Here is a 72,089-nt window from a genome sequence, read left to right as displayed (position 1 = left end):
AAGTGAATGAGGCAAGTTTTCACCATTCTAGGCGTGAAAGAGGTCGTGGCCCTAGTCGTGGTCATGGTCATGGTCGAGGAAGAAATTTTAATCATGATTCTCGTCTTGCACCAAATAATACCCTTCACCACCAGCAGTGTAAAAAGAAGGATGAAAAGCATGAAGCTGTACAAAAGAAAGATTTAGAAAATAAATGCTATCGATATGGAGGAAAGGGGCACTGGTCACGTACTTGTCGTACACCAAAGCATCTAGTTGAGCTTTATCAAGCCTCCCATATAAAGGCAAAAAAGAATACCGAAATAAATTTTATTTCTGAAGATAATGTTGAGCCCATGCATCTAGATGTGATAGATTTCTTTGGACACCCTGAAGGAAAAATAGATCATCTAATCAGTGATGGATCTGTAATAATTTAGATATTTTCATCCATGTTGTTACTATTAGCTATAATAGTTATGTTTCCATAGTTATGTAAATAAACTTTGTGTAATTCTTTGTTTAATAATAATATGTACTTTAATGTTCACTTTGTCTATTCTTTCATTTTGAATAATATATGGAAATTCCTCAAATTTTGGTTAGATCAATGACCAATCATGAACATATTTATGTGATTGATAGTGGAAGAATGCATGCCATATTCAAAGATGAGAAATACTTTTCTCACTTGCTTAGGAAAAAGGGAAATGTTAATATAGTTTCTGGCAATTCGAAATTGATTGAAGGCTCTAGAAGAGCTACTATATTTCTGCCTAAGGGGACGAAACTTGTTGTAGAAGATGCATTATTCTCTTCTAAATCCCCAAAAAACTTGTTAAGTTTCAAAGATATTCGCCGTAATGGGTATCACATTGAGACATTAAACGAAATAAATAATGAATATCTTGGCATTACAAAGAATGTCTCCGGCCAGAAATATATTTTGGAGAAATTATCAACTTTATCTTTTGGCATGTATTATGCAGAAATTAGTACAATTGAAGCACACTCGATCGTAAACCAGAATGTTAATGACTCGAGTATTTTTGTGCTTTGGCATGACTGAATAGGTCATCCTGGATCAATAATGATGAGACGAATTATTGAAAATTCAAATGGGCATCCACTTAAGAACATGAAGATTCCTGAACGTGGTGAATTTTCACGTGCCGCTTGTTATCAGGGTAAATTGATAGCTAAGACATTACTAGTGAAAGTTGACATTGAATCCCCTACCTTTCTAGAGCGTATACACGGGGATATATGTGGACCTATTCATCCACCTTGTGGACCATTCAGATATTTTATGGTCCTAATAGACGCATCTTCAAGATGGTCTCATGTGTGCCTCCTATCTTCTCGCAACCTGGCATTTGCGAAATTATTGGCACAATTAATACGCTTAAGGGCATAGTTTCCGAATTATCCCATTAAGGCTATACACCTGGATAATGCCGGAGAATTTACGTCTCAATGTTTTGATGATTATTGTTTGTCAGTTAGGATAAAATTTGAACATCCTATAGCTCATGTTCATACCCAAAATGGCCTTGCTGATTCATTTATTAAACAATTACCATTGATAGCAAGACCACTACTTATGAAAACACAGTTGCCAACTACCGTTTGGGGTTATGCTATCTTACATGCAGCATCTCTTATTCGTCTCAGACCGACTCATTATACTAAATACTCCCCGTCACAATTAGTATATGGTCATGAACCAAATATTGCTCATCTCTGAATCTTTGACTGTGCTGTATATGTGCCGGTAGCACCACCACAGCGCAATAAGATGGGCCCCCAAAGAAGGGTAGGAATATATATTGGGTTTGAAACACCCTCTATTATTCACTATCTTGATCCATTAACGGGAGATTTATTCACTGCTAGATTTGCAGATTGTCAATTTGATGAAACAAATTTCCCACAATTAGGAGGAAACAGAAAAGAAATTAAAAGAGAAATTGCGTGGAAGGTTTCATCACTATCTCATTTTGATCCATGTGCCCCTATATGTGAGCAGAAGATCCAGAATATTATTCACTTGCAAAAAATAGCAAATCAAATGCCAGACACATTTACTGATTTGAAAAGAATAACTAAGTCACATATCCCTGCAGAGAATGTGCCTATCCGAATTGATGTCCCAAAGGGACAATCTACTAGTGTCATAGCCTCTGAATCTCATATACGCCTAAAGCGTGGTAGGCCATTGGTTCCAACGATAAAAAATCTAGAAAATGAAACACGAAAAATGATCAGAATGACACTATGAAAGAATATCATGAAGATATTCAAGATCTGATTAGTCCTGATACTCCTGAAGATATCACGGAACCCGAGACACAAGTAAGTAAAGAACTATCATTAAGTTATTCTGGTGATGGGATAGATTTGAATCGATCGAATATTATGGTGGATAATGTTTTTGCATATAATGTTGCACTGAGTATTATGAAAGACATTGAGGATCAGGAACCTCAATGTTACACCTCGTGTTTTCGTGCGTTATCGTATCATAAGATGGCTAACATGATAATAAGGTAATATTTTGAGGTAGTTAAATAGTATGACAGTCGTATGTTAAGTTTGAAATCAAACGAGTTTTGATACGAAAGTCGACAAAGGTCGTTGCAAGTTACATTTGTAAATTTCACTGAAGGTTGGGTCCGATATCGAAGAGCTTTTCTCTCAATATACTTGGATTTACAGGGTGATCCACCTATCAAATCGAAGGTATACGAGTCTAGTTTCCAGTGCATTTAGCCGTTTGTCGATACAATGTCAGAGTAGAGAGATATTTGCATTTCCGTCCAGGGACGCAAACTGCCGCGGGAACAGTGTGCTAGGTCGGTGGCTTTATTTTGCCCAAGTATAAATAAATGCCTTGGGATGAATTTTTCTCAATGTCTTCACATTGAAAGACCATAGAAACCCTAGTAAAACCTCTATAATCTTCTTCCATCAATCATAAACACACCTAAGGGCAAACCAAACAACCTCAACGTGGAGAACAACATGGCAACTTCGAAATTGTGATTTCTTCACTATTTCACCTTTCAGAGGAAAACCTTGCTTTGAAGTAACTTGGGGTTTGAAGTGATTTTACTGATCTAAGGTATATTTTAATCTCCTTTGATTTATTTGAACTTCTACAAGTAATTAATTCTAAGAATTGGTTGAAAATTTCATAAGATAGGTTCTTGCCATTCCTTAAGAAGCTCTTGAGAACATAGTTTGATTGTTGAGCTATTTTGTATGGTATTGGTGTGTTCTTTGAATTTGTGGGAATAGGATAGGATCGTATTGATGAGGAGGAGCAGGAAAGTAGAATTTGATAGCGTTTTGTGGGGAAATTGAGCTACAAAAGAGCCTACGAACTTATGCTCGCGAGTTGCTCGCTTAAATGTCTAAATGAAGATTTTCATGAGCTATGAACTTGATTTTTGATCTTGAATAGTTTGTTTTGTGTAGGAAGTCGCTCATAAGGCATTCAAGGACCCGGAAAACGCGTATAACTCCATCAACGAGGTATGTAGGGCTTTCTCTATATCTTTCGGCATGACTAGAACTCGAATGAACGTTTATTGAATTGTTTGGTCGAATTCAAATTGCTCCACTTCAAATTGATAAATATAATTAAATCTGCCCTTTTTTCATGAATAACTCACACTGTAGAAGATTTAAGTATTCTCATCTTCCCTTGTTCGTCGCTCAAGAGAACTAGGATTATTTTGTTCGTTCTTTCTCCGACGTTCATATTTATCATGGCTACTGCTAGCTTGAACATGATGTCTACTTCAAATAAATCCCTAAAACATAACTTTCATGTTTCTTGTGCTGGTTGTCTCATAATTGGAAACCAAAGAACGTATCGACAATAACGATAGTCGGAGGATAACGACAATAGGCCACTCAGACTCTTTTTATGATATCTCTTTTGAGGTCAGTCATGCATTGCACTTATATATGTATTTATTTTCATTAGCGAGCCGCACTATAGTCTGCCTTGTAAGCACTTATATGTGCACCTAGACATGTCTCTTTCTTTACCGAGCCATGTTGTAGGCGGTCGGGTAGGCACGTAGCTGTGCATTGCCACTGATCAGTTGGGCAGAAAGGATGTTATGATGATGAGGTTACTGTTACACCTTGAGAATTTTCGCGTCGATTACGTCGTAAGCAAACTAGTGTAAGTCCAGAGAGGCTATGATACCCCTATCAGGTTAAAGAAAGACTTTTGACAATCATTCGGCATGTACCCGAAAGGTTTCGAGGCTAAGATAATCGAAGAAATTACTTTTTGTGAAAGTTTGTTAACTGGGCAGAGATACGACCCAACATACGGACCGTAAAAGTGACTTACGGACCGTCTGTCATGTCTGGGAGGCGTAAGCCAACATCAGAGAGTTATGCAAAATTTTGGCCAACATACGGTCAGATATACGGACCGTAAAAATGACATACGGACCACCGTATGTCCACCATAAGTTGTTGTCAGTGGAAAAAGTTCCAAGTTACATATATTTGGCCCACTTTGTTTTTTACCCATTTTTCTTCACCAACAGACCCCAAACACTCCCAAAAACCCTCTCCACACTTCTAGAACCTTCTTCACACTAGATCAACATAAATCCAAGGTATATCAAAGATCAAACACGAATAACCAAAGGAAATCAAGTATATGGGTGCCCATTAAGGTTGTTAGACGCCAAGAATCTCTTTAGAATTGAAGTTGGGTTTTATCCAAGTGAAGTATCTTCATCCAAAAATTGTTCCTATATAATCTAAGGTGAGTTTTATGATCATTACATGTTATTAAGAATATTGAATGGTTGAAAGGCTTGGATTGAGGAAGAAAGTGGAATATAGAGTTCAAATGTGGAAACAATGGTATGTTTGAATAGTAGTTGATATAAATCATGATTCTTGATAAGTTGTGATTATAATTATGTTATAAATGATATGAAAAACATGGGAGAAACATTAGATAAGGATTAATGTAAGGTTGTATTATGACCATGGTTATGGATGAATTGAAATGGAATTGGGAGACTTGAATAATGCATGGTTGATGAAGATTGTTGAGTATGATATTGTGAATGTTGTTATAGATGCTTGGGAGTTGATGTATAATATGGGAAAAGTTGTATAAACAAAGGAAATGCTGCCCAATTTTCTCTAGCTTTAGTCAAGTATACTTAAGTTATCGATTGAAGGTAGAAATGAGAACATTGAAGGAGAACGTTCAAGTGATAGAGTAGCTAAACGAAAAGGTATGTAAGGCTAGTCCCTTCTTTTCTAAGGCATGAATCCTATGACGTGGTTTTCTTTACCTTCCATGATCTTCCTATATTCCGGAAAACTATGTGCCTATGTTATAAAGAGCTTCTCTTGAGATAAAGTTAAGAGACATGTGATGAAAATGATAATGATGATGATGAGTTTGAGTCTAGAGATCCTAAGGCTCATGATATGAAATTGTTACAAAACTAATGATCCTTATATGATTCTTTTGTTGACACCCAATTTTGTCCCGTCTTCCCCAAAATATTTATTTACGCTTCTAATATTTTGGCAATCTAAGAAAATAATTATTTATACTTTACTATAATTGTTAACTTTTATTAATACCGGCATTTCATTATCCTATTGCGGTCACTAGCTGTTATTATTTTTTATTACTACTACCACTATTATTATCATCATCATCATCATTATTATTATTATTATTATTATTATTATTATTATTATTATTATTATTATTATTATTATCATCATCATTATTATTATTATTATTATTATTATTATTATTTGTCATTACCGGTATTATTATAATTCGCATTATAATCATTTCAGCATTTTTACCATCTTATGCACACGCATCGCATTTATTTTCGCGCAGTCAAATAATAGCGTTTATTCACTGATTGTACTTTAAAAATATTATCGCACGGCTATTGTGACGTCATATAATTTTATCCGAGCACCAATAAATACATACTTTTATATTAGGTGATGTTTAGCACACGTTAGTATATGGATAATTAAATTGGGTCTTTTATTTAAATTTAGAAGCCCAAATCCAAGTCCAATCAGTCCATATTATTTTTTGGACCAGTCCATTAATGATCAGCCCATATCATAATTTCAGCAGCCCACCCGTTCTTTCACCCGACCAGCCCTATCCGTATGAGGCCAATTCATTACCCAGCCCACATTTTTAATTCACCCAGCCCATTATCCCATTCGGTTGACCCGGCCCATATTTGTTTTAACATTTCATTTGCCCTAAACCCTACACAGACCCGCTGCACTCTCCTCTTCTTTCTCTTCCCTTCCTCTCTCTCTCTACCAGTTGCAAACGGCAAATTCACAGAACATTTTCGCAAACCCAGACCATGCATGGCCATTTGAGGAAAAATAAATTAATGGCCGGTCCTTTCTTCTTCAGAAATTCAACGGTTGAAGGTTTTGTTTTGTTGTCTTCCCCTCTCCTCTGCTGGCAATTTGAAACCATTTTAATGGTTTTCGTCTGCTTGTAGGATTGAAATCCGTCTTTTATCTGTTCCCTTTTGTATTTTTCATGGTAAAAGATTAATGGGTTTTGTCCCCTTCTCCCTTTTTCTGATTAAGGACATAGCAAAGCCTCCTCACGTTTGATTTGAAAAGAATTGGGCTTAGAATACCGCCCAAATTTTAAACCCCAGAAAAACCCTAGATGTCCTCCTATAAATAATCCTTTCTTAAGTCATTGAAAGGTAGTTTTTTTTAGCCGCCCAAATTCCATAAAAATATTAGTGTTCAGCAGTTGTAATAGTTCTTGATATTGAGTCAAAAATCTAAATCACTTTCTCTATTTTCATTTTCCTTGGTATTGCTTCGAATCCGAGCACGCGCAAGCTCGGATTTGGTAATGCTTCGAGTGTGAATCGGAGACCCCGCCTCACTTCGTTGCACCTAAAGAAGGTAACCCCTTTTCTTTTTATTTTAGTATTTTATCTGATTTCTATGTTTGATTAAGTATGACTTTAGCTTGGTTTAATATAGTTAAGCATATTTTGTGTGTTAGTTCTAGCTTAGCTTTTTAAACATATCTTGTATGTTAGCTTAGCCTAATCTGTTTTAGTTAAGCATGTTTTTCGTGTTAATTTCGTTTGTTTAGTTAAGCATGATGATGTGCTAGTTTAGTTGATATTAGTTAAGCTTGTCTTATTTGTTAGTTTAGCTCAGTTTGTTCTAGTTAAGCATGTTTATATACTGTTTTAGTAGATTTCGATTAGTTTAATCATTATTTAGTATGACGTAGGTGTTATTAGTTTAAAGCCTACTGTAAAGTACATATTAGTCTAATTCCTGCCTATTACTTTCCTAAGCATATGATATAATCCTATTTACGATCCCGTTAGTTCATTTATTAATGTTAGATGAAGTCCTATAGCCTGATTAAATGAGATAACGACACTGTAAAAGGACTAAGTATGTTAAGGTTAAGTATCCAAGCCTGTTTGAATCATGTGATCTGTGTTAAGCTAATCATGTTCAAAGTGTTTAAACACCACTTATTTAGTTTGAATCTCATCTGATTAGGGTCTAATAAGGACCATTATCATGTCTGTTCGGTTTACTTCTATGTATTGTTTAGAAGAATGATGTTAATCTTTGTTTGTTTCTCTAAAATTTGGGTTTGTTGGTTCACTGTTATGACATCAGATGAGTGTTATGTTCAGTCATGACCTAGAAATCTGTTAATCATGTTAATATGGTTAAAAATGTGCTATGATTGGTCATCCTATTAACTGTTTGTGTCAAATCTGGATTAATGTGTGTTGGACTTGATCAATATGGTTAAATATACATTAGACAGTGCATAAGTTTTCCTGTTTTGACACCATAATTAGTGTACTCAACTCTTTGTCTGGTTTTAATTAGCATGTGAATTGATTTTGACTGCCTGAGACATGTCTGTACCTGTTTAAATTAAGTTTAGAGTCATTTGTGACCTATGTGTTTGATATACAAGAATGATTGTGTTGCTTGAGTCAAGTATTGTTCTCCAAATGTGTTATTGGTGGTAAAATGGAACCCTTTATGTCTGCTGGACTTGAAATAGTATCCATTGAAGCTAGAAATGACATTTACTTGACTTAATAGAGGAACCAGACCATCTGTATGCTCCCTTAAAGAACTCTGTTTCAAACATGAGGCCTATGCCATTTGGTTTGTTGTTGGTAGTATCACAAGTCTCAGAATGTGTTTTAAAGGGATTAAAAGGATTTTTGATTTAACTTCAGCATTTGTGAACCTGTACCAATGCTCTATTGAGTCTTGTAACGTTGTTTGAAGTCCCTTGTTGGCAAAACTTGCCAATTGTGTGCTATGTGATCATTTCTTATTAAATGTGAACCTGATTAGGCTCACTTAAGAAGATTCTAGAATTAGATGGGTATATGCCTTTGTATGATGTTTACTGGGACTTATAAGAATGTTGAGATTACTATGTCTAGCTAATATGTTAAAAAGGAAAATGTCAAAGGCCTGTTTGCATGATCAAATTCTATGCCTCCTGTCTGATTGGTTTACACTTATGCTCCAAATGCTCATGTCTGTTAGCTAGGATACTGCATATTTGTGTCCCTCCTTGTGACTGTTATCATTGGGCCTGCACCTAGTTTATTTGACTGCTTGTTGTTACTTGGGCCTTACTGCCCATTTATCTGTTTTCATAGGCCATTTAGTTTCGGCTGCAAGTTCTTGTATTTTGGGATGAACATTTCTTTTGCATATGACAATTGCCTTTAAGTTTCCATGTATGATGATCGTGTGTGTTATAAAAAATTTATGTCGTTGCTCTAATTCTTTTCTTTTCTTTTTCTTCCTTTGCATGACATCCGGGATTGCGAGGGGTCTCAAGTGAGACTCAACTTCGATACTTGATCCAAACAATTCCACTGCTCCACCCGTGTTCCTTGTTCATAAAGCTCGACTGAAGTTAATTCCATGTGATGATCGGGATTGACTTCTCTATTCGAATTTCTCTTTCTCCCCTAGGAAAATGCCCAGTCCGAAGCAATATAGAGATGGGAGGAAAAATGAGGAATGCGTTTTTTTGTTTAGCATCTCTTATATTTGTTTAATTGAAGTATGTTTGTAGGTGATTATTTTAGCTACTTTAGAATAATTAATCTAGTGGGGTTAATTGGGACGTTAGCTTATACAATAATGAAAAATCTTTTTTTCTTAGTTCATCTCACGGGATTTTTTTTTAGTATATCTAAAAAAAAAAAGAAAAACGGATGGTAGTTGGAATAATAACGGAAATGTTTTAATTCATTTTATGAAGTATTTTAGTATATTTCGAAGAAAAGACATGGGCCTTATTTCTATAGAAATATTTTAACGCATCTTTCAAAAGAAAAGAAATAAGTTTTCAATGTTTTCGAAGCCTTCATTCTCGCTAAGTGCCTGAATTAACCAAGGAAGGTCTATTTGTAAAGTCATTTTTTTTAGCCATTTATCTATCTTATTTAGTCATTCAACATTTTTTTTAGCTGTTAAAATCAATTAATACTTAGTCATTGAGTTATTTCAAATATTTAGAAAATATTGCACAACCACCCATTTTTGTTAGTTTATTTACTATAAAAGTCTTTTATACAAATTATTATCTTTCTACAAGTCTCATTTCAAATAGCATTATTATATTTACAACCTTAACCACATTTACAAGCTATTTTCTTAAATATGTAAAATATTATATTTGCATTTTTAGGCCTTAATTAATTAACCTAAGTTTGGTCGGTACCCATTGTTAATGGATTCTAAAGGATGCCTAAGCCCTTCCCTTTAGAATAATCAAGAACCCTTACCTAGAATCTCATTAATTAAGCAGACCATTAACGGAGGTTTAGTTTAACTTTGCCTTAGTTAATATTTAGGTGTCCTAATTCACCTTTAAAATTAATTAGGTGGCGACTCCTTAAAATAAATAAAATAGGAATCACCAATATGTTGTACTCTACTTTGACCCGTTAAAATGGGGTATAACATCTTTGACGTTATTCATTGCTGCTAGGCCCACCTGATGATGCTAGTCCCTTTTCTTCCTAAGGCATGACCCCCGTATTGTATCTCCTATGTATTTCATGATTATTAATAGTTTTCCTATGAGCCAGAGATGAGATATGCTCAATAATGATGATGATGATTCCATAGTGGTCAGACTACATTCAACACTCACAACGCTCCCAAACCCAGCAACACTAGGTACCCACAACTTCCATGAATCTTGCGGTATAAATAATAGTGCTCTTTATAATGGTAATTCCTAGGTTGTGACCTCACGCTTGTTTTTCCATATTGTCCTTACTCCTAAAATGTTAGGCTTCCATGATTCTTAAGGCCACCATGACAATGTTGAGGAATGTTCTTCATGACAACGACTAGGATGGTAATTCCCCTCCCAGTGATACCCAAGGACTAAAGTTCCACATGTCCTTATGGGATGATTGAGCTTACCGTGTGAGTCTCCGTCACATTCATGATAATTGGCCATTTTTTATGTTATAGTTTCCTTCAAAAGTGAGACATGCCAGTAATGACGACCATGATAGCGAAAATGATTGTGTTTTCCAGGGAACATAGAAGTACAATTCCCTTATTACGAATTCAATTAAAATGTCTGAAATGTCCTACTCCTAAGAAAAGCTAGAATTTGCGATTTCTAAGACTCTTAAGATGATATTGATAAGAGATTTCTGTAGCGTTGGCAATGATGATAATGAGATATACCGAGCCTTGTTATGGCCGGGTACGGATGACATGTATGTGAATTTGTTGAGCCACTATGTGGTCGAATACGGATACTGTCGAGCCACTATGTGGCCGAATACGGATAATTTTTAATGTGTATGAGCAGATACGGTTCTATGATATGTATATGTATGTGCATTCCACAATTCTTGAGAAAAGGTAAAGTAAGCATGATGAACATCTCAAAAGGTATTTGGTCTTGTATTTTATGCTGCCCATCACGTTTTACTTATGTTACTACTCATGCCTTACATACTCAGTACATATTTCGTACTGACATCCTTTTCTTTTGGACGCTGTGTTCATGCCCATAGGTAGAGAGGGAGGTGACCCAGATTCCTAGGAGCTACTCAGCAGGCTTACAAAAGCACTCCATTACTTCGGAGGTTCTATGTTGAATTATTATTTTGTTTATATATTTGGGCACGACGGGGTCCTGTCCCGTCTCTATGTTAGTACTCCAGTAGAGGCTCATAGATACGTATGTGTGGGTAGTACGGTCTCACGGTTTTCCATTGTACAAATATGTATTATTTTGATAGCCGAAGGGCTTATGTACATAAAGGTAATTATGTTTCAAATGGAAATGGTTTTCCTATGATTATAAGCATGAGAATAACGAATGAATGCATGATGAGTATGATAAGTAGTAGTATGAGCGGTGCTCGGTGGTCAGCCTCGGGGACCCGTCATGTCCCTAGTCGGGTCGTGACACTCACCCCATAGAGGGACTTATTATTATTATATGACATGATATATGCCTCCACAGTGAGGAATGATTTTACGAGCATGTATTTACATTTATGTTATGGTATGGTTGCCCTTAGTGACCTTGAACAGAGTTTCGGGTTGTTTTTAACTCCCTTCTCATATTATTTACATTATTTGTGCTTGCGCTTATCGCCCTACATATTCAGTACATATTTCGTACTAACGCCCTTTTGTGCGCTGTGTTCATGCCCACAGGTGCTGATATACAGGCCCGCGCGCCTCCGCAGTAGGACACCGACATCAGTGATTGAGTGTCGCACTCCACTTCTTTGAAGTTGCTGGTTCTGAGTCCATAGGTACAAATGCATATTTATATGTATAGTTTTGGGATATGTCGGGGTCTGTCCCAACCTGTTGATATTATGTTACTCTTTTAGAGGTTTGCAGACTAGTTGTCATTGTATATATGTTTTGCTTGGCCTTGTCGGCCCCCTGTACAGTTGGCATGAACATGATATAGCTTGGTTGGCAGAGAGAGAGAGAGAGAGAGAGAGAGAGAGAGAGAGAGAGAGAGGTTGTTATTTGGTTCTTCTGCATGCAGGTTGATACATTTGGTTCTTGTTAGTGTCATATAGCGGCCTTGTCAGCCCATTATTCATATTACATGTCACAGATGCCATGGTTGGTTCGATCAGGCCTTCGGGTACCGAGTGTTGGCCACATCCCCCAAGGTTAGGGTGTGACAAACTTGGTATCAGAGCAGGTCTGTCCTAGGGAGTCTGCAAGCCGTATCTAGTAAAGTCTTAGTTATGGGTGTGTTGTGCACCACACCTATAAATAGGAGGCTCAGGAAAAATTCCTTTCTTCTTGATCTAGATCGTGCGATAGAGCTGATCCATAAGTGTTCACTTCTAACCTTTATTTTGTTTATATTCCCAGTGATGCCTAACATTACTAGACGACAGACGGCTATGCATTTTATATAGAGGTTAGATGACGAGGCGGGAGGAGGTATCAGTCAGGCGCCGCCCGCTAATTTGGATTAGCATGAGCCTTAGAACGGGGCTGACTCTCAAGCTTCTGGAGCAACACCTCCACCCCCTCTTTGGGGGGGGGGGGTAGAGGAGAGCTAATGTACCTCCGGTTCCTCATCCAGTTGTACCTGATCAGGATTTGGATATACGGAGCACAGTGCAATTATTGACTAGACTTGTGGCCTCTCAAGCCCAACGTCAGGCTCCATAGAGAGTTGAAGAGATACAAGGTATGTAAGGCTCGTCCTTTCTTTTCTAAGGCATGATCCCAATGGCATGAATTCCCCTATCTCTCCATGACCTTCTTACATCCCATAAACTATGAGTCTATGTTATATAGAGCCTCTTATTAGATAAAAAGAATAAGAGATATATTATGAATACGATAAAGGTAATGATGAAACAAAGTTTAGAGATTCTAAAGCTTATGATACAATACTCTCACGATGTTCATGCTATGAATACGATATGACATTTTACGAGGCTAATGACCATCATACGATTCCTTGATGTTCATTGTTGCTAAACCCACCTTATGATATTAATTCCTTCAAGGTGAGGTATGATGATCATGGATACTCCATACGGAAATCGGGGTTCTCGACCTTACATCACCCCGATATAGTTCTAGATTATCTTCGAGTTCGAATGTATGTTTTATGAGATGTGTAAAATGATGAGGTTACACCGTGCCTAAATGGTCGGACATGTCACGGCTAACGCGGGCTGCTTACGATCTCACCGTACCTAGATGGCCGGACATGTCACCGTTAATGCGAGCGGCTTACGACACCACCTCGCCTGGAAGGCCGGACATGACCACCACTAGTGGGTGGCGTATGATGGTTACCCGGACGTAGGTTAATGACGAGGGTATATGTGATATGATGATAGATGGGATATGACTAAAACACACACACACACTCTTAAAAGTTAAGCGGGTTATATATTCATCTCATGTCTTATGATTTTTCTATTATGCTTATTTTATTCATGCCTTACATACTCAGTACAATGCTCGTACTGACGTCCACTTTCTTTGGACGCTGTGTTCATGCCCACAGGTAGACAGGGAGGTGATCCAGAGTCGTAGGAGCTATCAGCAGACTTTGAGAGCACTCCATTATTCCAGAGGTGCCACTGATTACTATTTGTATACATATATTTATTTTTTGGGCACGACAGGGTCCTGTCTGGTCTTATGTCTAGTACTCTAGTAGAGGCTCGTAGATACGTACGTGTGGGTTGTTGGTGCCCCTGGCGATGTCAGTGTACATTTTTGTATATCATTTTTGGTAGCCGCACAGGCTTATGTATATCTATGTATAGCCTTGGGGTATTTATATATCTATGTGTTCAAGTTGAGTATGATGACTAGAAATATGAACGGTGCTCGGTTGTTAGCTCCAGGTACCCGTCACGGCCCCTAGTCAGGTCGTGACAAAAGTGGTATCAGAGCAGTTCAGTCCTAGGAAGTGTCTACGAGCCATGTTTAGTAGAGTCTGGTTTATGGTGTGTAGCGCGCCACTCTTATAAACGAGAGGCTGCGGGGAATTTAGGAAAAATGACTATTCTTCTTCTTATAAGATCGTGCGATAGAGCCATGCTATAAGATTTTCCTCCTCCCTATTGTGTGTTATGATTTCAACTATGCCGGTAAAGAGAAAAGCCACCGCGGCCCAGAAGGGCAAGGCTATAACTGAAAGGCGGATAGAAAGGAAGTCGCCAACTAATGTAGAGGAAGGCGAATCACATAATGAGGCTCCATCAAACACCTCTCATACTCCGCCTATTGTAGAAGAACAAGAGGGGGCTTCAGCTCAGCCCCTATGCCCCCAGTTCCTCCACCGGATGCTTCGGGTCAACAAATGACCGAGGCTATTCATCTATTGACACAGTTAGTTGCCGCTTAGGCACAGCGGCAGAGTACAGGTCCAAGTGATAGAGCAATTAGTACTAGAGCCCGTGATTTCATGAGTTTAAATCCTCCAGAGTTTTTCGGGTCAAAGCCGGATGAAGACCCGCAAGGTTTTATTGATGAAATGTTGAGGACATTAAAAATTATTCATGCCTCTGAGACTGAATCGGTGGAGTTAGCATCTTATAGACTCCGGGATGTGGCGGTATTATGGTATAATAATTGGATGTCCTTAAGAAAAGAGAATGCGCCTCCTCCAGTTTGGCAAGAATTTGTAGATGCCTTCATCCGCCACTATTTGCCACCCGAGGTTTGTCGGGCTAGAGCAGATAAATTCTTGAATTTGAAGCAAGAAAACATGAGTGCCCAGGAGTATCACCTTCACTTTAACTCATTGGCTAGATATGCTCCGACTATGGTGGCCGACATGGGAGATAAAGTGCATAGGTTTGTGAGTGGCCTAGGGCTACATTTGTTTAAGGATTACTTGACAACTTCATTACAGGAGGGAATGGATAATTCCGGCATTCAGGTCCATGCCCAGAATCTAGAAGAGCAGCAACATCCATAAAGGGGTGAGCGGGATATTGATAGAAGGCAAAGTAAGAGGGCCAGATCTATGGGTCCAGGTAGCAACTATAGAGGGGGATCGAGGTAGCCATATTCCAGATATTCAGGCCAGTCAGCGACTAGTGCACCTCCTCGGTTTGCAGGCAGGAGATTGGACCACCCCGCTCATTCAGGACAGGGTCAGAGTTCGAGAGCCTCAGGTTCTCAGTTCGGGGGTGATTATGGCCAGAGGAGACCACCGGTCCCATGATGTAGCCGGTGCAGAAAGTTACATTCGGGCCCATGTCGTCAAGGTACAGATGCTTGTTATGTTTGTGGACAGACTGGCATGTGATGCGTGATTGTCCCTCAAGGTATGGTAGAGTGGGGTTCAGCCCACAGGGTCAGCAGCTGGTTCTTCTTCTTCTGTGCGCCCGATAGGGCAGACTTCCCAAATTCCAGCAGTACGAGGTAGAGGTAGAGGGGGAGCGTCCAGTTCAGGTGGTACTCAGCTGTATTTATGCTTTGGCTGGACGACAGGATCTTTAGTCCTCTCCAGATGTGGTTACAGGTATATTGACTATATTCTCTCATGATGTTTATGCATTGATAGATCCGGGTTCTACGTTATCTTATATTACTCCCTATATTGCTGATCGTATTGGGGTGAAACCCGAGCCAATTAAACCCTTTAAGGTGTCTACTCCAGTTGGCGATCCCGTGATAGCTAAACTAGTGTACAAAAGTTATGTAATTGTGGTATGTGAACGCCAGACCAAAGTTGATTTAATCGAGCTGAAAATGTTAGATTTTGATGTGATTATGGGTATGGATTGGTTGGCCTCATGCCAATGTTGATTGTTGAATGAAAATAGTTCGATTTCAATTTCCAGAAGAGCCCGTGCTTGAATGGAAAGGTAATACAGCGTTTCCTAGAGGTAGGTTTATTTCCTACCTTAAGTTAAGGAAGATAATAGCTAAAGGCTATATTTATCACCTAGTTTGAGTTCATGATACCGAAGCAAAGCCACCAACTTTTCAATCCGTCCCGATAGTGAATGAATTTGCAGATGTATTTCCAGATGAACTTCCAGGCCTTCCCCCGGAAAGAGAGATTGATTTTGCTATTGATGTATTGCCGGACACCAAGCCCATATCTACTCCACCTTACTGAATGGATCCGGCAGAATTGAAAGAGTTGAATGCTCAATTGAAAGATTTTATTGAGAAGGGATTTATTAGGCCCAGTTCGTCACCGTGGGGAGCACCTGTCCTATTTGTGCGAAAGAAAGACAGTTCCCTACGAATGTGCATTGATTATAGACAATTGAATAAAGTGATGATTAAGAACAAATATCCGCTACCAAGAATTGATGATCTGTTTGATCAGTTACAGGGCGCCAAGTGGTTTTCCAAAATCGATCTAAGATCGGGTTATCACCAAGTGAGGGTTAGAGAAGAAGATATTCCTAAAACAGCTTTCAGAACAAGGTATGGCCACTATGAATTTCGGGTAATGTCGTTCGGGTTGACGAATGCTCCGGCAGTTTTATGAACTTGATGAACAATGTATTCAGGCCACTCTTAGATCTGTTCGTGATCGTGTTCATTGACGATATTCTTGTTTACTCTCTGATGGAATCTGAGCATGCGGACCATTTGCGTATTGTCCTTGGAATTCTTCGGACTCGAGAATTGTATGCAAAATTTTTAAAATGCGAGTTTTGGTTGAATTCTGTGACTTTTCTGGGCCATATTATTTTAGTTGATGGCATTCGAGTTGATACTCAAAAAATTGAGGCTGTGAAGACTTGGCCAAGGCCTACAACGCCCACGGAAGTTCGTAGTTTTCTGGGTTTAGCAGGTTATTATAGAAGATTTGTGGAAGGATTTTCTTCCATTTCAGCACCATTGACGAAGCTGACTCAGAAATCAGTGAAATTTCAATGGACTGATGCTTGTGAAATCAGTTTCCAAGAGTTGAAGAACAAATTGACTTCATCTCAAGTCCTGACACTCCCAGAAGGACCAGACAATTATGTTGTGTATTGTGATGCCTCTGGCGTTGGTTTAGGATGTGTATTGATGCAGCACGATAAAGTCATTGCTTATGCTTCGAGGCTGTTGCAAAAACATGAAAAGAACTATCCAACTCATGATCTTGAATTGGCTGCAGTTATTCATGCACTAAAGATGTGGAGACATTACTTGTATAGTGTTCATGTTGATATTTATACGGATCACAAGAGTCTCCAATATATATCTTCAAGCAGAAGGAGTTAAATCTTCGACAGAGACGGTGGCTGGAATTATTGAAAGAGTGGGTATTTTAAACCACCCTGGAAAGGCACTTAGCCACAAATCAATGGGAAGCTCCACCAGCTATCCAGCCTTAGAGTTCGTCTAATTGATTCTGGCAGTGCAGGAGTTAGTATTCATAACCCAACTGTTTCATCCTTAGATATGGAGGTGAGAGAGCGCCAATATAAAGATCCTCAGTTGAGCCATTATAGAGATACATTTCATGTGAAAGAGAAGTCGCCATTTGAAGTTTCTACAGATGGAGTTCTTAGGTACCAACACAGGCTATGTGTCCTAAATTTTGCAGGGCTACGTCGTCAAATTCTAGAAGAAGCTCATTACTCCCGATATTCTATTCATCCAGGAGCGACAAAGATGTATCACGATCTTAAGCTAATGTATTGGTGGGATGGAATGAAAAAGGACATAGAAGAATTTGTAGCTCAGTGTCCAAACTGCCAACAAGTGAAGGTCGAGCATCAAAAGCCAGGAGGATTATTACAATAATGGAAATTCCAACTTGGAAATGGGAAGCGATAAACATGGATTTCATTGTGGGGTTACCTCATTCCCAAAGCAAGTATGAATCCATATGGTTGGTCGTGGACAGACTCACGAAATCAACCCATTTTCTTCCAGTCAGAACCACATATTCAGCAGAAGATTATGCAAGATTGTATCTTAAGGAAATTGTGAGACTTCATGGTGTTCCGTTATCTATTATCACAGATAGAGGAGCAAAATTTACAGCTAAATTCTAGAAGTCTTTCCAAGAAGGTTTGGGTACTCAGGTAAAGGTTAGCACGGCGTTTCATCCGCAAATTGATGGACAGGCCGAACGCACTATTCAGACCTTGGAAGATATGTTACGAGCATGCGTGCTAGATTATGGTGGTAATTGGGATGATAACTTGCCTCTAATCGAGTTCGCATACAATAACAACTACCATTCCAGTATCCAGATGGCCCCGTATGAAGCTCTATATGGAAGAAAGTGTAGATCCCCAATTGGGTGGTTTGATGTCGGGGAAACACAATTAATAGGTCCTGAGTTGATTCAACAAGCGGTGGAAAAGTTCAAGGTCATCAAAGATCGATTGTTGACAGCCCAAAACTGCCAGAAATCCTATGCGGACAACCGTCGACGAGGTTTAGAATTTCAAGTGGATGATTGGGTATTCCTGAAGGTATCACCGATGAAAGGGGTGATGAGATTTGGTAAGAAAGGCAAGTTGAGTCCTCGATATATTGGACCCTACAAGATTGTCCGCAAGGTGGGTCAAGTAGCTTATGAATTGGACTTACCCCCAGAACTTGAATCAGTCCATCCGGTTTTCCATGTCTCAATGCTCCGAAAATGTGTCGGAGATCCTACTAGGATCGTGCGGGTAGATGATGTTCAAGTGACAGAAAAACTAGTTTATGAAGAGGTACCTATGGCTATATTGGACAGACAGGTGCGGAAACTTAGAAACAAAGAAGTAGCTTCAGTCAAAGTCTTATGGAAAAACAATAACTGAGAAGAAATGACTTGGGAAGCGGAACAAAATACGAAGTCTAAGTACCCGCACCTATTCCAACCACCGGAAGAGATCCAAGGTGCAACCTCGATATTGTGAGGTATGTATGCTTTCTTTTCATGCTTTTGGTCGTGAGTGACCATAATTTATTGCTATCGTGTTGTAGCCCGGTGTGGCATAGTTATTATGAGCTGTTGTGATAGAATGGTAGCGCCATGTTGCAGGGGAAACTCTGGCGAAATTTTCATAGAAGTCCCGAGAACTTGACATTCGAGGATGAATGTTTTTAAGGGGGGGGGGGGGGGGGGAGAATGTTACACCTCCCATTTTATTTCAAATAGATTTTGGCTTATTGGCGGTGTATAACCTCGGTTCGGTAGTCCGCACCAGAGTTTTACCCACGAGATATTTTACGTTGTATGTGTACAAGAATATAAGTAAGCATCCTTGACATTACAGGGGAATTAGAAGTGAAAAGAATCGAATCTGAGAAAAACGAAGCAGTTCAGGAAACTGCTGAAACCAGTCAGCATCGACGGCCACGTCGACGAGCCGTCGACACGTCGATGAGCCATCGACTGGCACCGTCGATAGGGTTCTAAAGTCATACATCTCAGGTGGCAGTTCGACGGCCACGTCGACGGACCGTCGACGCAGCTCATTGACCCACAGACCTGGAAGTTTCCAGCCCTGTGTATAAATATAAGAACCCACGTTTTATTTCATTATTTTCCATAAAAAGAAGATTCTATATCTCTCTAGAACCCTCCAAAAACCCTCCCTCTATTTTCACAACAATCTATACCAAAAAGCCAAGATCAAAGCCAAGAATTAAGAGATTCATACACTAGGAAGCCTACTAGGGTTTGTGGAGAGTGAGGATTCCTTTATCATGCAAGTGGAAGATTCCATTCTAATGGAGTAGAGTGACTCAAGGCTTGTTCCCAAGTGCGTAAGGCGAGTTCTATGTTTATTTCCTATTATTGAGAGCATTGATGGGTTGAAAGATTTGGATTATGGAAGAAAATAGAATATAGAGCTCAAAGGTGAAAGTAATAGTAATCTTAAATAGTAGTTGACATGAATCATGACTCTTGATGTATTATGAATAGAATCTTGCTATAAATGATATTAAGAACATGGGATAAACGTAATAGGAGGACGAATGCAATATTGTATTATGACCATGGCTATGGATGCCCTTGAAATGGGAGTCGGAGAACTGAATGATGTATGGTTGATGAAGATTGTGGATTATGAGATTATGAATGTTCTTACAAATGTTGGGAGTTGTTATATTGTATGGGGAAAGTTGTAGAAACTAAGGAGATGTTGCCCAATTTTCATTAGCTTTAGTTCAAATATACTTATGTTATCGATTATCTAATATTTGTACGAATCCCCTTAAAGGTAGAATCGGAAGTTAGAGAGGCACGCGAGTGAACGATAGAGAGTTGAAGAGATACAAGGTATGTAAGGCTCGTCCTTTCTTTTCTAAGGCATGATCCCGATGGCATGAATCCCCCTATCTCTCCATGACCTTCTTACATCCTATAAACTATAAGTCTATGTTATATAGAGCCTTTGATGAGATAAAACGAATAAGAGATATATTATGAATAGGATAAAAGTAATGATGAAAAAAAGTTTAGAGATTCTAAAGCTTATGATACAATACTCTCACGATGTTCATGCTATGAATACGATATGACATTTTACGAGGCTAATGACCATTATACAATTCCTTGATGTTCATTGTTGCTAAACCCACCTTATGATATTAATTCCTTCAAGGTGAGGTATGATGATCATGGATACTCCATACAAAAATCGAGGGTTCTTGACCTTACGTCACCCCGACATAGTTTTAGATTGTCTTCGAGTTCGAATGTATGTTTTATGAGATGTGTACGATGATAAGGTTACACTGTGCCTAGATGGCCAGACATGTCACCGCTAACACGGGCTGCTTACGATCCCACCGTGCCTAGATGGCCGGATATGTCACCACTAATGCGGGCTGCTTACGACACCACCGTGCTTGGAAGGCCGGACATGACCACCACTAGTGGGCGGCGTATGATGGTTACCCGGATGCGGGTTAACGACGAGGGTATATGTGATATGATGATAAATGGGGATATGACTAAAACGCGCACACACACTCTTAAAAGTTAAGCGGGTTATATATTCATCTCATGTCTTATGATTTTTCTATTATGCTCATTTTATTCATGCCTTACATACTCAGTACAATGCTCGTACTGATGTCCCCTTTCTTTGGACGCTGTGTTCATGCCCACAGGTAGACAGAGAGGTGATCCAGAGTCGTAGGAGCTATCAGTAGACTTTGAGAGCACTCCATTGTTTCGGAGGTGCCACTGATTACTATTTTGTATAGATATATTTATATTTTGGGCACGACGGGGTCCTATCCCATCATATGTCCAGTACTCTAGTAGAGGCTCGTAGATACGTACGTGTGGGTTGTTGGTGCCCCTGGCGATGTCAGTGTACATTTTTGTATAACATTTTTGGTAGCCGCACAGGCTTATGTATACTATCTCTAGCCTTGGGGTATTTATATATGTATGTGTTCAGGTTGAGTATGATGACTAGAAATATGAATGGTGCTCGGTAGTTAGCTCCGGGTACCCGTCACAGCCCTTAGTCGGGTCGTGACAAAATCGACTTCGCTATTGATGTACTTCCATATTCTCAGCCTATATCTATTCCTCCGTATAGAATAACCCCTGATGAATTAAAGGAATTGAAAGCTCAGTTGAAGGGTCTTATGGATAAAGGTTTTATCAGACCCAGTACTTCTTCGTGGGGTTTAACAGTGCTATTTGTTCGTAAGAAAGATTGTTGATTCAGAATGTGTATTGATTACCGTCAGCTCAACAAGGAGACTATTAAGAACAAGTACCCCTTCCCTGAATCGATGATTTATTTGGTCAGCTACACGGTGCGAAGTACTTTTCGAAGATCGATCTTCGGTCTGGATAACATTAGCTACGAGTCAAAGAGCAAGATCGTCGCGACCCCACCCGAGGGCCAAGACGGGCACCCGGAGCTAGCCTACTGAGCACTACCTAGCATGCTTTTTTAGTCGTATCTCGGTGGACCACATATCTAACTCACAATTAGCATAGTCTGTACGGGCATAAATTCTCAAATATATGCTCATTTGTGTGATTATCATCAACTCTACCCGATATATAGATGTATACAAGCCCACACGGCTACAAAAAAATGATAAACAAGATATGAACCGATGAGGTTATGAGACGTCTAGCTGTACACACACATATCTACGAGCCTCTATACTGAATGCTAGAAGTCGGAAAGATGGGACAAGACCTCGCTATTCCCAAACATGTACACAATTGAGTAATACCAATAGACTGCAACTCCGAAGAAAATGGAGCACTTCTGAGACTCCGCGAATAAAGCTCCTAGGGATTTGATCCATCTCCCTGCCTACCTGCAGGCATGAACGCAGCGTCCACAAGCAAAAAGACTTCAGTACTAATAATGTACTGAGTATGTAAAGCATGAACAACAATATAATAAAGACACGAGGAGCATGAGATAAAAGAAATAACTTGTGCATCTGATATCCTCTTAAGGCGGAGATCATGCATGCTTAACTTTAAAAAAAACATCTTATACATACATATATATAGTATACTGCCCGGTCGTATAGGCGCGATGTTATCATCACATCATCATTATCCCGCATCCGGGCATCCCGCGTCCAGGACGATATCATAAGCTACCCACTGTAGTGGTGTGCGCATCTACACGTCTGCCCAGCCGACTATAGCGTGGCACGATGTGAGAAAATACATACATATATATATAAAGCATGCACGAGAGCCCAAATAAAATGTTACTACTTGATCGGAGTGATGTAAGGTCGGTAAACCTCTAATTTCTATTATGGAATCATCATCATCGCCATATCCCACCTTGGAAGAACAACTATTATAAGATAGGATCAACAACAATGAATACAATTGATAATCATGTGACAAACTCAATAGTATCATGAGAACATTAAGAACTTCAAGCTTTGGCATTTCTAGAATTGAAATCATCATCGTACTCGCCATCGTTATCATCAAAAGGATCATTATCAACTATATCATAAGAATCATGAAAATTATGGGCTTTTAGTGTTTCTAGGAATAGGAAAGTTGTGGATATCATATGGAGGTTGACAACTATGGAATCATGCCTTTAGGAAGAAAAGGGTTAGCCTTACATACCTTCATGTCTTCTTAACTACTAACGTTTTCCCCCACAGCCCGCAAAATCTAGATTCAAGAGGATTCATAGCAAGATTAAGTCTTGAAAACATGCTTAAGTTCAAATTAGAGCAACTAAAAGGCTAACGGAATTTGGGCAGCGCTTCCCCTATTTTATCGACTTCCACCACATTGCAAAATAGCTCCCAAACAACAATAAAAAATCCATAATATCATAATCAAGACGTTACATTCAAATTAGTCTCAAATTTAACCAAAATCCCCTTTTCGAGTTCACCTCATATTCATCTTATTCACTACAACACTTATAGGTTCTCCACTTTAATTTTTTTCCTTTCTAAGGGGTACTAAAACTTTACATTAACTCAACCATACAAATAGGGTGAAGAACATACCTTGTAGTTGAAGAACTTCAACTCACACAACTTGTTTTAAGGCCAAGTTCACCACAACTCAATGTAGAAGCTAGAGCAAGCACCTTTCTATAAACTAGTTGAGGATTTAGGAATTTGATCCTTTCTTGATTTGATTTGGGTGGTTATGGATGTTAAGGGAAGCTTAGAGAGGCTTTAGGGATTAATTTTTGGGTGAAAGATGAAGCCTAGGTCGTGGAAATAGCTATTTATAGGCTTAGAAAAAATTTCCACCGACTTCAAATTCTTGAAATTCCGGGCAAAGTACGGGTTACTGTTCATCCCATACTTTGGAGGTAAATTTTTTTCAAATTTTTCAACTTTCTGGAAATTTTGGTAAAATACGCCCAAAATGTACGTACATTTTTGTACGGGCCATACTTCATCTCGTATCTTTCAGTTGCTCCTTTAACTCTTTCAATTCTGCAGGAGCCATTCTATAAGGAGGAATAGATATGGGCTTGATGTCTGGCAGCACATCAATGGTAAAATCAATCTCCTATTCTGATGGGACACTTGGAAGCTCATCTAGAAACACATCCAGAAACTCATTCACTATCGAAACGGATTGAAGAGTTGGCGGCTTTGCTTCTATATCTTGAACTCGGTCCAAATGATATATACAGCCTTTAGCAATCATCTTCCTTGCCGTGAGATAGGAAATAAACCTACCTCTCGGGGATGCTGTACTACTTTTCCATTCTAAAACTGGTTCTTCCGGAAACTGAAAACAAACTATTTTTATTCTACAATCAACGTTGGTGTAACAGGAGGCCAGCTAATCCATACCCATAATGACGTCAACATCTACCATCTTTAGCTCAATCAAATCAGTCATAGTATGACGGTCACAAACTGCCACTACACAATTTCTATATATCCGTCTGGCTATCACTGGGTCACCAACAGGTTAGACACATCAAAAGGTTTAATTGGCTCAGGTTTCACCCTAATACGATCAACAATATAAAGTGTAATATACGATAAAAGAGAACCTGGATCAATCAATGCATATACATCATGAGAGGATACCGATAATATACCTGTGACAACATCAGAGGAAGACTAAAGATTTTTTCGCCCAGCTAGTGCATAGATACGATTTTGAGGGCCGCTCAAACTGGATGCTCCCCCTCTGCCTCTACCATGGCCAGCTGATATTGGTGAGCCTTGCCCCAGAGGGTATATAGATGATGAAGACCCCAACTGCTAATCCTGTGGGATGGACCCTACCTCTGCCACCCATCGATGGACAATCGCGTATCATATGCCCAGTCTAACCACAAGAATAACAAGCATCTGAACCTCGGCGGCACTGTCCCGAATGTAGCCTACCTCATTGATTGCACCGTGGTAAAGGTGGTCTCATCTGACTGGAATCACCTCTGTACTGGGAACCCGAAACTCTAGAGCTTTGATCTGGTCCGGAATAAATAAGGCGATCAAATCTTTTGCCTGCAAATCGAGGAGGTGCACTAGCTGCTGATTGGCCTGAATGCCTAGAATACTTCTGCCTCTAACCCTCTCTGAACTCACTAACAGCACGGGAAGATATGTCCCTCTTACTATAACCTCTATCATAATCACGCTTACCCCTTTGCTGCTGCTATTACTCTTCCAGATTTTGGGCGTGGACCTGAATGCGAGAAATATCCATCCCTTCCTGAAGTGAGGCCGTCAAGCACTCCTTAATCAAATGTGGCCCCAAAGCACTCACAAACCGGTGCACGCGGCCCCCCATATTGGCTACCATGGCTGGAGCATACCTAGCCAAAGAATTAAACCAAAGGCTATACTCTCGAGCGCTCATATTCCCTTATCTAAGATTCAAGAACCTACCAGCTCTGGCCCGTCGAACCTCTGGCGGCAAATAATGCCGGAGCAAAGATTCTATGAACTCTTACCATACCGGGGGAGGTGCATTTACCCCTCTAGAAGATATCAAGGTGTTGTACTAATGAACAACCACATCTCACAATCTATAAGAAGCCAACTCTACCGACTCAATATCAGAAACATGTATTATCCGCAATGTCCTCAACATCTCATTTATAAAGCTCTGGGGGTCCTCATCCGGTTTTGACCCAAAGAATTCTGGAGTGTTCAGACTAATAAAATCACGGGCCCTAGCACTAACAACTCTATAACCATGAACCGCACCCTACCGCTGGGCCTGAGCAGCAACTAACTGGGTCAATAACTGAACTGCGTCTCGAAAGTCCTGGTCTGGAGCAATAGGGAGAGGGGCTGGAGGCTGAGGGGCTGAAGGGACTGGAGCCCTTCCATGCTCTTCTGCCGCTAGAGGAATAGAGGTAGCATGTGAGGGAGTGGCACTCTGAGCCTCGCTATGTCCTAACTCAGCCGGGGGTTCTTAGCTAGTACCTTCTCCAGCAGCGCCTAGTATTGCTCTGACTTTCTTCTTTCTCAGAGGCATCGCTGAAAATTAAACAGAGGAAAATTAGATAATTGCATTCTTAACTTGACTCTATCGCACGATCAAAGATGAGAAAGAAAGGTCAATTATTCCTAAATGCCCTATAGCCTCATGTTTATAAATGTGGCGCGCTTCATATCCATAAACAAGACTCTACCGGACACGGTTCATAGAAACATCCTAGGACGAACTTCTCTGATACCACTTCTATCACGACCTAACCTGACGGCCATTATAGGCACCCGGAGCTAGCCTACCGAGCACCACCTAGCATGCTTCTTTAGTCGTATCTCATACGGGCATAAATTATCAAATATAAGCTCATTTGTACGATTATCATCAACTCTGCCCCATATATACATGTATACAAGCCCACACGGATGCAAAAAAATGACATACAAGATATGAACCGATGAGGTTATGAGATGTCTAGTTGTACACACACATGTCTACGAGCCTTTATACAGAATGCTAGAAGTCATAAAGATAGGACAGGACCCCGCCATGCCCAAACATGTACACAAAAGCGTAATACCAACAGACTGTAACTCCGAAGCAAATGGAGCGCTCCTGAGACACTGCAGATGAAGCTCTTAAGGATCTGATCCGTCTCCCTGCCTACCTGCGGGCATGAACGCAGTGTCCACAAGAAAAAGGACGTCAGTACGAATAATGCACTGAGTATGTAAAGCATGAACAACAACATAATAAATACACGAGGAACATGAGATAAAAGAAATAACCTATGCATCTGATTGCCTCTTAAGGCGAATATCATGCATGCTTAATTTTTTTTAATTTTTAAAAACATCATATACATACATATATATAGTATACATCCCGGCCGTATAGGTGCGGTGTTATCATCATATCATCATTATCCCGCATCCGGGCATCCCGTGTCCGGGACGATATCATAAGCTGCCCACTGCAATGGTGTGCGCATCTTCCGCACCTGCACGGCCGACTATAGCGCAGCACGGTATGAGAAAATACATACATATGTATAAAGCATGCACGAGAGCCCAAATAAGACGTTACTACTCGATCGGAGTGACGTAAGGTCGGTAAACCTTCGATTTCTATTATGGAATCATCATCATCACCATATCCCACCTTGGAAGAACAACTATTATAAGATGGGATCAACAACAATGAATATAATCGATAATCATGTAACAAACTCAATAGTATCATGAGAACATTAAGAACTTCAAGCTTTGGCATTTCTAGAATTGAAATCATCATCATACTTGTAATCATTATCATCACAAGGATCATTATCAACTATATCATAAGAATCATGAAAATTATGGGCTTCTAGTGTTTCTAGGAATAGGAATGTTATGGATATCATGTGTTGGTTGACAACTATGGAATCATGCCTTTAGAAAGAAAAGGGTTAGCCTTACATACCTTCATGTCTTCTTAACTACTAATGTTTTCCTCCAAAGCCCACAAAATCTAGATTCAAGAGGATTCATAACAAGGTTAAGTCTTGAAAACATGCTTAAGTTCAAACTAGAGCAAGTAAAAAGCTAACGGAATTTGGGCAGCACTTCCCCTATTTTATCGACTTCCACCACATTGCAAAACAACTCCCAAACAACAATAACAACATCCATAATATCATAATCAAGAAGTTACATTCAAATTAGTCTCAAATTTAACCAAAATCCCCTTTTCGAGTTCACCTCATAGTTGTCTTCTTCACTACAACACTTATAGCTTCTCCACTTTAATTCTTTTCCTTTCTAAGGGGTATTAAACCTTTACATCAACTCAACCATACAAACAGGGTGAAGAACAGACCTTGTTTTTGAAGAACTTCAACTCACACAACTTGTTTCAAGGCCAAGTTCACCACAACTCTATGTAGAAACAAGAGCAAGCACCTTTCTATAAATTAGTTGAGGATTTAGGAGTTTAATCCTTTCTTGATTTGATTTTGGTGGTTATGGATGTTAAGGGAAGGTTAGAGAGACATTAGGGATTAGTTTTTGGGTGAAAAATGAAGCCTAGGTCGTGGAAATAGCTATTTATAGGATTAGAAAAAATTTCCACCGACTTCAAATTCTGGAAATTCCAGGCAAAGTACGGGTTATTGTTCATCCCATACTTTGGAGGTAAAATGTTTTCAAAATTTTCAACTTTCTGGAAATTTTGGTAAAATAAGCCCAAAATGTACAGGACGTACATTTTTGTACGTGTCGTACTTCACAGAAATGCGATCTGTCAGTTGCATTGGAAAGAAAACTCGCTGCACTTCAATTTACATAGGTTATGGATTCCGTAACTCCTCATATTCTAGGAGATATTCCTCTTTGAAGTTGGACTAAAAATCATGTCCAAAACTCTGCCAAGTTTTTCCAAATTTTAAACAAACTCAATTTCTTCGATTCGCTTGATCCCGAAACCTTTAAATATTTATCTAACACTTATCAAAAGTCTTCCTTAACCTTGTAGAGGTATCATAGCCTCCCTGGACTCACGTTAGTTTTCTTACGACGACACAGAATTTACGAGGTGTAACAAAGATATCCCGAAGATGGCTTTTCGGACCATATATGGCCATTATGAATTTCTTGTCATGTCCTTCGGTCTCACTAATGCACCGGCAGTTTTTATGGATATAATGAATCGGGTCTTCAAGCCATTTCTTGACATCTTCGTGATTGTGTTCATTGATGATATTCAGATATACTCTCGGTCAGAAGTAGAGCTCACAGATAATTTGCTAGACGCTGCAAAATCGTAAGTTGTATGCTAAATTTTATAAATGTGAGTTCTGGTTGAATTCGGTGGCGTTCGTTGGACATATCGTCTCAGATGAGGGAATCAAGGTGGATGGTCAGAAGATCGAGGCAGTAAAGATTTGGCCGAGGCCCACAACTCCTACGGAAGTTCGTAGTTTCTTGGGCTTAGCTGGCTATTATCGGAGGTTTGTGGAGAATTTCTCTTCTATTTCCGCTCCTTTGACGAAATTGACACATAAAGTTGCTAAGTTTCAATGGTCTGATGCTTGTGAAAGGAGCTTTCAAGAATTGAAGAATCGATTAACATTAGCGCCTGTTCTGGCACTTCCTAAGGGATCTGAAGGTTATGTGGTATGCTGTGATGCGTCAAGGGTTGGATTGGGGTGTGTTCTGATGCAACACTGTAAGGTTATTGCATATGCTTCGAGGCAATTGAGGAAGCACAAGCAGAATTACCCGACTCATGATCTCGAGTTAGTAGCCGTTATATTTGCCCTGAAAATATGGCGTCATTATCTTTATGGAGTTCATATTGATATCTACACAGATCATAAGAGTTTGCAGTATATATTCAAGCAAAAAGGGCTAAACTTAAGACAACGAAGGTGGTTGAATTTACTGAAGGACTACGATGTTGATATCTTATACCATCCGGGAAAGGTGAACGTCATAGCTGATGCGTTGAGTCGTAAGTCCATGGGCAATTTGAAGCATGTGGGAGCTGATAAGTTAGAGATGACCAAGGATCTATATCGAGTGGCTAGTCTGAGTGTGCGGTTTCTTGACACAGGTAACGAGGGTGTTGTGGTTCAGAAAGCTACGGAGTCATTATTAGTAGCTGATGTGAAATCATGACATTTTGAAGATCCCGAATTGGTTAAGATCAGGGAAGGCATCTCCTCTCAGAAAAATCAATTGTTCGAGATATCAGATGATGGAGTTCTCAAATATAAAGGTCGATGGTGTGTACCTAATGTTGGGGAGCTTCACAAGCAAATTATGATGGAGATTCACCAGTCTCGGTATTCGGTTCATCCCGGTTCTACTAAGATGTACCATGACCTTCGTCAGTTATATTGGTGGAATGATATGAAGAATGACATGGCTATATTTGTGGCTTAGTGTCCTAATTGTCAGCAGGTTATGGTTGAACACCAGAAACCTGGTGGATTGCTTCAGAATATCGAGATCCCAACATGGAAATGGGAAGCTATTAATATGGACTTTATTACAACATTACCTAATTCTCGTCGGAAGTTTGATTCCATCTGGGTTATTGTGGACAGGATTACAAAATCAGCACATTTTTTACCTGTCAGAACTACGTATGCCAGATTGTATATCAAAGAAATAGTTCGATTACATGGAGTTCCAGTTTCTATTATACCTGACAGAGGTGCGCAATTTACATCTAATTTCTGGAGATCTTTCCAAGAAGGGTTGGGTACTCATATTAGTCTCAGCACAACTTTCCATCCACAGACAGACGGACAGGCCGAACTTACTATTTAGACACTCAAGGATATGTTACAAGCCTGTGTATTGGACTTCAAAGGAAGCTGGGAAGATCATTTGCCACTTATTGAGTTTGCCTACTACAATAGCTACCACTCTAGTATACAGAAAGCACCGTAAGAAGCTTTATACGGGCGGAAGTGCAGGCCCCCTATTGATTGGTTTGATATCGGTGAAACGAAGTTGTTAGGACCTGAGTTGGTGCAATAAGCGGTAGAGAAATTTAAGTTGATTCAAGAAAGGTTATTGACGGCTCAGAGCTGACAGAAGTCATACTCAGATAACCGACGTAGAGATCTGAAGTTTATCGTGGGAGATTGGGTATTTCTGAAGGTATCGCCTATGAAAGGCATAATGAGATTTGGCAGGAAAGGCAAGCTTAGCCCTAGGTATGTTGAGTCGTATCAGATCGTGCAGAGAATTGTCCAAGTTGCTTATAAACTTGATTTTCCACCAGAGCTAGAGGCAGTCCATCCGGTATTCCATGTCTCCATGCTTCGTAAATGCTTAGTGATCCTTCTCGTATCACCCCTATTGGGGATATTCAAGTTACTGAGGACTTGTCAGACGAGGAAGTTCCTGTCGCCATCTTAGATCCTCAAGTTCGTAAATTACAAACTAAAGAGGTAGCTTCGGTTAAGGTATTGTGGCAGAATTATAATGTAGAAGAGATGATGTGGGAGGCAGAAGAAGATATGAAAGCCTGATATCCTCATTTGTTCCAATCTTCAGGTTTACATTGACATCCCTGTAATACAATACTTCCTTTCTCATTTCTATTTCTCAAGCTATATATATATATATATATATATATATATATATGTTGTGTTAGGTCCTATTGTTGAGTCAGGAACGGCGAGTACATCCCAGACCACGGCAAATGACAGTTGAGGTGAGTTATGGCTAACTTATCATAATTTCTGCATATTTAGATGGTCGTGTGAGGCCAAATTGTCATTGTTATATTGTTATGTGTCCCTGTGTGGCTTTGGATATTGGTTTGAGCTGCTTGACAGGTTTTGGATAGTCCTGTTTACAGAGGAAACTCTTCCGAAATTTTTAGAAATCCTGAGAGTTGAGATATTCGTCAACATTCGAGGACGAATGTTCTTAAGGGGGGGAGGATGTTACACCTCGTGTTTTCGTGCGTTATCGTATTTTAAGGTGGCTATCATGCTAAGAGGTAATGTTTTGAGGTATTTAAATAGTATGATAGTCGTATGTTAAGTTTTGAAGTCAAACAAGTTGTGATACGAAAGTCGACAAAGGTCTTCGCAAGTTACGTTTGTAAATTTCTCTTAAATTTGGGTCAGATGTCGAAGAGCTTTTCTCTCAATCTACTTAGATTTACGGGGTGATCCACCTATAAAATCGAAGGTCTACGAGTCTAGTTTCCAGTGCATTTAACCATTTGTCAATACGACATCGGAGTAGAGAGATATTCACATTTCCATCCAGGGACACAAATTGCCGCGGGAACAGTGTGCTAGGTCGGTGGCTTTATTTTGCCCAAGTATAAATAGATGCCTCAGGACGAATGTTTCTCCATTTCTTCACCTTGAAAGACCACAGAAACCCTAGGAAAACCTCTCTAATCATCTTCCATCAATTATAAACACACCTAAGAGCAAATCAAACAACCTCAACATGGAGAACAACATGGCAACTTCAAAATTGTGATTTCTTCATTATTTCACCTTTCGGAGCAAAACCTTGCTTTGAAGTAACTTGGGGTTTGAAGTTATTTTCATGATCTAAGGTATATTTTAACCTCATTTTTATTTCTTTGAACTTCTACAAGTAATTAATCCCAAGAATTGGTTGAAAATTTCATAAGATAGGTTCTTGCCATTCCTTAAGAAGCTCTTGTGAACATAGTTTGATTGTTGAGCTATTTTGTATGGTTTTGGTGTGTTTTTTGAATCTGTGGGAATATGGATAGGATCGTATTGATGAAGAGGAGTAGGAAAGTAGAATTTGGTAGCGTTTTGTGGGGAAATTGAGCTACAAAAGAGCCTACGAACTTATGCTCGCGAGTTGCTGGCTTAAATGTCTAAATGAAGATTTTCATGAGCTATGAACTTGATTTTTATCTTGAATAGTTTTTTTTTTTGTGTAGGAAGTCGTTTATAAGGTATTCAAGGACCCGGAAGACGCGTATAACGCCATCAACGAGGTATGTAGGGCTTTTTCTATATCTTTCGGCATGACTAGAACTCGAATGAACGTTTATTGAATTGTTTGGTCGAATTCAAATTGCTCCACTTCAAATTGATAAATATGATTAAATCTGCCCTTTTCTCATGAATAACTCACATCAAAGAAGATTTAAGTATTCTCATCTTCCCTTGTTCGTCGCTCAAGAGAACTAAGATTCTTTTGTTCGTTCTTTCTCCGACGTTCATATTGATCATGGATACTGCTAGCTTGAACATGATGTCTACTTCAAATAAATCCCTAAAACGTAACTTTCATGTTTCTTGTGTTGGTTGTCTCATAATTGGAAACCAAAGAATGTATCGACAATAACGATAGCCAGAGGATAACGACAATAGGTCACTCAGACTCTTTTTATGAAATCTCTTTTGAGGTCAGTCTTGCACTGCACTTATATATGTATTTATTTTCATTACCGAGCCGCACTATAGTCGGCCGGGTAGGCACTTTTATGTGCACCTAGACATGTTTCTTTCTTTATCGAGCCGTATTGTAAGCGGCCGGGTAGGCATGTAGCTGTGCATTGCCACTGATCAGTTGGGCAGAGAGGATGTTATGATGATGAGCTCACCCCACAGAGGGATTTATTATTGTTATATGATATGATATATTCCTCCACAGTGAGGAATGATTTTATGAGCATGCATTTATATTTATGTTATGGTATGGTTGCCTTCAATGACCTTGAATAGAGTTTCAGGTTGTTTCTAAATCCCTTCTTATGTTATTTACATTATTTGTGCTTGCACTTATCGCTCTACATATTCAGTACATATTTCATACTGACGGCCGTTTGTGCACTATGTTCATGCCCACAGGTGCTGATAGACAGGCCGGCGCGCCTCCGCAGTAGGACACCAAGATCAGCGATTGAGTGTTGCACTCCACTTCTTCGGAGTTGCTGGTTCTGAGTCCATAGGTACAGATGCATATGTATATGTACAATTTTGGGATATGTTGGGGCCCTGTCCCGACCTGTTGATATTGTGTTACTCTTTTAGAGGCTTGCAGACCAGTTGTCAGTGTATATATGTTTTGCTTGGCCTTGTCGGCCCCCTGTACAGTTGGCACGACCGTGATATAGCCTTGTTGGCCTTAGCTATATATAGGTTGTTGTTGGGTTCTTCTACGTGCAGGTTGATACATTTGGTTCTTGTTAGTGTCATTTGGCGGTCTTGTCGGACCATTATTCATATTACATGTCACAGATGCCATGGTTGGTTCGCTCAGGCCTTCGGGTGCCGAGTGTCGGCCACACCCCCAAGGTTGGGGTGTGACACTTAATCTGTTGAAGAATGTCGACAAAGATATGATTGGCCAAAATGCCAAGAGGCAGTTCAATCAGAATTGAATTCACTTGCTAAACGTAATGTTTTTGGACCGGTAGTCCAAACGCCTAATGGTGTAAAACCAGTTGGCCACAAATGGGTCTTTGTGCGGAAAAGGAATGAGAGAAATGAAATTGTGAGATACAAGGCACGCCTTGTTACACAAGGATTCTCTTAAAGACCCAGTATTGACTATGAAGAAACATATTCACCCATTATGGATGGCATAACATTTCGATATCTCGTCAGTTTAGCTGTACATGATAACCTTGAAATACATCTGATGGATGTGGTTACAGCTTACCTTTATGGTTCACTTGATAATGAAATTTATATGAAATTCCTGAGGGATTTAAAATGCCTGAAGCAATTAGTTCAACGTCTCGGGAGATGTATTCAATCAGATTACAAAGATCATTACGTGGTTTAAAACAATCAGGGCGCATGTGGTATAATCGCCCGAGTGAGTACTTGATAAATGAAGGTTATATAAATGATGCCATTTGTCCATGTGTTTTTCTTAAGAAAACAAAATCAGAGTTCGTTATACTTGCTATTTATGATGATGACATAAACCTAATTGGAACTCCAGAAGAGCTCCAAAGGCGATTGAATATTTAAAGAAAGAATTTGAGATGAAAGATCTCGAAAAAACAAAACTTTATCTTGGTTTGCAGGTTGAACATTTAGCAGACGAGATCTTTATCCATCAATCTGCTTATACCGAAAAAAATTTAAAACGATTTTACATGGACAATGTGCATCCGTTAAGTACTCCAATGGTTGTTCGCTCACTTGAAACGAGTAAAGATCCATTCCGACCTCAGGAAGAAAATGAAGAGCTTTTTGGTCCTAAAGTACCATATCTTAGTGCAATTGGTGCACTAATGTATCTTGTTAACGCTACAAGACCTGACATAGCGTTCTCTGTTAATTTGCTAGCAAGATGCAGCTCTTTTCCTACACAAAGACATTGGAACGGAGTTATGTCACACCCCAACCTTGGGGGTGTAGCCGGCACCCGAAGGGCCGAGCAAACCAACTGTGATATCTGAACTCTGTAACATGAATCATAGGCCGACGAGGCTACTGTATCACCCCCTTTTGGGAGGATGCCACTTACGAAACAAAACCAAATTTCATACCTCAGCGTTCAGAATAAATTTATTTAATAAGATATTTACAATAATTTAGTAGCGAAAATGGGCACATGTGAACAAGTTTCAAAAGTGCATACCTAAGTGTGTCACATGGGTTACGTACAAGTCCCCAAACATATGCAACATCAACATGCTCATGAAAATGTGATCTTCATCTAAGCTTCCAAATAGTCTACCTCAATTAGCCATCCTTAAGTCTCCCTCGGAACATCACCTACGATAGTAACAAACTATCGCTAAGCATAAAGCTTAGTGGCACATAAACTTAACTAACATTTCGTATCAAAAAGAGAAGCAGGCTATTAAGGAGTGCAACAATAAATTCTAGGAATAAGCTTGTCAAAATCATCATCAAGTACATAACGAAAGTACAATGGTTTCAAGGAAATGAAATATCAAACAAGAACTTCTTTCGAGAAAGTAAATATGATATATTAAAATAGTTCAAGAGATCAATATTCAAAATCTCACATATCAAGAAGCTTTCCAAAGAAAATTCAAGAATTTCCACCATTTGGTAAATTTAATAGTAAGTTATATATCAAATATAAGTGCAAGAAGTAAGTTCAAGACTGTTATATCCCGTACTTTCGCATGTTCGGGAAAATTCGAATGATTTTGATTTGCAAGGAATAAGGCCATATGTTGATTTGAATTCACATATGGGTGTGTTGTTCATGAAAAATATTGGTGTGGAAACACGGAGGAAGGCCAAGGGCAAAAATTGGAATTTTGAAAATTTGTTTCGGGAATTATAAAACGAGAATTATTATTATTGGGCTCAAAATAAATAAGAAAATGGAGGCCCAATTTGAAGAGGGTGGCCGGCCAAAGCATGGCCCAAACCCATAAAATGGTCATGTGATTTCCATGTGGTCACTAATCAAAGTATTCATATTATATATATACACTTAGCCATTAGAAGGATCAAGAAACAAAACAAAAAAAAAAAGATGAAGAACAAAGGGGCAAGCCTTTCGGCCAAGACCCTAAGAAATTGGGTCTTGGAAATCTTGCTTCCAAAATATTTTTCTTGTGGTATTTGCACTAATTCAAGGTCCCTCTACAACATGGTGAAATTATTTGGGAAGAAAGGGCACTAGTTTCTTCAATGGGACAACATATTTGAGTGAAGAAGTTGAAGAGAAAAGGTAAGAATTCATTCCATATTATTAAGTTATGAAGGTTTGTTTGTGTTGTAGTATATGGAAATGAGTAGAATTCATGAAAATATAGAAGTTTGCAAAGTGGGAGTGCATACCCATGTGTGGCCGTGTGTGTATTAATGTGTGCATGTGATGAATGGAAATTTATGTTGTATTCTAGTTGTGATAATTGTGGAAATTGCATTGAGAATGAAAGTGGAATGAATTTGGTTGAAGTGGGAAATGAGTAGGTTGGTCGTGTGATGTTGAAATTGGAATGGAAATAAATCACTTTTGTTTAATATGTTAATTGTGTTAATGTGATGCTTGCAATATAAATGAAGATGAAATGATATAAGTTTGCATTGAAATGGAAAGTAGAAGTCTATGTCGTTTTATGATGATTTTATGACATTATGAAAATGGAGTTGTTAAGGATATGATTATGATGATCATTGATGGATTTGGAAGGTGGAAACATGTTATGGATATGTATGCCAAAGACTAGAAGTTTTGGATGAAATATGATCTTGGTGGAAAATTGTATATCTTGTATATCGTGTGAATATTTTGTGAAAACGATATGAAATGCTTCTAACCTATATGGTGATGATCTTGATTAGTGATGAATATGAAAATATTGAGCTTAGTTTGGAAGTGTGAAGTCGGAATGGACGTTAGTGCATTATGTCGGAAAATAGAGCTAGTTGCCTTATATTGTGCTATATTGTAATGGTTGTTGACTTTGTTGATGCTGTTGGGTTGTTGTCGCTATTATTTGAGCCGAGATGTTTCTCGGGGATGCTATATTTATAAAGGAAATGCTGCCGAAATTTCGGTAGGCAAGTATGTGCTTAAGTTGGGCCCTTAAGGCTTGAATTTGACAATTGGTAAAAGTGACCATTTGCAGATTTTGGACGAAACGGGAATCGAGTCTGGACGAGCGTAGAGCGTAACTAAGGTATGTAAAGCCTTCCCCTTCATTCTTTGGCATGTCCTAGATATACTAGGCTGAGATTTGAGCCTCGGGGGCAATTCTGCTCATAGAAATCCGAGATTGATTTTTGGTACTATTCATTCAATGCAATTGAACTACAAAAGGTGCATTTTGTTAGAAAAATGGTTAAGCATCCGTAACTTTCACAAATGTAATCCGATCGCTCTGAAACTTTCCTGGGTGACTCCGTAGAGTATAATGTGCGTGATTCATGTCTGCCATCTCGACTTGACCCGAGGTGGGCCCGCTATCCCCGACTTCTCTTCTATGGTCCTGTTTGTTTCATTCTTGTACGATAAGTCAAGGGAACTTATGGTTATTGTTCCGACTACTAAACGGGAGTTATTTTAACTATTCTGAGTTTGATTTAATGTTTATTGAAACGATTGTGGAGACAGAAACCTTGATATCTTCGGAATGGCTTTAGCCAACTCACTTTTGTCCGGAGCTCACAGGTAGCTCCTGGTTATTATGCTGTTCACTATACGATAGGTGCTATGACCACCTTTATGAGCCTTATCAAATATTTTTGACATCTAAACCGTTTTGAAAATCTTACCCTGATAATTTGGATAAACTACTTATCTTCTGTATTTTTTGATATACGATTTTGGCATACCTGAATCTTGTGTGACGCATGATCCTGGCACGTGTGATTTATGTTTCGGAAGTAGTGATTTGGTATCCTGTATGGTTATTTTCTGTTTTACCGAGTCCCGGGCCGGTTATGTGAATATGCGCATATGTGATATTGGCCGCTGGACCCTCGACCGCGGCGTGTCCGACATTGACTGCTGGACCCTTGACCGCGTCATGCCGGACGTGTGGCATTGACTGCTGGACCCTTGACCGCGTCTGCCGCACTTGTGATTATGCCCGACATAGACCGCTGGACCCTTGACCACGGTATGTCGAAATTGTGGTAGTGACCGCAGGATACTTGACCACGGTATGTATGATTGTGACCGCTGGATACTTGACCGCGGTATGTGTGATTGTGACCGCTGGACACCTGGCCGCGGTATGTGTGATAATGAGCGCTGGGTACTTGGCCGCGGTATGCGTGATGGCGACCGCTGGACTTATGGCCGTGGTAAGTGTGCGTTTTATTCTTTTGTATGCATGAAACAAAAATGATTTTCAAAAGAAAGTAAAGCATTTTGGCATTCTAATTGTCGTATTCGTCAGCCGGAACCTCTTGTGTGTGACTTGCACGTCAGAGGTGACATTGTGGCATCCTGGTTATTCGTGCACACTCTGTTGCACTGTCTACTGCGCCCCTCATTAAAGGGCCGAAACCTGATATAAATGTATATTATCTGTACTTGTGTAAGTTATGATTCTCTATGCATGGTTCTGCCTGTTACACTTCTAAACAGTTGATTCAGAGAATGATTCTGTCGGTGTTGCTTCTGTATGACTGAGCCGGACTATGATTCGGTCGGCTATAGTTCTGCACCCCTAGCTTTGGTTGCGGGTATGTCAGTCGCACTCTGTGCCCCGATCCGCACGATGATCCTGTCAGTTAAGCTCTGTGCCTCTGTTTCATATCACGATTCAGACGGCTACACCCCGTGCTTATGATATATGTCGTGGTCCTGCACACACACTCTGTATTTCTGTTTCGGACTCGGGTCCGATCCTACCTGTTGTACTTCTATACTTCTGGCTCGGGTTTTGATTATATTGTTACATGGTCGCTTTACATACTCGGTGCATTTCCGTACTGACCCCCTGTTCTTCGGGGGCTGCGTTTCATGCCGCGCAGGTACTCCCAGTTGAGGTGAGGATAGATGGAAGATATCTCAGCACAGATGGCAAGCTCCATTTGTTCCCGGAGTGCTGCCGAGTCAGAGTCTGTATGTTATGCGCTCGGAATATGGTTAGAGACTTTGCAGACAGTGTTGTGGGTGTTGGTTGTCGGTCTGTGTATGTAATGAATTTTGTATGTTCACAAATTTGTTCGGCCTGAGGGCCACGAGAAAGAATTTTTCTGAAAGAAAAGTTTTGCTATGTACTTTATTATTTGATTTAAAAAAAAATATGACGTGATTTTATGTGTACCAAGAGTCTGAGGGTTCGCTCGGCCCTAAGTAAGGGTCGGGTGCCCATCACACCCTAGTGAGGTCGGGGTGTGACAGACATAAGCTCATCCGAGTTATTACCATGTACTTAATCAGTGTACGACACTTCAAGAAAGTCACCAAACCATAAGATAGTTCAAGATACTAATAATTCAAATACCAAGTGTCAAGAAGCCTTCGAAGGTTCAAATACCCGGTGTCAAGAAAGCTTCCGAAGCTTCAAATACCAAGTGTCAAGAAAGCTTTCGAAGCTAATTCACGAAACATCATTCAGTTAGTTAATTTTTACCAACACATACTTCATGCCATCACATTAAGAACTATCAAATATCAAGAAGGACCGAAGCTCCTATCAAGAAGGACCGAAGCCCATATCAAGAAGGACCGAAGCCCCTATCAAGAAGGATCGTCATCCGATAATCAAGAGAATCATGAGCCACGTTGAAAGTGGCTTTCCACTCATACTTGAGAATGGAAAAATTCCATCATCAAGACGAAATGAAAATCCAAAGTCAAGATGGGCAAGATCCAAAATCAAGAAGGGTAGTCACCCTATAATCAAGAATGCAATACCGCTCAAGCAATCTGTATATGTGGGCGAATTAAGTCGTCTTACAAAAATGCTTCATATAACACCAATATGATTTTAGCATACTCATAACTCAATTTACAAAATCATACTCTCAATGATCGTGTTATCATATTGATGTGTCTCAAGATATTCTTCACAGCCCATAAAGCATGTAAACTATCCAAGTAGCAATAAAACCAATATGCCAACAATTTAAAGTAGATATTATTTAACCAAGATTCAAGCTTCTCACAATATATCAAACCAAATAAATTGAGATCGAAGTTCAAGTTTAGGTGCAAACCTTGGAGCTTTAGAGCTTCTAAAGCTCAAATAAACATCAAGAAGCTATAAATCCCAAAGCAGCAATCAAGTAAATATGTCGACTTCCTTAGCCAATTTCCCTTAGCTTGTACAAGAGTATATATATACCTTAAACACACAATAAAATGTCTAATTAAGTTCAATAGGTTCAGCACATCAAAACTAACCACGATATCGGGGAAAATCACCCTAAACTAGCAAAACAGAAATTCTGGACAATACTACTGTCTTGTATTCTGACTCAGTTTCAAAGGGGTAACAGCAAAAATAGACTTTTTGGCCTTGATAAAAGTTGTAGATATATGTCTTGGGGTTTCAGAGAAATTCGAATCCCTCCTATAGCAGTTTTGTACAAAAAGATATGCTCAAAATACTAACAGCAGTACATGTAGGGTTTGCAAAACAAAAATCTGGGCAGCACTGGCCCTGTACTTCATCGCACCTTTTCGAGTAAATACAAGCAAAACTGGGTTTTGAAGCCTGAACAAAAGTTGTAGGGCTATGAAATATCTTTCTAAAACATCTTGAATCTCTTAAAACTAAGCTTTATACAAGGAATTATGCTAAACATACTAACAGCAGTCCAGTCCAAAAACGGGTTTGTAACTTACCTCAATTGTGTGGAGTTGTTTGGGGCTCAACCAAAGCAAGTCTTGATGAGTGATTTAGAGGATGAATATTATGAGAGGAGAGAAGTTTTGGAGTCTTTTTGTTTCTAGAGAAAACGCAATTTATGGAGGTGGAGAGGATAAGAGACAAAAGGGTATGTATCTTACTTGATAAGATTGAAAGAAAATAATAAAATAAAATAAAAAGGCTACCCACTTTTATAAATATCTATCTAATCCATCAAATAAATTACTAAGATAATAATAGGAGTATCTTACATACTACACCATAATACTTCAAACAAGTTTCAAATGTCGTCAAGTTCACATTCAGGAAGTGCGAAGTAAAATATACCCTTACTATCAAGATGTGGTCAATCGAAAATTCAAGTGCTAGTTTAAACTTTTCGGGGTGTTACAGCCACTGAATAAAAATTGTAAGCAGAAAAGGCCCAACAACACATATATGCATGACTAGGGCCGACAAGGCCGCAACTAAGAAAGACAACTAGTCAGAAGACCGGCAAGGCCAAACACAACACCTGTACACTGACTGATAGTCTGTATGCCTCTAAGAGCACTAATATGCATCCACTGGACGGGACAGGGCCCCGACGTACCCAAAGCCATACTCATATACATGCATGCATTCCTACTCAAGACTCTGACCAACAACTTCGGAGAAATGGAGTGCAACAACCAACCGCTGAACATCTGGTACCTTACTGGGGTGGCACGCCAACCTGTCTATCTATACCTATGGGCATGATCACAGCGCACAAAAGTGCATTAGTACAAAATATGTACTGAATATGTAGGGCGGTAAGTGTAAGCATAAGAAATATAAATAACAAGAGGGGAGATATAGAGGCAACCTGAACTCTGAAACAAGCCGTTGAGGGCAATCATAACCACAACGTGAATATAAATGTATGCTCGTAAAAATCATTCCTCGCGGTGGAGGCTTCCAACATATAATATCTTATAATAATATATATATCCCTTTGTGGGGTGAGCTCATCATCATATCATCATCTCTGCCCAACTGATCAGTGGCTATGCACAGCTACGTGCCTACCCAGTCGCCTACAACACGGCTCGGTAAAGAAAGAAATCTATCTAGGTGCACATCTACGTGCCTACAGGGCCGACTATAGTGCGGCTCGGTAATGAAAATAAATACATATATATATATATATATATATATATATATATATATAAGTGCAATGCAAGACCGACCTAAAAAAAGATAACATAGAAAGAGTCGGAGTGACCTATCGTCGTTATCCTCCGACTATCGTTATTGTCGCTACGTTCATCTTTCTTTAATCAATAGGCCAAGGAAATAAAAGTACAGGGAAACATCTTGTTATGAATTATACACGAAGGCGAAGTTAGCCAAACTCCTATGAAATATGATCGACACAAATTTTATCAGAAAAAGTATACCAACGGGAGGTTCGTCACCTTTGAGCAATAGACAAGAAGATAAGGATTAACTCAATTAAAGGAAGTATAATCAACTCAACTTTGATGTGAAGAGTACCGTAACGAATATCATTCTTTATTCGATAAACAAGAGGGATACAAAATGTGAAAGGTACTTCCATACAAGCTATTCATGAGAAAAGGATAAGCTTAACCATTTTGGAACATAATCGACACAAGTTGAACGAAAAGTATTTTAATCGATAACCAAAAGGAGATATGGAACGTGGAACATACTTTGGTACAAGTCATAGATGAAGTATGGGTCAGCTCAATTATCATGGAACGCGATCGATCCAAGTTAACGGAATAACTTTTCAATGAAAGGTCATTTGAAATCTAGTGATGCCACAAAGAGAATAGAAAGCCCTACATAACTCGTCGATGGAGTTATATATGTTTCCCGAATCCTTGAATGCCTTAGGAATGATTTTCTACATAATACGAACCATTTGGGATCAAAATCAAGTTCATAGCTCATAGAATTCTTCATTTAGACATTTAATCGAGCAACTTGCAAGCATAAGTTAATAGGCTTATTTGTAGATTAATTCTCCCGTAAGACGCTACCATATCCCACTTTTTTGCTCCTCCTCATCATTACGATACCATCCATATCACCACTCCAAACAACCCACCATAACCGTACAACACAGCCCAACAATTAAGCTATATTCATGAGAGTTAACAAGGACTTATTCTTATGGGATTTTCACCAATTTTCTAGGTATAAACGTTTGTAAAGTTCAAGGAGATGCAAAGAAGGTTAAAAAATACCTCAAGTAATGTAGAACACTTCAAACTATAAATTACTTCAAGGCGAAGTTTTCATCCGAGAACCAAAATACCGAAGAAATCACGATTCTGTAATCGCCATGTTGTTCTTCATGTTAAAGTTGATTGATTTGCACTTGGATTAGTTAGGATTCATGGAGGATTTGTTTGGAGAGTATATTAGGGTTTCCGTGGTCTTTGAAGATGAAGAAATGGGGATAAAATCGTGAAAAGGTGATATATATACAAGGGCAAAAATTAAGCCACCAACTATGCTCGCTGTTCCCGAGGCAGTTTGTATCCTTGGATGGAAATGCAAATATCTCTCTACTACAATGTCATATCGATGAACGATAAAATGCGGTGGAAACTAGACTCGTAGACCTTCAATTTGGTAGGTGGATCACCCTATAACTCCAAGTATATTGAGAGAAAAGCTCTGCGACATCTGACCAAAATTTCAGTGAAATTTACAAACTTAACTTGCAACGCCCTTTGTCGACTTTCGTATTACAACTCGTTTGAGTTCCAAACTTAACAAGCGACCATTATATGATTCAAATACTTCATATCATTACTTGCTTAGAATGTGAAGCACTCCTAATCTCACCCAAAAGTACAAGTTATCGTATTCCCAACTTGCCGACTTTTGACGAAACTCATTCTTCTTTGATTCATTCACCCTCCAAAATTTCTGCCACTTACTACTCTTATTTATAGACTCTTATAACCATTTATATTAACTAGTTTTCGACACGTGCGTTGCACGTGTATCCCTGATTATTTTGTAGTAAATAACAACATAAAATTTTTAACGGATGCATTGAGTAACAAAATATAAACTGAAGAATATAAAGAACATTGATAGAACCTAGTCCCTGAATTGTTTTCATAGATAATGATGGAAAGTAAATAAGGCAAGATATTTACGTGGAAAACTCCTTGCTCAAGGGATTAAAAACCACGACCTACCCTAGTAGGATTTCCAACTTCACTAAACTGAGCAACTTCAGATTACAACCTATTGCAACCTAGGAATTAAACTCTTAATCCCTAACCCTTATGATACACCCATTGTAAGCACTTTTACAATAACTCTATTGCAAAGCTCCAAGTCTTGACTAACTCTAGCCAACGACTTAGCTAATACTTAGCTAACTCTAGCCAAGAAAACAAAGTTACAAAAATTGAAATTTGTCCTACTATGATGCTTCTTGACAAGCAGTGTAGGAATACCAATTAAGAACATGAAACAAGACTCAACTATCCTAGAGACTTCAGATGTCTTTAGTGGTAGGAAATGGTCCCTCTGATTGTTGAGATCTTGTTATTCTGCACACCTTGAGAAAGGTAGCCGCCACACTTGAGAGAAATATAGCCCTTTATATTTTGCAAGTGTTAGGTCAAATAATCCCAACATGTTGTATATATATATATGAGACCCAATAGAAAGCATGGGCTTTTAGTTTCTAGCATACTTACAGTTGTGATGCTGCAGTTCTGCCTGAACAGTACAGCAGCTTTACAGCTGTTAAGTACCGTGCAGTACTCCCATGGGACCTGATGGAGGACCTGGTCCTTGGCCCGTTTGTCAAATCATCAAAACTATGAAATGCTATAACTCATCAAACATGTTTCAAATAATCATTTTACACTGAGAATGATGTTAGTGTTAACCGGCAATACGAAATAATTAGGATTAGCAAGATGAAACTGTTCTTGAGATTTCATGCATATAAGTAGAAACAATCTTCATTCATTTGTAATTCCAGAAATATGAAAACACTATCAGAATAAAGCTGTGTTCTTTAATGTATATCAATACAATCAATCTCAATTATGTACTTATATTTAAGTAAAAAAAAAAAAAGTAACAACTTTTCAATTATTTATCACTTTTATTTTTTTCAAGGAAATTTTCCTATTTCATATTACTCTCTCTGTCCAAAAATATTTGTCACAATTTGTTTTTTGAGAGTCGAACTAAATGAACTTTGATCAATATTTAAAATTTGTTTTTCATCATAGTAATATGAGACAAATTGCAACTTATAGTATTTTTCGAATAGTTTTTGAATATTCAAATTTAATCTAAAAAAAATTAATCTAATCTAATTTAGCTTCAAAATTAGTCAAATTGACTCTCAAGAAGTGAAACGTGACAACTATTTTGGGATGGAAGGAGTACAAAGAAAGAAAGAAAGAAAGAAAGAAAGAAAGAAAGAAAGAAAGAAAGGATATTTTCCCTCCCCAAACCCAACACAAGGAGAACAAACAAAGAAAGAAAGAAAGAAAGAAAGAAAGAAAGAAAGAAAGGATATTTTCCCTCCCCAAACCCAACACATCAATGTGGAAATGACAAAATGAGCATGAAATAAAAAAAAATTGACAATGTTGAGATCTTAAAAAATACGCAAGTCACACTATAACAAGATTAAAAATTTTAAAATCCCATAACTAAAACATCAAAACCTCTCAAGCTTCACTCCAAGGCAGATGAAAAACTCATAAGTAAATTCTTACATTAACTTTGTCCATATTCGAAAATGTCCTCACATAGTATGTTCCGTAAAATAAAAAATTCAACTAAGAATTAGTACTGTTTATAATCCTAAAATTATAAATTAGATTCAACTACAACAATATCAATAACAACAATATGAGGAGAAATGAACTCACAAAAACACCTCACAACTTCTTCCTCTAAACAAAAAAAATACAGCATAGTTCCTAACCTTTTTGTTTATGATGAAAATATTCACGGTAGTGTACTTTTTCAAAGAAAAAAAATAATATAATCGGGAATCAAGTTTAAAAAGAAGGAAAAAAAGCAGCCACAGTTTTCTTTGTAGTTTTCACCGGAAGATACAACCGCCAGTGTCTACTGTCTAGTCCAAGCGGAAACATTGGGCTTCTCTCTCTTATATTTATTTGGACAACAGTGAAGTTGACATGCTCTTCTTTGAATATTATTGCCAAATTTTCTTGTGAATTGCTGATAAAAAAAAGGAATAGATTTTGCCTTAAATAATACTCTAATGTTAACACGTTACATTTTGCTATAAAAGCACCTAATTAAGAGGAGTCTCTCCACCTTTTCTCCTTCACTGGTATTGCATTTTTATATGCTACATTCATTGTATTTATTATTAATATTTGAAAAGAACGTTAAAACTGTTTAACAGGCATTCTAAAATTGGAATATGAAAGCAATTTCAATACATTGAATGATGTTGTAAGTGAGAATGCAACGGGCCAAGTATTGATTTCTTTAGCTTATTTTTTAATGGAACTTTATTAGTAATTGAAAGGATGTGTTATTACCCTACGAAGAGGTTGGCTATCATAAATTTGATTAATGTAGTATTTTATGAAGAACTAACTTATTTATTTACTTGAATATGATATGATGATTTATTGTAGGGGCAAAATCGTTATCCAAGGTTGGAGCTTCCCACTTTTAGTATTATATGATGAATATGATATGATGATTTACTGTAGGGGCAAAATCGTAATCCAACTTTGAAAGTTGGAGCTTCCCACTTTTAGTATTATATGATATATGATGGGTTTTGCTAACATGAAGGTTGTAGATTAGCATTGTACCCATATTTGAGTTCTCCAAAATGCCCCTACCTTTTCAATAATAGTGAGGACAACTTTGCCTTTTCTCAAAAATATATGCCCCAAACTGCGAAGAATTAACTGAAGGTGACTAAAAAGTCTTCAAATTACTAAAGGTGACGTGTGGGGCCCACCCCACATCAAAACCCAATTAAATTTGGAATTAAGAAGATTGGGGTCCAAAATGTATTTTTTAAAACTTCTTAATCTTTTAAAAATGACAAAAAAAACCCAAAACACCCACCCATTATACTAAAACACCCACCCATTATTCACAACATCCCAAACCGTTCCCTCCCCACAACTCCCTCGCACTTCTTTCATATTTCAAAATCAAAACTCCCAAGCAAACAGTTAATCTCCTTCACTTGGACGTCTCTCATCTCTCCTCTTTTCTTGTCATCTTTTTCTTCACCCTCGTCTATAGGTGCCGCTGCTGCTGCTTCTTCTTTAATATCAAGGTAAAGTTTTTGTTTCACTTGTTCCAAAAGTTATTTGGTAGAAATTGATGATTTTGGTTGCAGAAAAAAAAGAAGAAGAACATGGGTTTGTCTTCAATGTTGTTTATTTTGTTGTTCCTTGTTCGAGAAACCCTTATTTGGGGTATTTGTTTGACTTGTTGAGGTTTTTGCGTTTGTAAATAGCGTACATTGTTCTCAAATTATGGTTTTTTGTGATGTTTTTGTTCTTGTTTTCCTTAAGATTTTGAAAAAATGGCTTGCAATCTTGTTGACTTTTTCGAACAGATGAGTAAGTTGTTGCAACAACTTCAGCACTTGTTTGACAGTTGCAGACATTTGTTGAGGTTGTTTGCTTTAAAAACCTCTATTTAGTGTATTTTGTAGTGAAATACTGTTGTTGGTGTTGATGTTGGTGTTGGTGTTGGTGTTGGTGTTGATGTTGATGTTGGTGTTGGTGTTGTCCTGTTATGGTATGGTTTAGGAAAAGAAAGGATAAACAATTATTGCACATACATTTGGTGTATTTTGTTTAACTTGTATGATTGTGTATCTGTAGTAGACGATTTGGCTGTTGTCTTGGAAGTAGATGCTTGTTGTTTTGGTTTGGTTAAGTGTTTAGGAAAAGCTTGGATAAAATTCATCTTGTTGTTGTTATTGTTGTTATTGTTGTTGTTGTTGTTGTTGTTGTTGTTGTGTGTTTGTAGTGAAATAAATGGTTTTTTTCTGTTGTTGTCCTGGTATGGTTCAGGGTTTAGGAGTAGATATCCAATAGATGATTATTTTGTTCTTGTCCTAGTATTTATCTGGTTCTGTTTATAGAAGCTATGTCCAACAGATTTTTAGTTGTTGCAACAATTTCTACACTTGTGCCAACAAGTAGATAATATGTTGCAACAACTACAAATCTGTTGGACATAGCTTCAGTTTTTTGGTTCTGTTTGTAGAAGATATCCAACAGATTTTTAGTTGTTGCAACAAGTATACAATATGTGGCAACAACTACAAATCTGTTGGACATAACTTAGTTTTTTGGTTCTGTTTGTAGAAGAGATCCAACAAATTTTTAGTTGTTGCAAGAACTTATACACTTGTTGCAACAAATATACAATATGTTGCAACAACTACAAATCTGTTGGACATAGCTTCAGTTTTTTGGTTCTGTTTTTAGAAGATATCCAATAGATTTTCAGTTGTTGCAACAAGTTATACACTTGTTGCAACAAGTATACAATATGTTGCAACAACTACAAATCTGTTGGACTTACCTTCAGTTTTTTGGTTCTGTTTGTAGAAGATGTCCAACAGATTTATAGTTGTTGCAACAAGTTATACACTTGTTGCTACAAGTATACAATATGTTGCAACAACTACAAATTTGTTGGACTTAGCTTCAATTTTTTGGTTCTGTTTGTAGAAGATGTCCAGCAGATTTATAGTTGTTGCAACAAGTTATACACTTGTTGCAACAAGTATACAATATGTTGCAACAACTATAAATCTGTTGGACATTGCTTCAGTTATTTGGTTGTGCTTGTAGAAGATATACATCATCTTAATCACTTATTCAACAACTGAAGAATCTGTTGCAACAACCTATTCACTTGTTGCAATAGTTGCATCATTTGTTGAAACAAATTCTTCAGTTGTTGGGGAATTCTGTTACTTGTTGTATTTTGTTTGATCAAATGTTGCACTTCTTATTATCTGTTTACTTTGAATGATGCACTAATCAGTTGAAGCTTTTTTTTTTCTCCTGTGTGTAGATAAAATGTCTCCAGCCAAAAGAAAAGTTGAGAAATCAACTGAAGGTCATAGAGATAATAAAAAAGCTAGAGTGCAATCATCATTAGAGAATCTTGCTGATTTAGCAAAATCTATTGTTGAATCAGCAAATATAGAGGAAAGAGACAGTCAAACTGACAATAATCAATCCTCAGAAAGAGAGGAAGTACAGAGCCAAGAAGCAGTTGTTATACCCCCATTTAAACGGGTTAAATTGGAGTACAACATATTGGTGATTCCTATTTGTTTATTTTAAGGAGTCGCCACCTAATTAATTTTAAAGATGAATTAGGACACCTAAATATTAACTAAGGCAAAGTTAAAACTAAACTTCCATTAATGGTCTACTTAATTAGTGATTCTAGGTAAGGATTCTAGATTATCCTAAAGGGAAGGGGTTAGGCATCCTTTAGAATCAATTAATTATGGTTTACCGTCCAAACTTAGGTTAATTAATTAAGGTTAAAGATGCAAATGTAGCACTTATATTTTAAGAAAATTGTTTGTAAATGTGGCTAAGGAAAAATAATGCTATTTAAAATAAATGTTGCTAAGGCTTTAAAAAAAAAGAAAAAAATGCTATTTAAAACAAGACTTGTAAAAATATAATAATTGGCAATAAAAGGAGACTTCAAATGCTATTTTAAAATAAAACTTAAAGCTTTAAATAATAATGCTATTTAAAATAAGACTGGCAGAAAATACAATAATTTGCATATAAGTGATAGCTTTTAAGAAAGGATTTAGCAAATTTGATCTTTGGATAAATTATGTTATATGAATATGGCAATGTAGAAAAATCTAGGCTTATAAATAGGATGAAAAAGGAAGTGAGTTTTCCTTCTCTTTTTATTAACTCTTATTAATTATGCTTAGATAAAAATATACACGATTTGGATAAATCTTGAAAAATTGTTTACAAAATATTCTTTAGTTTATATTTGCGTGTTAGTGGCGTTTTAAAATTTCTAAGATAATCAGAACAAAATATGATTCCTTTAACACAAAAATATGAATTTACGCTATTGAAAATCAATTATTCTAAAAGTAAATATTATAGATACTATAATAACTTTAATATAAAAAAAAATGAAACTTATGGAATTAATGTTTGGTTTTCCTTAAATTAACTACCTATTACTAAAACTAAACCCCACTAATTTCACTAAGGTTCGTCTAAATTAACAAGACAAAATGTTAGTCATACAATACAAATTAAATGCACAAAAATAAAATAGGGGAGCAAATATAGTTTAAATGGGCTCAGCCCATTTTAGGACTGCTGATTATGCTGCTATTGGGAATGGGCTCAGCCCATTTTTAAGATTGCTGCGAACTGTTCATGCTTATTGGGCTTTGGCCCAGAATTTCATGTTTTCTATTTTGCTGCGGACAGAGGGCTGGACAGAGAGAGGAGTCATGTTGGGCTTTTAGCCCAACGCCAATTGCGGAAGAAAACGAGTCCCTCGGACTCGTATGTGATAATCATGCATAAAACGAAAAGAAAAGGATTAGTATACAATCAACGAACAAGGTTAAACATGTAAAAAATATAAACTCAAAACAACTCGGTAGATTATGTATATACTATGTATATTTAAGTATACCTCATGTATACACAACTCAACCACTATACACTTATGACAGAGAAAAACAGGGCAACACTCAAACATAGGCAAACCAAGGAATACTCAACCATACGACAAAACAGACTATTATTGGATTAAGTATTTCAGATAATGATGGAAACTAAAAAAGAATCAAAATGCCAGATTTGTTCACTTTTAAACTGGAAAAGCAGTAACGAAAAAAAACAGAAATTACCTCAACTATATTATTATTATTTTAGAAATAACAGTCGGTTATTAAAAACATTTAATCAGCAACAGGAGAAGGTTGAAACTTGAGACGATTTGTTTTGAAACCAAAGTCGACTATTCTTTTCAAGAGTAGATAAACATAACACAAAGAGGACAAACACCTATAGCTGAACACATTAAACATCTCGGCAAGTGCAGATTTAAACTAATCCCACAATTCAACAGGCTAAGGAAAGCATTTAAAGGCCCTTATCATTTATAGTTCCACTTGGATTCAGTCAAACAGCAGCAAAGAGAAGGGTAATATACAAAGGGGAAACCAGGCCGCATGCATGATATACCAAATTTCTGCTTGTTTGTTAATACTTAAGGGGATTCTAGGCAATTAGTACCTAATTTAAGCTCAACAAGACAAGCAATAGGACCTAAGTGAGCTAAACACTCAATGTTAGCATATTTCCTTCCTATATTCAGAGCTTCAACACTTATTTTAAATTTCAATGGAAACACCAACGCAGTATTAAAGGAGCAGAACTGATTTTAAAGAAAATTTCAATAGTTTATAAGACCACAAATATTCATTTGATGTCTGGTTGGTCCATTTGATGTGAATGAATATGGTATCGAAACCTATCTTATTCCTACTTCTTCAAATCAAGAACACATAACAAAATGAAGATATGTAATTCCATCCTTTCTCAGGTAAAACCAACATTCTAGATGAAGTCAATAACCATAGAGGAAAGCATGCTGAACCATCCAGAGAGCAGTCAAGAGAAAAACTGGAAAATCCCCATAATTCACACAGAAAACTGTTTTCATAAATGTTATACACCAACTGGTTGAATATGTAAGAAAGTCAAGCATCGAAATTGAATCATTTCAAGTTTTAAACAAAAGTTGAGAAAAAGCACATAATGAACTGAAGATACAACTAAAGTTACAACAGATCTCAAACCTTCCTAACATGCCTTTAAAAGGGCAAACTGTATGAAAATCAGGAAGGACTCTCAGATTAGAAACACAAAGAAAGGGTAAAGGACTGGCCCAGACCAATATCAACTCGACAACAGGGTACACTTAATCACAACAAGACTGTTCTCAGTAGGAAGCATGATAAGAACCAAGATCAAACTGAACCAGGCTGACACAACATGCTTAGTTAAGCATATTCAGCTATACTAACCTATCAAGCATATTTAACTAAGCTAACCTATCAGGCATATTTAACTAAAATCAGACTGAACTAAGGCTAATACACAAGTATATTTCACTACATTAAACTACTGAACATGCTTATTTAAACCAACTTAACATAGGAACATGTTTAAATACATAGGCTAACTAAATTAACATATAACATGCTTAACTAAGTTCAGAACTAATATCAACACATAGACGCAGATAATTTAAACTGAAAAATGCAAGAAAATAAAAGGGACAGGGGAAAATTACGGACCTTCTTCGGGTGCAGCGAAGTGGGGGTTTGAGTCGTCGATATACACTCGAACAGCTACAAACTCCTAGTTTGCGTGTACCGGATTCGAACCAATGACAGGGGCAAAAGAGAACAGATAATAATTTTAGTGTTTTTGTTTGAATCGATATTAAGCAATATTGTGACTGCTACAAAAGAACTAATATTTTGTAAGGGGATTTTTGGGCTGGCTGAAGAACTTAATATTTTTTAGGGAATTTCAGGGTTTTTAAACTTGTTCCCGAACTGCTTTTTACTTCAGAAAAACGATTATTTATAGGATTTTGGATTAGGGTTTGGGCTAGGGTTTTTCGGGTTAAAAAAAAATGGGCGGGATTTAAAATCGAAGATCCGTTCAAATCAACGTTAGAAACCCTATTCTCACAAATCGACGAAACAACCCAGATAAAGAGACAAAAATCATTAAAAATCGGTACTCGAAAAATGAAAAGCAGCTGATAAAGAAAACAAATTTTACCTCACAAATCGACGAAACTCATTAAGGGATTTCAGATTTAAGCCGAGGGGGAGGAAGAAGAAAACAAAATCTCACCCTCTTTCAGCGGTTGAAATCTGGATGGGGGAAGGACGAACCATTAATGCCCTTCCCCGAAATGACCATGCATGGTCTGTGGCCATGAAAGGGCCCTGCGGATTTGTCATTTTTGTTGAAGAGGCGGAAGAGAGAGGGATGAGGAGAGAGCGGGTGAAGAGGAACTGATGGGTACTTGAAAGAGCGGGCAAGGCTTGCACGAAAAGGGAGTGGACAGATCTGTCCATGGCTAAAGAGAAGCAGGGGTTTGCTAAAAATGACAAGGAAGAGAGGGATAGTGAAAGAGAAAGGAGAGAGATATGAAAGGGGGGGGGGGGGGGTGAGGCGGATGAAGGAATGCGTAGAAACCCTACTCGTTTCATTTGTTTGAACGAGTGGGTCGGGTCCGGGTTAAAGGAATAGTGGGCTGGGTCGGGTAGATGAATAGTGGGCTAGGTTAATTTAAATGTGGGCTGGGAATAAAATGTGGGCTGGCCGGTTTGCTGATTTAAAAATATGGACTGGTCCGAAAAATATTGTTGTTGATTGGGCTTGGATTTGGGTTAGATGAATTAAAGTATGGGCTGAATGAAAGAAATAATTTGGCTTCTGAATTTAAGTAAAGACCTATTTCAATTAATTATACATTAACGTGTGCTAAAGTGTTACCTAATATAAAATATGTAATTATTAGTGCTCATATGATAAAACTATATGACGGTGTAATAGCCGTGCAATAATATTTTGAAAGTCAACAGTAAATAAACGCTATTATTTAATTGTGCGAAAATAAATGCGATGTGTGTGCATAGGATGGTAAAAATGCTGAAATGATTATAATGCGAATCATAATAATACTGGTAATAATAATAATAATAATAACAAAAATAATAATAATAATAATAATAATAATAATAATAATTAATAATAGTGGAAGTAGTAACGGTAATAAAATAAAAGATAATAACAGTAGTGATTACAACAGGATAATGAAACGCCAGTATTAATAAAAGTTAATAATTATAATAGAATATAAATAATTATTTCTTAAGTTGCCAAAAATATTAGAAGCGTAAATAGATATTTCGGAGGAAAGGTGGGACAAAATTTGGTGTCAACAGCAGTAGATACAAATGAACAAAGTGAAGAAGAATTAGAAGCTGAAGAAACTGCTGATGGAGTAGATGGATTGGATGAAGATGATGAAAAGGACAGTGCTTCCGAAAATACAGTTCACTTGTCGACGTTCATACCTGAATTAAGAACAAAGAAGAGAAATAGTGTGTGTTGACACCCAATTTTGTCCTTCCTTTATTCCAATTTATTTCCTTGGGTTTCTAAATTTATTAACGAGCTAAATACTTTATTTTCACTACTATTTTTTATTTGCTACCACTATTAATATCATTATTTTCATTTTTACTATTCTACTATCAACATTACTAGTAGTACTTTATCACAAATTTTAAATAGTTCGTCATCGTTTCATTTTAGAATTTGTACTCGTTAAATTTACTTTATACATACTAATTACTATTTGTCTTCACATAATATATATTGTACTAGTTATTAAATTAAAAGCCCAAGAATAATTAAAATAAAGGAGGAAGGACCAATATTTTTCAGCCAAATTAATGGGCCAAAATACAAACACGATATTTTTCAACTCTACCAGCCCACACTTTCGGCCAATTTGAACCCAACAATTAATCCCACTACCGTTTCAGATCAGCCCACAACCAATCCTCCAAACCAGCCCATTACCTCCACCCGATCCGGCCCATTTATTCTTAGTCAGTTGAAACCTAAAGTCTAATCCCTTTTTCTCCTTCATGCCTCTGCCCTCTCTCTTCCTCTTCTCCCTTCCCCACTTCCTTTTTCACGAAATTGCCAGCACCTTAACCCAAACTGGAGTTGTCGTTTTTCCATTTTTGAGTAGCCCTCCAGATGCACCCCTTGTCTTCTTCTTCCTCCTCACCATTTCTAGCAAAGAACCAAACCCTCTTTCACCGCCATAGACCTTGTCGTCTTTCTCCTCTTTCCTTTTTTTTTCAACAAAGATCGATTTTTTTCAACAATGGCAGAACTTTGCCATGATACTTTCGTGCAACATCTTCCTCTCTCTCATCTTCATTGAGCTGGTCAACACAAATAGCCAAAGTACCTTTCCGAATTTTCTGAAACGAATCAACTTTAGAAATTCGAATCTGGAATTCAAACGGCTATTTCAACTTTGGTTTGGAGCCAAAAATCGGGGATTCAAAAACAAAAACCCTAGTCATTTTGTTACCTATAAAAAGGCCTTAAATCTTCAGCCGACGGGGGCACGGAAAATTATCATCAAAAGAGAGCCTCACTCTAAAAAAAAAGAAAGAAGGAACAGCCAACATATTACTCTATTTTCACTTTTTGGTTTGAAACTCTAGTTACTTTAATCGGGTTCGGGTTCGGGTTCGTTCGAGTTCGAGCATAAATCCGAGATCTCGACGCCTCAGTTCACTGTACCCAAAACAGGTCGGCACTGTCCCTCTTTTGCTCTATTTGTTCGAAATAACGTATTCTCTTATGGATGTAATTTACCTGGGTTTAGATGTGACAAAATGATTATACAACATATCGATATTGGTTGTTGATCTTATTTGGTCTACAAGGTCATGGCTGTTTGTTCAAGCCGAAAGGATTAATGTTGAATGGTTAGTTTGAAACTTAGGTTAGTTTACTATGTTTTCGCTGCATGGTTTAAGTCGAATTCGATTAATGCTAGATAATAGTTGCTTGTCTGGTTAGTTGTAGTTTCCCCCAGTTTACATTGCCATGATTGTTTGTTAAAAAATAGAATCTGATTAATGTTAAGGGGTAATGATGCGCTCTTTATCTGTTCAAATGATTTAGTGTGGGTTGTTAGATTATATGGTTTGGCCTTCAAATGCATATGTGTTTAGTGTTACATTCTTGTTTTCATTTTATTCTGTTCTCGTCTTGAGTTAAATAGTCTGCCCTATATTTCCCCCTTCGTCAAAGACCCTTGATTTAATCGTTGGTGAGAATTCATGTGGATTGCTGAGAACTTTTGCACCTGCTGCTGATTATTGAATTGTACTGAACAATCTGATGCTTCCCTTGTTATTCATCACTGTCTACATTGTCACTCTTCTCTTTGCTGTTGCCTTTGTTACATTAGTTGACTTTCACTGCATTTTCTTTACTGCTATTCTCTATATCATTGGCTTGGTCATCCATCTTGCCAAAAACTTTATCCACCCAAGGCCTAGAAGCCTCCTTTGGATCACCATTACTTGTATTAACCATGTTGGTTTCTTCTTGCATTTCCTCAGTTAAATCCACCAGTATGCCAAACTCGTTTGTGGTTGTTGGTTCCTTGACCTTATCGCCTCCTTGCTGCCCTGTTTAGACATAGCATAACCCGAGTATGAATGTGTTAGTTTTGAATGCCTGTTTGATTTCGGATTTACTTGTGCTACACTCACTGTTGGAGTGTACAATATTCCAGTAAACTTGCATATGAATTTTGTTCCTCTTATACTTTATTTGCTGATTAGAAACCGGCTAATTAATTTCACATTCTTCTTCTTTGCATGAACACCAGAGCCGAAAAGTCCAATTTTGAGACTCAACGACGCCTCTACCACATGGAATCCGAACATCCATTATTCCTCCTCACCTCTCGAACATTAAAGCATAGAGGAGACTTTTTTGTCCACCTCTTGGGTCGAGCACGACCATGGAGCAGCTCATTTTTTTACTGTGTGCTGCGATTAGCATCTTATCTTCAAATTCTGTGTTTACTCTTTTTTTATATATAAGCAGTAGTGGCCATAAGATTAATAGCGGGAATATTACTTAGAATCTTTCATCTTTAGACAATAACAGCGAATATTTCTTACAATATAGAACAGAGCATTTAAAAGGGGAGCTTTAATGTGGAGGATTTTGTTTTCAACATCTAAATGAAATCGTCTAGGCTTTTTTTTCAATATTTCCTAAGTCTTTTATGATAAAGCTTTGCACTTTCATATAGTCAAGAAGTGATTCAAATGTTTAGAAGGATTTAACAGTAGTTTGATTTGAACCGAAAGAAGGTATACCAGAGCTTAAAATTAGTTTTCAAAATCCAACAGTCAATTGTTTTTTTTAGTTTCCATTGTAGTTTTAGGTATATCCTTTAAAAACTTTGAGTTTAAATGCTTGTGGTGTTTTAAGGCCCAGCCAATTCGCATCAATTTTCTTTTTGTGTCAATTGAGTCAAGAATGTGAAATTTTCTTAAGTTTAAAGGGATTTCCCTACTTTAAATATTTTTAATTTCGACGTGAAATCCTTTATTTTTCACTTCTCGGGTCCAAGCATTACTCTCGTATTTTTGTCCACTTTTAATCTCCATAAACAGTTTTCTACGAAACAACTATCTTACTTTGAACATGAAATAAGTTACTTTAATTAATTTAAACAGTACAAAATTAACACCTCTTTTCCAAATCACTTTAGTTAAACACTTTCTTTCGATACTTGGTTTTAAACACACTCTTAGATTTTATTTATACTTAGCCTAATTAATTGTAAGTCCGGTCGGTCAACCATTGTTAATAGATCTTAAAGGGTGCCTAATACCTTCCCTTTAAGTTAGTTGAACCCTTACCTAGAATTTTGGTTTTGTAGACTTTAAAACAGAGTTAACTTTAGATAATAACTTTAATTACCTTAGGTGCCCTAATTCACCATAAATAATTAGGTGGCGACTCTTAACTCTTAATAACCCCGGAATTATCGAGATGTTGTAAACTATTTTGACCCCGGTTAAAATAGGGTATAACAATGTGAATGCCAATTTAATTGCAAAATCTTCTAGTAGATTGGACATAGATCATAACAGAACTTCCATTGCTGAGGTCGTCAAGGTTTTCAGTATTGACAAGTATGCCGTGAGGATGCCGTTGAATGAAAATAATGATTTGACTGTTGTTCTTACGGTCAAATCAAATATGGGCAAGAACTTTGATATGTTTAGGCTAATTCTTAAAAAGCAAGGGTTGGAGGATTTCTTTAGGAAAAGTTATTTTGGGGTGTATTTGGATCTGCCTGAAGAGACCGGTGCACGGTTTCAAATGAAAATAGTATATGGACTTAAGAAGCGTAGAATTCTTTCGGATGCAAAGGATGAGCTTTGGATTAATTACTGTGGCATGCCGGTGTGCTTTGGCTTGAAAGAGTTTGCCATAGTTATTGGCATTAGATGTCATCATTGTGAGCTTCCTACTGTTGTATTGAATAAGCCAGCCACTAGCAAGATAGCCAATGAATCCAAGAAAGTAGGAAAGGGTGGAAAAGATAAGAGTGAAACTGGTTTGCTGGAGTTAGTTGGAAAAAGCTACAAAGGAGATAAGCTGCTTGTAGATTTGCAGTCCAAAACCATGTCAAAAAAGCATAAGCAGTCCTTGTGTTTAGTTTGCTTTGTGCATTGTGTTCTTATGGCAAAGGATACAAGTCTGAACATACCACTTGGTTTGCTTAAACTTGCGGAGCACTAGGCATTCAACAACCATGGATGGGGTCGGGAAAGCTTCAATTTGACTGTTGACTATTTATCGAAAGAGCTTAAGCCAACAGTGAAGACAGTCAATCTATATGGCTTCCCTTGGGCTTTCATGGTAAAGCATTTGCAATGTCAATTTCTTGTACTTTTTGTATTTCTATCATCATTCTAATTTTGCTGGTATTTTTTTTTCTAGGCTTGGACATTTGAAGCCATTCCTCACCCCCGACAACAAGTGAAGGACTACCCTTCAGAAGTGTCTTTTCCAAGAATGCTTAGATGGCTGACTGCAAAGAGCAACACAAGATTGAGTGTTGATCTTTTTAACCCTCCTTTGGAAGAGGTAAGCCTTAAGACATGTATATAGAATAAACTTGGTCATCTGTTGGATAATGTCCAACAAGTATGACACCTGTTGTAACAAGTTACTAATCTGTTAGACAATGTCCAACAAGTATGACACCTGTTGCAACAAGTTACTAATATGTTGGACAATGTCCAACAAGTATGACACCTGTTGCAACAAGTTACTAATATGTTGGACAATGTCCAACAAGTATGACACCTGTTGCAACAACCTAGTCATCTGTTGCATTTCATGATTTAGGACCATTTTAATATATCTACTTTTTTGTTGTAGGTTGTGCACCCGTGGCTTGTCCCGACAGTACGGGAGTTGGAGTTGTCATTCCTTGCTTCCTTTGAGCCCTTACAATCTGTTCCTGATAAAATGATTAACGGGATGAAATTAGAATTGGCTGGAGTGATAGCCATCAAAAGGGAATCAATTGTGGTAGATGTTGGTGGTGGTGGTGTTATTGCTAGTGGTCAACCTGTTGTTGATGACGTTGCGGCAGAAATTGCCGGTGAAAAAATAATAGATGATGATGTTGATTTTGGTAGACAAACTCCAATTGGTGGTGTTGTTGGTGGACAAACTCCAATTGGTGGTGATGTCGGTGGACAAACTCCAATTGATGGAGATGTTAGTTGTGGCGGATTTGGTGGTAGATTTTCCTTTGTTGGTGCCGACACATCGAAATGTGCTTGTGAATGCACCTATTGCAAGCGGCGAATGGATTATTTGATAAAAGGTGTTGAGGAGTTGGTGAAGGCACAAAAAGATACAAATTCTGCTTTACAGAGTTTGTTATCCAAGAGGGGTGTCAATCCATCCAAGAAGCTGACCTCACCCTATAGTCCTATTCGCATTCGCAAGAAAGGAAAAACAATTTCCAAGGCACTTGCCGATGTTAGGTCAAAGAAATCTTCTACACCCCACAAGACAGTTGCTGTTGTTGATCTTAAAAAGGTAAATGTGTATAAGCATATAGATGCTCAAAAAATGAAAAAGCTTGAAAAAATCATCAATACCAAGAAGAGCAAGGGTACGATGTATTCATTGCATGAATTTAAGGCCAATGACTTCAGGATAATGACAAGCATGGAAGATTGGTGGTTGGCCAGTGTAAGTTTGAAAACAACAATTATTTTTGTTGAAACAAGTCTTATTTTGGTTGTATTAGTTGCAACAAGTTATATATTTGTTGCAACGAGTGGAACACTTGTTGCAACAAGTATTGGTCTTGTTGCAACAACTCACTTAGTTGTTGGAGATTGCTTACAGCAGTTGGGTGAAATAGACCCAACTGCTATAAGCAATCTCCAACAACTAGGAGAGTTTTTGCAACAAGACCAATACTTGTTGCAACAAGAGCACACTTGTTGCAACAACTCACTTAGTTGTTCAGGTGACTGACATTCCTTATACTTTTAATGCAGTATGTTAATGAAATTATGCTCTTAATGCGTGTGAGGCAAAGCACTTTCACTGAGCACTATGCTTCCACAAATATAATCTTGGATCTCAACTTCTACGATATCATGCTCAAGCGATACACAGAGTTGTCGGATGAAAGCACACAGTCGGAAGCTATTCCATTCAATCAAATGCTTGATGATTTTATATGGGATGATGATGTTATCGCTTACTGTAGAGGTACTGTACCAACCAAAGGTGGTCGCGAGTGGGTTGGTGCCAAAAGGGTGCTTACTATCATGAACATAAATGTCAGACAACTTGTCACCCTCGAATTCATAATTGAGGAGGGGGTGATAAATGTTTATGACTGCAACGTCCCAAAAATCCAAGAGAATGAGTTCTTCATCCACATCCAGCCAGTCATTGAATTATGGCCGAAACTACTGAAGCAGAGTGGCATGTTTGAACGCTTGCCTGAAAAGCTGCTCAACGAAGCTTGGAAATTTGTGCTGAAGGAGAATCTCCCCGCAATGAAACTGCAATGGCATGCGGATCGTATTCACTTGCTTTTATTGAGCATTTGCTTACTGGCACTAACATGATAAAGCCCGAGACTCTATTGTGCGACAACTCAGTGGCGAGGATGCAGTGGCGGTGGGCAGTGGGTGTGATAGATAATGTTTTGGAGCCCTGAGCTAGCTGTTTAACAAATCACTACTTGAACAATTTTTTCGTCCTTGTTATTATTTATTAATGTTGTTGCAACAAATGCAACAGATAGTACAGTTGTTAAAAAAGTTGCAAAAAATTACTAATCTACTAATCTGTTTAGAAAAGATGCCTAAATGATTGCAACAGGTCATACAGTTGTTGAAGAAGTTACTAATCTGTTCCAAAGAAGTTACTAATCCGTTCCAAACAAGTAACTAATCTGTTTAAACAAGTTACTAATCTGTTGCATTAGATAATACATTTGTGAAAGAAGTTGCAACAAATTATTAATCTGTTTCAACAAGTTACTAATCTGTTCCAACAAATAACTAATCTGCTGAAGCAAGTTACTAATCTGTTGCAACAGATCATATCGTGGAAAGAAGTTGCAACAAATTACTAATCTGTTCCAACAAGTTACTAATCTGTTCCAACAAGTAAATAATCTGCTGAAACAAGTTACTAACCTGCTGCAACAGATCATACAATTGTGGAAAGAAGTTGCAACAAATTACTAATCTGTTCCAACAAGTAAATAATCTGCTGAAACAAATTACTAATCTGTTGCAACAGATCATACAGTTGTGGAAAGAAGTTGCAACAAATTACTATTGATTGTAGTAGATATATATATTGATCAATAAATATGATTGATTTACATTGTTTATCACTAAATGTGGGTGAATCAGGAAGTTCATATCAATTCACTCCAATGATCACTCCATTTAGTGCGTATTGGACTTAGTTGATCATCTATCTTGACCCAAAACACCATGAAATTGCTTAAGTATATATATTGATCAATAAATATGATTGATTTCCATTGTTAATCACTAAATGTGGGTGAATCAGGAAGTTAACATTAATCCACTCCAATGATCACTCCATTTAGTGTGTATTAGACTTAGTTGATCATCTATCCTGACCCAAAACACCATGAAATTGCTTAAGTATATATATTGATCAATAAATATGATTGATTTCCATTGTTTATCACTAAATGTGGGTGAATCAAGAAGTTCACATCAATTCACTCCAATGATCACTCCATTTAGTGCGTATTGGACTTAGTTGATCATCTATCCTGACCCAAAATACCATGAAATTGCTTAAGTATATATAATGATCAATAAATATGATTGATTTCCACTGTTTATCACTAAATGTGGCTGATATCCATTATTTATCACTAAATATGGCTGATTCCCTTTATTGATCACTAAATATGGGCGAATCAAGTAGTATTTGCAACAGATGTAGTATCTGTTGGAGCAAGTTTAGTATCTGTTGCAGCAAGTGTAGTATCTGTTGTAGCAAGTGTAGTATCTGTTGCAGCAAGTGTAATATCTGTTGCAGCAAACTGAGTAAGTTGTTGAACAAGTCCTTACTCTTGTTGGATAAAATACAGTAAGTTACCCATTTTCTGTAACAAGTCACTCCACTTGTTTGATTTCCACTCTTTATCACTAAATATGGCTGCTATGCATTGTTTATCACTAAATATGGCTGATTCCCTTTATTGATCACTAAATATAGGTGAATCAAGTAGTATCTGTTGCAAAAGATGTAGTATCTGTTGGAGTAAGTTTAGTATCTGTTGCAGCAAGTGTAGTATCTGTTGCAGCAAACTGAGTAAGTTGTTGAACAAGTCCTTACTCTTGTTGGATAAAACACAACAAGTTACCCATTTTCTAGAACAAGTCACTCCACTTGTTTGATTTCCATTGTTTATCACTAAATGTGGCTGATATCCATTGTTTATCACTAAATATGGTTGATTCCCTTTATTGATCACTAAATATGGGTGAACCAAGTAGTATCTGTTGGAGCAAGTTTAGTATCTGTTGCAGCAAACTAAGTAAGTTGTTGAACAAGTCCTTACTCTTGTTGGATAAAACACAACAAGTTACCCATTTTCTGTAACAAGTCACTCCACTTGTTTGATTTCCATTGTTTATCACTAAATATGGTTGATTCCAATTTTTTATCACTAAATGTGGCTGATTCCCTCTACTCAATAATTAAAACTTGAGTCACTCCACTTGTTAGAAAAAAACCCAACATATAACTTAGTTGCATCTGCTTAAAACTCTGATTTTTTGTAATATGTTCAACGACTTACTAGTTGCCGCAACAAGTCCTGTTACTTGTTCGATAAAACCCAACAAGTTACTCATTTTCTGTAACAAGTCACTCCACTTGTTTGATTTCCATTGTTTATCACTAAATATGGTTGATTCCTATTGTTTATCACTAAATGTGGTTGATTCCCTCAACTCAATAATTAAAACTTGAGTCACTCCACTTGTAAGAAAAAACCCAACATATAACTTAGTTGCATCTGCTTAAAAACTCCGATTTTTTGTAATATGTTCAACGACTTACTAGTTGCTGCAACAAGTCCTGTTACTTGTTCAATAAAACTCAACGAGTTACAGAGCTGTTGCAATAATTCATTACTTGTTGGAAACTGTACAACAATTTATTAACAAGAATATACACATTAGTAATTTGAACACGAACAACATATCATATAAACCAAGTTCATAATCACCAAGAATATAAATTACCATGTTAAGAAAGAATAACATTAAAATGTCATAAAGATCCAACAGATAACTATTATTACAACACAATGCAATCTACAACTATGAAGCATTTCGGTTTGGACATGTTGTTTTTTTGTGGCCAACTGTTTTGAATAAAGAGCATTTGTTTTTCTGCATATCCCTCTTTGTCCACCTTCTTCCGTGTTTGCTAGAACTTAAAAGCTTCACATCCCTTGGCCACCACTTGCACTTCAGATGTTCACATCTAAAGCAATACACACTTCGCGAATTGAATGACATTCCTTTATAAAAACCTGTTTCATCATCTTGAACATGGATGGACTATGACGATTGTGTAGCACACGGTGTATTACTCGCAGGTTCGGGTATAGGGATCGGCTCACCCCCACTTCCATGGGGCTTCGCACTTCTATTATCTGGAATATCCATATCCACTCCTTCCAATTTATCATTTAATACATCTTGTTGGTCTTGAGCTAAATTATGGTTCTCGGCCGGGCTTCTAACCACGTATACCCTTAAAATGGGCCTAGCTACATCTTTCAAATAAGTACGCAAATGACTCTGATCGGTTATCTTAAAAGGCAAGACCCTCTGGTTTTCAAAAGAGCTATGCATGTAAGTGATGACAAGGTCATTCGGTTCACAAGTTAATTCACAATAGTTAATGATTAAGTTCACAAAATCATCAAACTCAACATCTCTTGGGACAGTCATCCCTATCGTCTCTAACATGTGACTACCCTTCCATCGCCAAATATATCGATTGTTCATCTCGATCCATTCACCATGGCAATCAACACCTATTATTATTGAGTCCCCTATTAATGGTGCCTGAAGATATTTTGTTGTAAGAAAATCAGTCATGACCAACGCAAGTCAAAGGCCACTTAAATTTATGATTAAGTTAATTACTAGTTGCAACAGCTCGCTTATTTGTTGGAGACAGCTTCAGTTTTTGTCTCTGTCTTCATATCAAAATGCAACAACTATATGACTTGTTGGAACAACTAACGTACTTGTTGTAACAAGTATGTAACTTGTTCCAACTACTTGGTAACTTGTTGGAGACAACTTTAGTTTGTCTGTTTGATAACAAAATGCAACAACTAAGTGACTTGTTGGAACAAATAACTGACTTGTTGCAACAAGTAGGTTACTAGTTGCAACAACTCACTTATTTGTTGGAGACAGCTTCAGTCTCTGTCTCTGTTTCATAACAAAATGGAACAATTATATGAATTGTTAGAATAGCTAACGTACTTGTTGCAACAAGTATGTAACCTGTTCCAACTACTTGATTACTTGTTGGAGACAACTTCATTTTTTGTCTGTTTCATAACAAAATGCAACAACTAAGTGACTTATTGAAACAAATAACATAACTAGTTGCAACAGCTCACTTATGTGTTAGAGATAGCTTCAGTCTCTGTTTCATCTAACAACTGTAAAATATGTCCAACGGCTGCTGTAATTGATGCAGCAAGTATCATACTTGTTACAACAAGTAACTTAGTTATTGGAAAGAGTAGGAGCTCTCCAATAGATTTCACAGTTATTGCATGGGGTGGGGTGGGGTGGACTGTACGGAGTATTTTATATTTTTAAAAGTAGTAATATGAGTAGGGCTGGCCATAAATACCAAAAACCGAAAAACCGAACCTAACCGAACCGAATTTCAAGAAACCGAAACCGAACCGAACTAGTTTGGTTCGGTGTTTGGTGTCCACCTTCGAAAAACCGAAACCGAAATAGCCGAACCGAACTTTGACGAAACCGAACCGAAGAACCAAATTTTAATACATTACCCAAAAAAATTGAAATAGTCCACGCCCATTAAGTTTAAGCAACAAAAAAAACCCAATTGTAACAAGCCCTCTTTTACTTTTGTATCCCTAATTTTCCACTTCAATTGAGAAAATCAAATATCTTTAACAAAGAAATGTGACTAGGATGTATCTTTAGGATTAATGTATGTCCTTTATGTGTTTTCTTAATTATTCTTACTCTATGTATATAGCACCTAGTAATCATATATTATTGTTATGGTTATCTGTTTTTGTGTATCCTGTTTGTTTGATTTTGATTTTAATTTGTCAGTTTTATGTTTTGTTGCTTTTGAGAATATGAATTAGTGTGAATGGAATCGCTTCTAATATCATATCAAAAAAAGCGAATTGAAAAAACTGAAAGAACCGAACCAAACTTCAAAAAACCGAAACGGAAAGAACCGAACCGAACTAGTTTGGTTCAGTGTTCGGTGTCCATCTTCAAAAAAACGAAACCGAAATAGCCGAACCGAAGAACCGAACGCCCACCCCTAAATGTGAGGACGTAAAGCGTTGTCAACACAAGTATACAAATATAACTGCAAATGGTCAAACAGATGTACTGCGTTCGATTCATGAAATGGGTTCCTAGAGTTAGTATCCTAGTCTTGTGGTTTGTACCATTTTCCACTCTCTTAATTTTTTTTTTTACTTTTTTTTTTGCCATGTCAGCATTTGGGGTTGTATTTAATTAAGATGAAAGTTGTTAAAGGGGGTAAATAAATACAAGTTAAGTTTAGTTGACAAACTGAGTTTTCGTGTCAAGTTCAAGGGTCAAATGATGTCTTTTCTCAAAGAAGAAATGGGATATTTTCGTGAAGGACAAAAATGTCCCTCATTTAATGTGTTGGCTTATAAAATATAAGGATATTTTGGAGAACTCAAATATGGGTACAATGCAAACCTACAACCTTCATGTTGTAGGTTAGCAAAACCCTTATATGATATATGATAAGCTCAATCCCTTTTAACCTCAAGATAATTTCTTTCGAACTAAAGTCGACTAATTCATAATGCGACTTTAACGTGTGAAAATACGGGGTGTAACAAGTTAAGCATATACTGCGATATCTGAAGGGAACTAGCGATATGGGTCTATTTTATTTATCAATCTGTTGGTTATGCAGATGCAGGTTATTTATCTGATCCACATAAAGCTCGATCTCAAACAGGCTATCTGTTTACATGCGGAGGTACTGCTATATCATGGCGATCTACAAAGCAGTCAATTGTTGCTACTTCTTTGAATCATGCTGACATAAAATAGCTATTCATGAAGCAAGTAGAGAATTTGTGTGGTTGAGATCAGTGATACATTTCATCAGAGAAAGATGTGGCTTAAAGTGTGATACAAAAATACCCACAGTATTATATGAAGACAATGCTGCATGTATAGCTTAATTAAAAGGAGGCTTCATAAAAGTAGATAGAACGAAGCACATGTCACCAAAGTTATTCTTCACACATGATCTCCAGAAGAATGGTGATATTGCTGTGCAACAAATCCGTTCAAGTGACAATCCTGCAGATTTATTCACCAAATATTTGCTAGCATCAACTCTTGAGAAGATGATATTCAAGATTGGAATATGAAGACTCCGACATCTGAATTTTGGTCTTCGTCAGGGGGAGTGAAATACGTGTTGTACTCTTTTTCCCTTAACCAAGGTTTTGTCCCTTTGGGCATTCTTGGTAAGGTTTTTAATGAGGCAGCTCTCAAAGCGTATTACTAGATATGTGTACTCTTTTTCCTTTATTAGGACTTTTTCCCACAGGGTTTTTCCTAATAAGGTTTTAACGAGGCGCATCATCTATTAATAGACATAGTGTTGTAAATATTTACTGTTGGTTGTCCATTTAATTTGCTTGGAGACCAAGACAACTTGGCCACCAAGGAAACTTGGCCACAAGAATGCTTGCCCCCCCAAGCCGTTACCTTTGGTGCTTGGCCAACATATAAAGTCCTCCTATAAATAGGAAGTTCATTTACTCATTTGTAGATCAGTTTAAAGTTGAATAATATATCAGTCTCTCTCTATATACTTGTTTTGGTGTATTTACTTTATAGTCTTTATTTTATAACACTTCAATTTATATAACCATAAGAATTCTCAATTATTTTTGCATCACATTTGAACCCGGATGGCCAACCGGTCATGCCAACCTCCGTAGCATGTGATTCCATCATGCTTGTATTTATGTCGTACAAATTCAGAGGAAAAAAGGGGAAACATTTCACATGCATTTTGTTTACCTCTATGATTGCAGTTATATGAAGGTATTAAACCTTCCCATAATTTATAGTCTCAATATAATTCATTTTTAGCCAATGCCTTTCAAACCTAAGAAGTTTCTTTTGAGACTTAGTACAACGCTAATATTATGAACAATTTCATTCCTCCGGGTAGTAAAAAAATTAGCTTTTCCAAAGCTCCCAATTAATTATGTACTACCACATATTTCATAATATCATCCGTATGTCACGACCCAACCCCGTAGGCCGTGACTAGTGCCCGAATTGGGCACCCGAACATACTTATCCAATACGAATCACATACAAATAGCATATACGGCCATAAATACTATATGTCGTCTCAAACTGTATCAAACTGTCTCACGCGCATTTCAACACAACCAAAAACATATATATATAGATATATCAAAAGCCAACAAGTCTATCAAATGGCACAACGGCCCCAAAACATATATGAATGCACGCCGACAAGGCTGCCATAGCGAATAGGATCATACAAACACATCTGAACAGAAGTAGGCACACACACCCACAAATACGTCTACAGACCTCTAAACAGACCAACAGAAACATATAGCGGGACAGGGCTCCGCCGTACCCCTGATCGAATATATATACATACACAGTGAACAAGTATATACCAAAATATATGCTCTGAAATGAGAAGAGCACTCCGAACAGCAGAAGAGGGTGTCCTAAACGGGTGGATCACCAAAACTGTGCGTCGGTACCTGCGGGCATGAAACGCAGCCCCCGAAGAGAGGGGGTCAGTACGAAATATGTACTGAGTATGCAAAGCAGAAGATACAGAAAGAAAATCTGAGACAGAAACGAAATAGAAGTACCGTACATAAGTACAAATCCAATCATATCAAAATGTTTAGTTTCAAAATATGTAAGTCATGCATAGGGTACAGAAGAATATGGTCGCCTGCCTGTCGATGGCGCCATAACACAGCATAACACCAGAAAGGTTTCAAATCTCCGAATCCCCGTCGCATATCATAACACAGCATAACGCCATACAAACCACAACACCATACACAGCATAACACCAATTATAAGTGGAACCCGACCCTCTTTGGCGAGTAGCTCGGTGGACCATAAACACAGCATAACTCCGGAGTATATTAAAGTGCGCACGACAACAGAACCGGCCCGGGACTCGGCGAAAGGGATAACAGAATGCACGAGTAGAGTCGTGAGTAGTCATATGCATAATATCATTATCATAAACTCAAACATAAGTAAAATGATCATACTTGAAAATCGAATCATAGTCATAACAAATTCTTTCAAAAGTTCTCCGAATTACATAAAAGAAAGTCGCGGGACCCACGGACGGGCATTTACCCGAGTCGGGCCCGCCTATGGAAAACATACATATCATATGTCATATAGACTCCTACAAAAATATTGAGGTAACCCGAGCATTTATGTGCAAGATATGACATTCAAGAATTACGAGATCCGTTAAAGCGAAACCTTTCTATACAAAGTTCGGAATGCGACTATTCCAAAGACGTAATGGTTCATACTTTTATCAAATCAAACATAAGAGTGCCAAGGAATATATATAGATCATATCATGCTCGGATTTCGAATCATAAGATTTTCCTAAAGGCTCGTACTCTAGCCTATCCAAAACTAAGGCATGCCAAAAGAAAGAAGGTTGGAGCTTTACATACCTCGTACGCCCTCCAAGATAGCCAACCTAAAGTTAATCCCAATCTACGCCTCGGACTCCCCAAGGTCTACAAATACGCCAACGAATACCAAACATTAGCTAAGGGCACTTAAGCCATTCATTCCAACTATTCATTAAATTCTACAGAACATTCGGCAGCATTTCCCCTGTAAATAGGCCATCCCGAGAATTTAACTCGCTCAAAATCAACAACAACAACCACAATAACCAACCTAGCAACATCGGTAATCAATTCGAAAGGCAAAATAATAATAGCAGCTCTCTTTTACACCATTCGACAACTTTCCAATCATTCAATTCAATGGCTTACTTCCAAGCCACAATATCGTTCGTACATTCGATTATTAACCCAAACCCATACTAACAACATTCTCATAAAATATACGAATTACATCAAACGTACAATAAGCCTTAAATCAGCCCCTACCATTCCAACATCATTTTTGAGTCGTTAAATGCTCAATTCCAACTAAAATTCATAACGACGACAATTAAAACGCTAAGCGATAGTAATGCGATCTTCGACATATTATATGACTCACATTCGTCCACACTACACATATACATATGTTAATGGCCCTCATATATAAAGATTGCATTAAATGCACAAAGTTCTCCAAATCAGTCCGCACATTTATCATATCAAACTTGGGACATTAAACTCTCATTTCCAACATAAAAGTCATCACAATAACCATTACGACGCTAAGCGATATTAATTCATTCTTTGCCACACATTGGGACCGTATATACGGCCACACCCACATCTATACATATACACATTTAGATGGTTCTAGTCTATCTCTTCACCCTACAACAATCAACAAGCTACAAGGAACTAATTTATCAACTCAATCACACAACACACTCATACCCCTCACACGGCCCACATACCAAACACAAGACCCAACTTCAACATTCCATATTTCATGATTTTTATCCATTTTAGCATACTACAATACGCATACAACATTTATAACTCAAAAACAAGATTAGAACTCACCTTTCTTCTTCAATCCACCAATAGGCTAGGGTTTGCAAATCTCTTAAATGAAAGACTTGATCGCTCCAACGATGCTTCCACGTTACTTAGGGACCTCTAATTAGTGGGTTAACACCAAGGAAATAATTTTTGAGAAGCTAAAAATGGGGGTTGGTTTTCTCCCTCTTTGGCCGAGAGCCTCTATGGCTTCAACTCTTGCTCCTCTTTTTTTTTTTTTTTTTTTTAAGTGTTAAGTGAAGAGAAAGAATGCTTGGTCCTCTTTTAATTCTATAAGTGGTGTCCAAGTGTTCATGGCCCACACAATGTGTTGGACCATTTAAAATTGGCCACACAATGTGTGGGACCACTTAAGGCTACACGGCCACAAGCCCCTTGAGTGCAAGGTTTTTAAATTCCAATTCTATGAATTGTGGTCCCAATTTTTCCTAAGTGTTCAATACCAACAATTTCATATATAACTTATGTCTCAAAATAAAATCAATTGGTCAAAAGTCCCGACTTCAAATCCCGGATTAGTCTTGGCCTTAAATTATCATAGTTAATCCGGGTTGTCCCAATGTATAAAAATACGGGACGTAACACCGTATGGTGAACATCTCCTTTTAGGAAGTAAATTATTATCATTATGATCATGGCCAAAACTTTTATAGGCAAGATTTATTTCTTGCTTTTACCCTTTGGTGATTCATGATAAGCCATACCATAATATTTGTGACGTACTAAAAGAACGTGACCAAATGACCATTTATGCCAAAATATTCTTTTTTTTCTCTCTCAAACCTCCTATAGAGGTGAGTTTTGATGTTTATCCAACCATACATGAGTACGTCTTTACCATAATTATTACACATTTTACTTTAAAAAATGGGCGAGCATTCACGATGCTTATCACAAGTCATATTCTCTTCAAGGAATGGATTATAATCATATATACATGCTTCATAAATTTTCATTATAAGCCCATTGTCTTTATCATATTCATAACCCACCTCAACATCACCTTGAAACTGTATTCCTTTCTTTTGATGGAGGATTTATAAATTGTCATCAAAGTAGGTCGCACGACAACCTCGTGCCTAATGATCATTCATACCATGTTGAGGCAAAAATTACTTTCACTTTTTGAAGGGCCATTTTGAGAACCCATAGTGTTCTTCCTTTTATAATAACCATAACGATGACTATTTTTATTTTGGCATTGCCATGCCCAAGTTCATTTGTACAACCATAATAATTATTTTGTCATCTTTCAGACTTATCATGTACTGCCACCACATTCACTTCATGGAATGGAGCAACGTGGGATGGGCTTCATAATTTTTCATCAAAAGTATATTGTTTTGCCTTAGTCATCATTATATCATCAATATAGTGCATCGGGACTCAAATCCAACGTCTTACCCATATAAAATGTGTTAGGCCATAAATCGATGAGATTTGAACCCAATATCTTATACTCCATTATCATCATAGTGCACCGAGACTCAAACCCGATATATTACCCTATTGGTGCGATGAGACTTGAATCTATCGTCTTACCCTCAACCAATGGCATATATAGGCCAAAATGTACTAGGACTCGCCCTCGAGCCTTTGAAATATTATCACTTTACAATTATATGCATATGTAAATTTACTGCTTTGTAAATAGCTTAAAGATTCTTCTAAACAAATAAATAAATTTATGTGATAAACATAGGAAGTACTGAGGCCTCTTTTTTTTGGTAATGAAGTACTGAGGCCTCATTTATTCACTAGATGATATACTAGATGAGTTCAACTTTTGATTTAGCAAGTAGACAAAGATTTCAGGAGTTCTTAAAAATAAACCGAATCAAGCCATATGATACATCTTACTTGTAGTGGCTATTATCTAAAATATGACCAAGAAATTTAGGGTATTCTAACGTCACTTTACATATACTTTCTACTAGAATTCTCTCTTTCAATTTGCAATTTCATTTAGTTGTGCAAAAAAAGTTAATAAGCATCATGTTTCTCATGAATTCCTATCAACCCACAATTAAAATAATTTTAAATTTAAAAGAAGAACTTTAATTAGAGGCGCCACACATCAAATCGATCAAGA

General features: G+C 37.7%; 1 long non-coding RNA gene across 1 annotated transcript; it reads right to left on the bottom strand.

The window, feature by feature from the left end:
- Positions 1–43,719: 43,719 nt before the first annotated feature.
- On the bottom strand, positions 43,720–46,005 carry LOC132602195 (uncharacterized). The gene is made up of 2 exons (XR_009567650.1): positions 44,401–46,005; positions 43,720–44,298 (listed from the first exon to the last, which is right to left on the bottom strand). It is a non-coding gene; the product is annotated as an uncharacterized LOC132602195 (long non-coding RNA).
- Between the last annotated feature and the right edge of the window lie 26,084 nt (positions 46,006–72,089).

The sequence above is a fragment of the Lycium barbarum genome, chromosome 7, assembly GCF_019175385.1.
Source record: "Lycium barbarum isolate Lr01 chromosome 7, ASM1917538v2, whole genome shotgun sequence".
Classification (NCBI taxonomy): Eukaryota; Viridiplantae; Streptophyta; class Magnoliopsida; order Solanales; family Solanaceae; genus Lycium; species Lycium barbarum.
This window is presented reverse-complemented; position numbering and strand designations above follow the sequence as displayed.